The sequence below is a fragment of the Narcine bancroftii genome, chromosome 4, assembly GCF_036971445.1.
Source record: "Narcine bancroftii isolate sNarBan1 chromosome 4, sNarBan1.hap1, whole genome shotgun sequence".
NCBI classification, from domain to species: Eukaryota; Metazoa; Chordata; class Chondrichthyes; order Torpediniformes; family Narcinidae; genus Narcine; species Narcine bancroftii.
Genome location: NC_091472.1, coordinates 3,562,115 through 3,634,203, shown reverse-complemented (window position 1 = coordinate 3,634,203; position 72,089 = coordinate 3,562,115). Strand labels below are relative to the sequence as shown.

At 44.8% G+C, this 72,089-nt stretch overlaps 1 protein-coding gene across 1 annotated transcript; it reads left to right on the top strand.

Annotated features, from left to right (window-relative positions):
• The first annotated feature begins 40,939 nt into the window (after nt 1–40,939).
• LOC138759766 (myosin heavy chain, non-muscle-like) lies at nt 40,940–57,841 on the top strand. The gene is made up of 2 exons (XM_069930359.1): nt 40,940–41,029; nt 53,809–57,841. The coding sequence occupies exon 2, from the start codon at nt 53,838–53,840 to the stop codon at nt 55,866–55,868; it is 2,031 nt and encodes a 676-aa protein (XP_069786460.1). The 5' UTR covers nt 40,940–41,029; nt 53,809–53,837; the 3' UTR covers nt 55,869–57,841.
• Nucleotides 57,842–72,089: the final 14,248 nt, after the last annotated feature.

Genomic DNA, 72,089 nt, shown 5'->3' with positions numbered 1-72,089 from the left:
AGAAAACGAGCCATTTATCCCAACTCTCTGTCTTCTACCTGCCAGTCAGTTCTCAATCCACATCAATACTTTGCCACCAATCCCATGAGCCTTGATTTTGCAAGCCTGTCATTTATGCGGGACCTTATCGAAGGACTTTTGGAAGTCCAGGTACACCACATCCACTGGCTCTCCCCCATCTCTTTTACCTGTCACCATCTCAAAGAATTCCAATCGATTTGTCAAGCACGATTTACCTTTTGTAAATCCATGTTGACTCTATCCGATCCCTTCTCTGCTAGTCATATGCTCCGCTATTACATCCTTAATAATGGATTCCATAATTTAGCCCACTACTGATGTAAGGCTCACCGGCCTATAATTCCCCGCTTTTTCTCTACCCCCCTTTTTAAATAGTGGGGTAACATTAGCTACCCTCCAATTCATGGGTAATGATCCTGCGTCTATCGAGTTCTGGAAAATAATTCTTAAAGCATCTGCTATCTGAATGGCCACTTCCTTAAGTACCCTAGGATGTAGATTATCAGGCCCTTGGGATTTATCTGCCTTCAATCCCATCAATTTCCCCAAGACCATGTCCTTAGAGATACTGGTTTCTTTCAGTTCCTCCCTTGCATTAGTCTCTATGTTTCCCAACATCCTTGGGAGGTTATTTGTATCCTCTCTTGTAAAACAGAACTAAAGTAAGAATTTAATTGGTCTGCCATTTCCTTATTCCCCATTATATATTCCCCTGATTCCGACTGCAAAGGACCTCCTCTGATTTCACCAATCTTTTCCTCTTGACATATTTATAAAAGCTTTTGCAGTCGGTTTTTATATTTGCCACAAGCTTACTTTCGTCATTTATTTTTGCCCTCTTGATTAATCCCTTTGTCCTCCTTTGGTGCATCTTGAACTGTTCCCAGTCTTCGGTTGTGGTACTTTTTTTGGCCAATTGATATGCTCTCTCTTTGGACCTAATGCTGTCTCTAATTTCCCTTGTTATCCACGGTTGAGTCACCTTTTTTGGTTTATTTTTATGCCAAACCGGTATAAACGATTTTTGCAATTTCTCCATTAGATCTGTGAATGCTTTCCATTGTCTGTCCACAGTCAACGCCCCCATAAACACCACCCAATCAATCTTACTCAACTCCCGTCTCATACCATCATAATTCCCTTTATTTAAATTCAGGACCTTAGTCTCGGTTTTAATTTCTTCACTCTCCATGTCGAGTGAGAATTCGATCATATTGTGATCGCTCCTACCCAAAGGGCCTCGCACAACAAGATTGTTGATTAGTCCCTTATCATTGCATAATACCCAGTCTAAAATGGCCTGCTCCCGAGTTGGTTCCTCGACATATTGGTCTAGATAACCGTCCCGTAAACATTCAAGGAATTCCTCCTCCTCTGTATTTTTACCAATTTGACTAGTCCAATCTATATGCAAATTAAAGTCTCCCATGATGTCAGCTGTTCCCTTATTGCATGCTTTTCTAATTTCTATTTTAATGCCTTCCCTCACCTCTACACTACTATTTGGAGGTCTATATACCACCCCCACTAACGTTTTCCGCCCCTTGCTATTCCTCAGTTCTACCCATATAGATTCCGCATCTTCCGAGTTGATATCCTTTCTGTCAATCGTGTCGGTCCCTTCTCTCACCATCAAGACTACCCCACCCCCTTTTCTTTCTTGCCGATCCCTCCTAAATATCATATACCCCGGGATGTTAAGTTCCCAGTCTTGCCCACCCTGCAGCCATGTTTCTGTAATCCCAATCAAATCGTATTTGTTTGTCTCAATTTCCACAGCCAATTCATCTACCTTGTTCCGAATGCTTCTTGCATTAAGATATAAAGCCTTCAGATTTGCTTTTTTCACCCTCCTTGCTCTTTCTAATTTTTTACTTTCGCTGCCTAACCTAACTTTTCCTGTTTTATCTTTTCTGTCCTTGGCCTATCATACAGGTTCCCACCCCCCTGCCAAATTAGTTTAAACCGCACCCGACGGCTGTACCAAACCTAGCTGCCAATATATTGACCCCTTTTGGGTTTAGGTGTAACCCATCCTTCTTGTAGAGGTCATGCCTTCCCCAAAAGAGATCCCAATGGTCCAAGAAGCTAAAACCCTGTCCTTTACACCAGCCCCTCAGCCACACATTCATTTTCCTTAACCTTCCATTTTTGTCCTCAGTTGCACTTGGCACAGGTAGCAAACCAGAGATCACCACCCTGGCTGTCCTATTTCTTAGTTTCTGTCCTAGCTCTCTGTAATCCTTTTTCAGTACTTCCTCCTTCTTTTTATCTATGTCATTGGTACCCACATGTACCAAGACGTCAGGCTGTTCGCCTTCCCCTTTTAGAATACCCTGGACCTGATTTGAGATATCCCGCACCCTTGCACCAGGGAGGCAGCACACCATGCGGGCATACCTATCTGGCTCACAGAATCTCCTGTCTGTATTTCTGACAATGGAGTCCCCAATGACCACTGCATTCCTCTTTACCTTTTGGTCCACCACGCCAGGCTCAGTGCCAGCGACCTGGTCACTGCTGCCAGCTTTTGTCAGGTCATCTCCCTCAACAGCATCCAACAAAATATACCTATTACTGAGAGGGATATTCACAGGTGTGCTCTCCATTTTCCTGGTATTTTTCTTCCCTCCCCTGACAGTTACCCACCTACCTGACACATCTGGTCTTGGGGTAAACATGTCCCTGAAAGTTGAATCTATCAACTCCTCACTCTCCCTTACCAGCCGTAGGTCCTCAGGTTGCAGCTCCAATTCCCCAACTCGGTCCTTCAGGAACTGCATCTCGGTGCACCTGACGCAGATGTGGCTATTTGGGAGGGTGGGACTCACCCACGGTTCCCACATCTGACATCCAGTACAAAGCACTAACCCCATAGGCATGACTGAGCTAAAATAATGCCGCTTACCTTTCTCCTCGCCTGCTTTTGCCTAAGCCTGTTGAGCCAAAGGCTGGAAGCCCCACTCCTTCAGTGCCCCACTCACTCAGTGCGCCGCTCCTCGCTGGCCGCCCCCTCCCCTTTTACTCCTTTTACTGGCCGCTTGACCAATTAACCCAGTCACTCTCTCCAAGCTCCTGCTCCTCTGACTCACCGCTCAAACTCCAGCTGTTGTCTCCTCAGACTCCCAGCCTGATTTGAGTAGGCCCAAGCCCCAATAAGCCCTTGTATTTAACTGCTTACCTCCACGTCACTCTCTCCGAGCTTCTCCTCCGTCGACTCCCAGCTCGAATTTACATATAGATTGGACCAGCCAAATTAGTAAGTCCAGCTATTTATTCTACTCACCCTCTGATGCTGTCTCTTGGCTCCTCGTCCTCTCACCCGACACCAGGCGCTGACTCACTGTCTCCTCTGACCCTGAGTCTGACTTTTCTGAGCCCAAGCCCTGGTTGTACTTTATCACAGGATCGATCAGGGATTGTCCCAGCCAGTCCTCCAGCCGTCCCCTGGAGGTCTGAAGACACAGTGGGAAGAACGCACTTCTTCAACTGTGCTTATGTACAAAGCCAGTTATCTTCTGCTCATTTCAAGATTCAATTTATCTTCATGTAATTAAAAAGAGTACAATATCACACGGAATCTGTTTTGGCCTTTCATAAGGCAGACACATTCACCATCGGCAGAAACCGTCTGAAGCGGCTCTTGCAGTCAGACAAATAGAAGCTGAGTCATTCTCCTGCGCTTCCGCAGCCTCTGCATCCACACAAACTATTGGCAACCCAAGCTCCAGATCCAAACCTCCGACATGACCAGGAAGCCTTCAGCACACTTGGTACCCTCTCGCATCTCAGTCCCGATACCTGGTAGCACTTCAGCCAGTCTCCAGCCAGCCTCCAGCAGCCCATACCTTGTGCGAGTCCCTGGACTGCAGTCTCAAGCAGCCCTGCTGCCTGTTTGTTCTTCAGCTGAAGAGCTGTTCAATAGTCCACTGCCGAGGTCACCATTCTGTGGGTCAAATCCTTTGCTTCTCCTTCTCAAATGGGGGAGGATGGACTCCCCAGTTTCTTGTGCCCTGCACCAGGCCTCCACTTCCCTGGAGTCTTCAACACTACATGGCCGCTGCTGGTCAAAGGAGCCACCATATTGGATACAGACCCCCGCGATGGTAGGGTGTTAAATACAACCACCGGTGTCCCCTTTAATGGGCCCCCCTCACTTTTCCCCTCTCCCTCACTCAATGAGGATTTGTGACGTAGATTAGATCTTGCCAGGAGCTAGATGATGCTGGACTTCTCCGAGATAACTTCTGAAAACCATAGAACCACAGAACAATTCAACACATGAACAGGCCCCTTCGGCCTTTCTAGTCTGTGCCGAACCATTTTTTTAATCCAGTCCATAGCCCTCCATACCTCACCTATCCGTGAATCTGTCCGAACCTGTTTCACCTTTCCCTGTAACTCAGTTCTTGAAATTGGCGCAACATCCTAGTAAATCTTTTCTGCACTCTTTCTATATTGTTCATACCTTTCCTGTAGTTCGGTGACCAAAACTGCACACAATACCCCAAATTTGGCCTCACCAGTGTCTTATACAACTTTACCATAACATCCCAACTCCTGTTCTTCTGAGTTTTGGATGGAAACAATTTTTTTGTAAGTTCGGTAAATTTGATATTCTACAATTGCTTTAAACACTGATACCACCTGCATAATTCCCCACGTGACCTTGTACTATCTAAAGACTCACACCATTCCGGTTTAGCCAGAGATTGCTGTGACTTCCCCATTTCTGGCACCACGTCCTTGCATCTCCATCCTTCTTCTCGAGAACTTAGGATATCTTTTGCCTTCGCTAGATCCTTTACTCTGTCCCCGATGCTCTGGACATTTCATTTCTCGGCGACCAGAACCAAGCAGGGGGAGTATCTTTCTCAGGGGGTCATTCACCAGCGAGACAGTGTCCTGGTGAGGTCTTCATGGCTACAGGGACTCTTATAGTCAGGGGTTGCAGAGACAGGAGGGTGGAGATGCCAGGATCTCAGGCATTGAGGAAACAAGTGAAACACGAAAGTCTGCAGATACCGTGGTTGAAGTTAAAACGATGCACAATGCTGGAGAAACCCAGCAGGCCACGCAGTGAACTTTTGCAGTCATGCACTTACCTGTGTTGGAGCAGCGCCAGTCGCCACTAGTGACGTATCCGGGAGTGGCAGTGCCAGGTGGGGGCTGTGTACGCTGCAATGGATCGCAGACATAGGGGGAGGAGATGGAGAGCCCTGTGGCAGAGAGCCAATGAGAAGATCAGAAGGGGTTGGCTGGGTGGTCTTTGGGGAAATGAAGAATGCTTTGTTGTGGCTGAGAAAATAAAGAGGGCCTTATTCCTTTTTGTACTGAAGAACGAGTGAGTGTGTTCATTTGAGTGTGTGTACACTAGGGACACAGAACTTCATATATACAGGAAAGATAAAGATGCATAAACAACGTTTCAGGCTTGAGCCCTTCATCAAGTTATGAAAAAATGTGGGCAGGTGCCCAAACAAAATGGTGGGGTCGAGGGGCAGGGAGAGCAGGACTGCCCTCCAGGCGGGAGGTTATAAGAGGATAAGGGAGGGAGGGCACAGCAGCAAACAGGGGGAGGGGGGACAGCTCTGCGAATGAAGAGCGAAGGGGGTGGAGAGCTGAGGGAAAGAAGACAGAGGGAAAGGGAAGGGAGGGAGAACAGAGAGTGTGCTCTCAGAGACTGGAGAAATCGACGTTAATGCCGTCCGGTTGGAGAGATCCCAGACAGAAAATCAAGTGCGGATCCTCCAATTTATGGGTGGTTTCGCTGGGATAGACGACGCGGAATTGAAGTGGTGCACCACTGGGTGATCTCTACCTGATGTGAACTTGGTGAAGGTGCTCAGAGAAGCGATCTCCCTGTCTGCACCCAGTCTCTCCGATGTAGAGAAGGCCACAAAGGGAGTACCGGATGAAGTCGATCACTCTCATGGATGCACACAAGTGGTGGTGAAGGAGGAGGGGTGGGTGCAAGTGTGGCACTTCCTGGGTGAGTGCCAAGGGGGGAAGGGGGAGTGATTGGTGGGAAGGGATGAGTGGATGAGGGAGTTACGGAGGGAGTGGTCCCGACAGAAGGGAAGAGTGGGGAAGATGCATCTAGTAGTGACATCATGTTGTGGATGGCAGAAATTACAGAGGATGGAGTGTTGGATGTAGGGTGGTAGGTGAGGACAAGAGGAATCCTGTGTTTGTTATGTCTTGTGGGCAGAGGGGCCAGGCCAGATGAGGCAGATGCTGGAGGAGGTCAGTGGGTTGAGCAGGATCAGTGGAGGAGGAGGGGGCTTTGTTTTTAAAAAAAAATATTTAAATGATTTTTAATCATTAATACAATCAAACTTAACAAAATGAAATCAATTTTATATAAAAAAGAAACCCTCCCCACTCTCCCACCCCCCCGAGCCACCCCCTTTAAGGGGAGCCAAAGACAAAAACAAAACAGAATATATAGAATGTTTCAAAGTATTTTCAAATTCATATAGTCCAGGTAAGGAGGCCACATATTAACAAAATAAGAATAATTATCATGCAAATTACATGTATTTTTTTCCCTACAAATACAAGCCCTTAATTCATTGCCAACATACTATGTTAATCTCCACCTTATCTTTCCAAGTACTAGCTACACATTTTCATGCTACAGATAACACTAAACGTACAAATGAAATTTGAAATTTATCCAACCCCAATCCCTTCAAATAAATCATATAGTCCAACAAAAAAAAATCGATGGGTCTAATGGTAATTTAATTTTAAATAATTTCTCCAAAACCAATCTAAACCCTTCCCAAAATGGTTAACATAGAAACATAGAAGATAGGAGCAGGAGTAGGTCATTCGGCCCTTCGAGCCTGCTCTGCCATTCAACGAGATCATGGCTGATCTTAAAGTTCAGTACCCCGTCCCCGCCTTCTCTCCGTAACCTTTAATACCTTTATACTGAAGAAATAGATCCAATTCCATCTTCAATAGATTTAATGAACCTGCCTCCACTGCCCTCTGTGGCAATGAATTCCACAGATTCACCACCCTCTGGGTCAAGAAATTCTTCCTCATCTCGGTCCTAAAAGGTTTGCCTATTATCCTCAAACCATGGACCCGGGTTCTGGATTTTCCCATCCTTGGAAACATCCCATCTGCATCCATCTGTCCAGTCCTGCCAGAATTTTATATGTCTCTATGAGATCCCCTCTCAATCTTCTAAACTCCAGCGAGTACAATCCCAATTTGCGCAAGCTTTCCTCATAAGTCATTCCTGCCATTCCAGGTATCAGCCTGGTGAATCGCCTCTGCACTCCCTCCATTGCAAGAACATCCTTCCTTAGATAAGGTGACCAAAACTGCACACAATACTCCAGGTGGGGTCTCACCAAGGCCCTCTACAGCTGTAGTAAGGTATCCTTGTTCCTAGACTCAAACCCTCTTGATATGAAGGCCAACATCCCATTTGCCTTTTTAACCGCCTGCTGTATCTGCATGCTCGCCTTCAGAGACTGGTGTACAAGTATCCCTAGGTCTCTCTACACTTCCCCATCTCCTAATGTATTGCCATTCAAATAGTAATCTGCCCTCCGGTTTGTATTACCAAAGTGGATAACCTCACATTTATCCACATTGTAGTGCATTTGCCATGAATCTGCCCAGTCCCTCAATTTATCCAAATCACACTGGAGCTTCCTGACCCCCTCTTCCTTTCACACAACCCCTCCAAGCTTAGTGTCATCTGCAAATTTGGAGATATTCCATCCAATCCCCTCATCCAGATCATTAATGTAAATTGTGAACAGCTGGGGTCCCAGTACAGATCCCTGTGGTACCCCACTGGTCACCGCCTGCCACTCAGAAAACGAGCCATTTATCCCAACTCTCTGTCTTCTACCTGCCAGCCAGTTCTCAATCCACATCAATACTTTACCCCCAATCCCATGAGCCTTGATTTTGTAAGCGTCGTTTATGCGGGACATTATTGAAGGCCTTTTGGAAGTCCAGGTACACCACATCCACTGGCTCTCCCCCATCTATTTTACCTGTCACCATCTCAAAGAATTCCAATAGATTTGTCAAGCTCGATTTACCTTTTGTAAATCCATGTTAACTCTGTCCGATCCCTTCTCTGCTAGTCATATGCTCCGCTATTACATCCTTAATAATGGATTCCATCATTTTGCCCACTACTGATGTAAGGCTCATCGGCCTATAATTCCCCGCTTTTTCTCTACCCCCCTTTTTAAATAGTGGGGTAACATTAGCTATCCTCCAGGATCAACTCAGAAGATGCGGAATCTATATGGGTAGAACTGAGGAATAGCAAGGGGCGGAAAACGTTAGTGGGTGTGGTACATAGGCCTCCAAATAGTAGTGTAGAGGTGAGGGAAGGCATTAAAAGAGAAATTAGAGAAGCGTGCAATAAGGGAACAGCCGTCATCATGGGAGACTTTAATTTGCATATAGATTGGACTAGTCAAATTGGTAAAAATACTGATTCTGATCCTGATTCTATCGAGTTCTGGAAAATAATTCTTAAAGCATCTGCTATCTGAATGGCCACTTCCTTGAGTACCCTAGGATGTAGATTATCAGGCCCTTGGGATTTATCTGCCTTCAATCCTATCAATTTCCCCAAGACCATGTCCTTAGAGATACTGATTTCTTTCAGTTCCTCCCTTGCATTAGTCTCTATGTTTCCCAACATCCTTGGGAGGTTATTTGTATCCTCTCTTGTAAAACAGAACTAAAGTAAGAATTTAATTGCTCTGCCATTTCCTTATTCCCCATTATATATTCCCCTGATTCCGACTGCAAGGGACCTACTCTGGATTTCACCAATCTTTTCCTCTTGACATATTTATAAAAGCTTTTGCAGTCGGTTTTTATATTTGCCGCAAGCTTACTTTCGTAATTTATTTTTGCTCTCTTGATGAATCCCTTTGTCCTCCTTTGATGCATCTTGAACTGCTCCCAGTCTTCGGTTGTGGTACTTTTTTTGGCCAGTTGATATGCTCTCTCTTTGGACCCAATACTGTCTCTAATTTCCCTTGTTATCCACGGTTGAGTCACCTTTTTTGGTTTATTTTTATGCCAAACCGGTATAAATGATTTTTGCAATTTCTCCATTAGATCTGTGAATGCTTTCCATTGTCTATCCACAGTCAACTCCCCCATAAACACCACCCAATCAATCTTACTCAACTCCCGTCTCATACCATCATAATTCCCTTTATTTAAATTCAGGACCTTAGTCTCGGTTTTAATTTCTTCACTCTCCTCTCTTCCTTCTATGCTCCAAAGACAAAATTCCCAGCTCTGCTCACCTTGCATCATAAAACTTATTTTCCAATCTAGGCAACATCCTGGTGAATCGCCTTGACCCCCCTCTCCACAGCTTCCACATCCTTCCTGTAATGAGATGACCTGCAGCCTGAGGCGGGAACACCTCGCCGTGATTATAAGCAACATTCTTCTCCGCTTCCCTGAAGATCAGCGGCTCGTCCATCTCCAGCTCCAATTCTCTGTCTCTGTGGCTGCGTCAAGGGGTGTAAAGTGGTGGCGGGAACACAGGGGTCACGGAGGTATGGAGACCACGTGTGAGGAGGTGCTGGTGGGAGTATGGAGGTGGGGGAATGTGGTGGTGGGGGAGAGTGGAGGTGGACAGAATGGAAGTGGGGAAGGCAGCAGGTAGGAGAATGTAGGGAAGAGGAACAGGGAGAGGGTGAGAGGGAATAGGGAGATGGGAAAGGGGCAGGAAGGAGATTGAATGATTGAGGAGAGGAGGGGTGGGTGCGAAGGGTGAAGAGAGCAGGCGGGGAAAGGAGTGGGGGAGGAGAAGGGGAAGAGGAGGGTCGGAGATGTTGGGGGTCAGACTGTGGTCGAGGAGGTGGTTGGGCATGAGGTGTAGTGGGTTTGGAGGGGATTGGGTTGTTGGAGCTTGCTGGTGATTGGAGGGATTTGGATGAAAGTGTGAAAGATGGGGCTCATGGAGGGGATTGGTGTGTTGGAGGAGTGGACTGCAGAGGGTGGGAGAGATGGTGAGGGGTCCATCTCTCTTCTCTGTCTCATTGCTCTTCAACAGCTCAGCGTGAAGCACCCAGTGTGTTCAGCTGGGGGATGTAGCTGAGCGTGGCTGCCACAAAGGTGCTGCGGTGTTGCCTCATTCATTCTCGCTGCCCGTGGGAAGAAGCTGTTCCCCAGCCTGGTGGTGTTGGCTCTGATCCTCCCGTATCTCTTCCCCGACAGGAACAGCGGAAAGATTCAGTGGGCGGGGATGAAGGGGTCCTTGATGATTTAGGAAACACCCCTGGCAAATGGTAGAGGCCCAAATTGTTGGTCATCTGTGTTACAAGCCCAGAGGACCCCAAAACCCAGCAGCAATAGATATTCACCAGGACAAATGGTTACTTAAACAAAGGTTGCTTTTAATTAAGTTTAAACATTAGAAACAGTATCATACTTTAGCTTATCACTATTGACTTAAATAACATAACTTAACCCCTTTCTAATTCTAAGCGCACGTGTATATAATGTGTGTGGAAGTTCAGAAAAGTTCTTTGGTTCACAGTCCAATCTCACTTCTCATTCCTCCAAGTTCACTGGTTGCAGGCAATTCTTATACTGTGTACAGAATTTAACATTTATACTGTTCACCAGGCTTTGGTGCTTGAAAGGTAAAAAGTTACTGCTCAGGAAGGTTCTTGTCCATTTTCAGAGAGAGATTTGTTGTTTGTTGGACATTCACAACTGATGTACTTCCATCAGTCATTTCAGTGTCTTGCTGACGAGACTTGCCCCTTTGGGTTCTCCAGATGATAACCTCTTTCTTTCAGATCACCACAGAGTTCCTTTTTGTTTCCCTTATTTCAAATGAAACATTAGACAGCCAGTCCTCTCCTCTTGCATGAACCACAAGGGCATTGACCAGGCTGAACTAAGCACTCAAAATGCATCTTCCAAATTGGGGTTTCCACAAGCTTGCCAGCGTGACCTGTTCCAGTCCCAGCTGCTGCGGTTGACCGTAGCACTGCAGCACTGATCTCTCTCTCTCTCTCTCTCTCACTCATAGAGAAAGCCTGTTTGACTCCCTCTCTGCTTGAAAAACCACATGACCCTCCTAGAACAGCAAGTGCCACATCAGATAGTCTGTGGATCCGACAAATTATTTCATCAGTTACTGAGGAGGTGGATTCCTAGAGCTCCCAGGATTTTTTTTATTTTTTTTTTTTATTTTTTATTTTTTTAAATATTTTATTTTTCACACCATAAATCACAATAGCCATGATATACACTTTTTCTTTTCCACACATTTACAGTGACTTTTTCTCCCTCCCCCCTCCCTCCTCCCAAGCCACCCCCCCATCCCCCCCCCCTCTCATCCATTTTAGTTATACAATCTAGGTTGCATGAATTCAGTTAGACAATGTTGTCATTCAACAAAAATACACCAGAAATTCTACTGAGTCCATTCTTTTCTTTTCTTCTCCTTCCATCAACTTAGGTAATGTTTGTTCCCGGTAGGTTTTCGCTATTGTATTTAATGTAAGGCTCCCATACTTGTTCGAATATTTCAATGTTATTCTCCCAGGATTTTTGATTACAAACAAGATCAAAACCTCAAATGACCCATCCAAAACACCAAAAAAGGATATGAGAAGAATTTTTCAATGCAACATGACCAAAAAAAGCAAGTCTGCAAGCAAGAGTGCGAAAGAATCACCACTGAGGTGAGAGGGCAAGCCTGGAATGCCTTGTGGAGAGGAAAATGGTAGGACCACGCAAGGGCACGAAATGGGAACTATAGCTCCAAAGGAGGAACTCACCAGATGGGGAGAACAAGTCCTGGACGAATCCAGTGTCAATACCCGGCAGGTACGCAGGGAAACCCCTCTGGAAGCCTCTGGAGAGAAGGAAAGGGCTGCATCCCCCCTCCCACAGCAGGATCGCAAAGACGGATGCACTCACGGCAGATGTGAGGTCCGAGGTGAAGTCGGCATCAGCGTTGGGTGCGGGACAGCACCGCAACCCCGTGGGTAACGGACCTTCCCGACAAAAGGGGAAACTGCAAGAAACCGGTGTTGCTGCCATCACTAAGGGAGAAAGTGAAACTTAATTCAGATAGCAGATGCTTTAAGAATTATTTTCCAGAACTCGATAGACTCAGGATCAGTACCCATGGATTGGAGGGTAGCTAATGTTACCCCACTATTTAAAAAGGGGGGTAGAGAAAAAGCGGGGAATTATCGGCCGGTGAGCCTTACATCAGTAGTGGGCAAAATGATGGAATCCATTATTAAGGATGTAATAGCGGAGCATATGACTAGCAGAGAAGGGATCGGATGGAGTCAACATGGATTTACAAAAGGTAAATCGTGCTTGACAAATCTATTGGAATTCTTTGAGATGGTGACAGGTAAAATAGATGGGGGAGAGCCAGTGGATGTGGTGTACCTGGACTTCCAAAAGGCCTTCGATAAGGTCCCGCATAAACGATTGGCTTCCAAAATCAAGGCTCCTGGGATTGGGGACAAAGTATTGATGTGGTTTGAGAACTGGCTGGCAGGTAGAAGACAGAGAGTTGGGATAAACGGCTCGTTTTCTGAGTGGCAGGCGGTGACCAGTGGGGTGCCACAGGGATCTGTACTGGGACCCCAGCTGTTCACAATTTACATTAATGATCTGGATGAGGGGATTGGATGGAATATCTCCAAATTTGCAGATGACACTAAGCTAGGAGGGGTTGTGTGCACGGAAGAGGGGGTCAGGAAGCTCCAGTGTGATTTGGATAAATTGAGGGACTGGGCAGATCCATGGCAAATGCACTACAATGTGGATCAATGTGAGGTTATCCACTTTGGTAATACAAACCGGAGGGCAGATTACTATTTGAATGGCAATAGATTGGGAGATGGGGAAGTGCAGAGAGACCTAGGGGTACTTGTACACCAGTCTCTGAAGGCGAGCATGCAGGTCCAGCAGGCGGTTAAAAAGGCAAATGGTATGTTGGCCTTCATATCAAGAGGGTTTGAGTCTAGGAACAAGGATACCTTACTGCAGCTGTACAGGGCCTTGGTGAGACCCCACCTGGAGTATTGTGTGCAGTTTTGGTCACCTTATCGAAGGAAGGATGTTCTTGCAATGGAGGGAGTGCAGAGGCGATTCACCAGGCTGATACCTGGAATGGCAGGAATGACTTAGGAGGAAAGATTGTGCAAATTGGGATTGTACTCGCTGGAGTTTAGAAGATTGAGAGGGGATCTCATAGAGACCTATAAAATTCTGGCAGGACTGGACAGAATGGATGCAGGTGGGATGTTTCCAAGGATGGGAAAATCCAGCACCCGGGGCCATGGTTTGAGGATAATAGGCAAACCATTTAGGACCGAGATGAGGAGGAATTTTTTGACCCAGAGGGTGGTGAATCTGTGGAATTCATTGCCACAGAGGGCAGTAGAGGCAGGTTCATTAAATATATTTAAGAGGGAATTAGATCTATTTCTTCAGTATAAGGGTATTAAAGGTTACGGAGAGAAGGCGGGGACGGGGTACTGAACTTTAAGATCAGCCATGATCTTGTTGAATGGCGGAGCAGGCTCGAAGGGCCGAATGACCTACTCCTGCTCCTATCTTCTATCTTTCTATGAAACTTCAAGTCTCAGCGGGAGTCCCAACAGCAGGCGACTTCAGAGGGGGCAGTCCAGCACTGGCTCAGAGGAGGCAGGGAGCACCAGCAGCAGAGAAGTGTGGTCCAGCAGTCCAGAGGAGGAAGAGTCCATCGGCAAGGGTAGACCCTGTGAAGCTAGGAGACCAAGGGGAAAAGGACTGTTAAGGAAAAGTATGCAGGGAGGCCCAGAGCCCTCCCTGCAGGATGTAATTAACAAGCTAGGGCAGATGGAGGGCAGGCTCTTCCTAGCTGTGGACAAAAGTGCCCAGGATATGGGGAAAAAATCTGGACAGGGCACCCTATCTGGGCTAATGGACAGGGTGACCGAAGCAGAAGAAAGAATAAATAAAAATGAAGATGATATCCATATTATGTTCAATAAAATGGAAAAGTTAATAAATGAAAGGGAGAGCATCTGGAAGAAGCTGGATGCCCACGAGAATTATAGCAGGAGGAACAATATTAAAATAGTGGGGCTAAGGGAGGGGGTGGAAGGTCAGAATCCAGTTCGCTTCTTTCAAACCTGGATCACTGAGGTGTTGGGTAAGGGGATACTGGGTGAAAGAATAGAGGTAGAGAGAGCACACAGGTCCCTCTTCCCCAAACCCGGTCCCAGGCAAAGGCTGTTCTGGTGAGGCTGTTGCCGGGACAGGGAGAAAATATTAGGAGCGGCAGCGATCGGGGAAAGAGAAGGGGATCCCCTCTAGAGTTAGAGGGGAACAAGATCTTTTTCTCCAGATATTTGCTCGGCACTCCTGAAGGCCTGGAAGGCGTTTGAACCGGCTAAGAGAATGCTCAAGCAGAAGAAATATGAATGAGTGTGGAGGTACCCAGGCACCCTGAAGATATAATTGCCAGAAGGACCAAAGAAATTTTTAATAGATCCGGGAAAAGCCCAGGAATATGTCACAGGCTTATCAACGTTGGGGAGTACGATGGGAATGTAAAGTCTAGTCAGGGGACCGCCTGGGATAGTTTTAATAAGTAACAAATTTGACCCATAGTGGGATATAAACATCCCTTGGACTATAATAACATGGGTTTTGTTTTTAATGTTATCTAAATTGTATAAATACAGAAGTTGAGAAAGAGGTTAGACCAAACAAATGAAAAGTTGTAATATTAGTTTTTCCTGGTCAGCTCATGAGTTGGGGAAAGGAGTTGATGGGGGCCAATGGGACAGCATGTTGTACAAGGGCTTTGTTGGTAATCAGTGAAAGTTATCAACAAAATAGAGGGGGGAGGGAGGTAGTGTGGGATGAAAGGGAAGTCTGACTGTGAACGTCTTTTCCATTTGGTTTCAAGTTGTTTTGCTCAGTTATTTGAATTATTGTCTTTGTCTCCCCCCCCCTTGTTTTTTATTTCCTGACTCTCAAGGGTCAGGTGGAACGGACCAAAGGTCGGACGGTAAGAGATTGGGGGTGCGTGGGGGGGGGGGGGGGGTCATAGTGATGGAGGGAGTACCTTGGGAAGAACTTGGAGATAATGACTAAGAGCATAAAGGTAGTCTCTTTTAACGTTAACAGCTTAAACCAGGGGTGTCAAATTCAAATTCACGGAGGGCCAAAATTTAAAACTTGGACTAAGTTGAGGGCTTAACTAAATATTTATTGAAAATTTTCAACATCATCTGCATGTTTTCTCTTCTTTCAACATATGTAATGTTAAACTTTAGGATATAACTTTAGGAGGATAATGTTACAGGTCAGGAGTAGGTACCTCAAGTTCATCCTTTGCTTGACCTGAGGGAAACATATTTGGTCCCTGCGGAGATGTAGCCAGCATTCACAGGCTGTGTCCATTTTGGCCTGCATCAGGACTCAGCATTTCCTGCTCACTCCTCAGGCTCTAGGCCTCTATTCACCCTCGACCCACCATCCCTCTACCTGACCAGTCCTTTACAAAACCTCTACTCACCCCTCACTCCACTCGCTCTGCCTCTACCCACCCCATCCTATACACGCCCCTCTACTGCCTCTCCCCTCAACCTGTTCCTCCCTCTACCCGTCTCTCATCCTCTAATCACCCCTCCCCTACTCGCCCTGCCCCTCCCATTTTACCTCTTCCCTATCCACCCCTCCTTCTACTCATCCATCCCTCTAACTGCCCCTCGCACCACCATAACTTCCCCTGCCCATTACTCCTCACCTAAACCCTCTGCCCACCCCTGCTTACCCACCCACTCAGGCCCAGCGCACTGCCGATCAGCCTTTGCAGACAGCCACCATCTCTCTCTTCACGTGCAGGGCCGAACCAGCCGTCCCTGGGGTCCATGTGGGTGCCAGCGCTGAAGCCGTGGCAACCGGGAGAAGTGCGCTCGCGCTGTGGAAGGGCCGTCCGGTGCCAGTCGCGCGGGGCTCGCGCTGCCCGGGGCCGTGCGCAGCCTGCCATGCCCGTCGCGCCGACAGGAAATCACAGGCGCTCTCCAATCCGCCGCACCGCTCGACAGGTGGGAGAAGTGACTGGTTGTGCGGGGAGCCTTCCAACTGGCTTGCCGGCTGATGACATCGACAGACTTCTCATGTTACAATTTCTCGTGTTACAATGGGGAAGGATGTGCAATGAAGGGGAGGATGGTGGGGGTGACATTACCAAAAAACAGCATGGCTCTCGCTGCAGGGCGGGCCACCTCTAATACATTTTTGAAATGATCTTGCGGGCCAAATATAATTATATCGCGGGCCAAATTTGGCCCGTGGGCCAGAGTTTGACATGTGTGGCTTAAACAGTCTTGGCACACATTAAAAAAATAGGGGTGGATTTGGCCTTTCTTCAAGAGACACACTTTACTGAGCGGGAACATCAAAAGTTAAAAAGAGAGTGGGTGGGCCAGGTAATATCCTCCTCATTTGGCTCAAAAGCAAGGGGAGTGGCCCTTTTAGAAAGGAAAAGTGTTCCAGTGTAGGTGCAGAGGGTGACTGCAGACAAAATGGGTAGATTCGTAATGGTGGACTGTCAAATATACTCAGAGTCCTGGACCCTAGTCAATGTGTTTACTTAGAGTCCTGGGCCCTAGTCAATTTTGATGATGAAATATGTATACAGGACATTTCCCTACATTTGGTGGAGGGAAGTGAAAATATTTTGATAGGGAGCGACTCTAATTTATGCCTGGATCCTCTATTGGACAAGTCCACAAACCGTACAACAAGGACTAGAGTGGTGAAAGCCACCATTGACTGTATGAGAGAGTTGAATTTAATAGATGTGTGGTGTAGAATGCATCCAAGAGAGAGAGACTACTCATTCTACTCGAAACAACATGACTCCCACTCCAGAATAGATTTATTTTTGGCTTCAGCCCATTTAGAGGGTAGGATCATGGAAGTCAAGTACAGAGCGAGACTTCTCTCAGACCACTCCCCCTGATCTTGACTATAGACATGCCAGATAAGCAGGACATGGCATATAGGTGGCATCTTAACACTTTGCTATTGAAAAAGCCCAAGTTTTGTAGCTTTATAAGATCTCAAATAACTCAGTTTTGTGAGGACAACTGCCCCTCTATTCCAGATAAATTTCTTCTATGGGACACCCTCAAGGCATACTTGAGGGGTCAGATAATTGGGTATATGAAAATGGTCAAGAAAAATTATATGAGTGAAGTGGAGGAATTGGAAAAGGACATTACCCAATGAGAGAAGGATTTTCAGGAATCTGGCCTAGAGGACCATTACAGAGCTCTCATAAACAGGAAATTGGAATATAATATGCTTCAGATGTATAGTATGGAAAAGACTATTATGAGGTCAAGACAAAAATATTATGAGTTGGGGAGAGAGCACATAAGGTACTCACTTGTTGGTTGAGGGCACAACAAGCCTCTAGAACAATTAATGCAATACAAATGGGGAATGGCCAGGTCTCATACAAACCAAAGGAAATTAATGAGACTTTCAGGGAATTTTATGAAGGATTATATAAATCTGAATTGTCTCGGGACCTCAATCAAGAATACGAGTTTGTGGCCAGATTAGACCTCCCCTCCCGGAACCCAGAGGATCAGATCTTCCTTTTACTGAGGAAGAACTGGGTAAAGCATTGAATGCGCTGCAAGCAGGCAATTCTCCAGGGGAGGATGGGTTCCCGCGTGAGTTCTATCGAGAATTTAAGGATTTATTAATGCCTCTGTAAATGGAGGTAGTGGACCAGGCTAGGGAAACGCGGACCCTGCCAGAATCTTATACAGTGGCGATTGTTATGACGATGTTGAAGAAGGGTAAGGATCCACTTATGCCCTCTTCCTATAGGCCAATTTATCTGCTGAATACCGATTGCAAGATCCTTGCCAAAGCCCTGGTGAGACTGGCATTGCATTTGCCGAAATTGATAAACAAGGATCGGACAGGCTTTGAGCAGGGAAGGCAGGCAGCAGGTAATATTGGCAGATTGCTGAGTGTTATGCATCTGGCGCAATCTAGAAATGAGAAGGGTCTGGCCATCTCCTTGGATGCAGAAAAGAACTTTGATAGACTGGAAAGGGAATTTTTATTCAAGGTGCTGGAGAACGCAGGGTTGGGACCAATTTTTCTAAATTGGATTAGGGCGCTATACCACACATCCAAGGCGAAAATTGGAACCAATGGGCAGGTCTCAACAGCCTTTCCACTTATCAGATCTTGTTGGCAAGGGTGCGCACTCTCACCATCTCTCTTTGTGCTGGCTATGGAACCTTTGGCAGAAGTCATTCGGCAGGATCCAGCCATCAAAGGTTATAGAGTGGGCCAGGAGGAACACAAAATTAATTTGTTTGCTGTCAATGTACTGGATATATTTGACGGACCCTGCAACTTCCCTGCCTAGGCTGCAGGAGGTACTGGAGAACTATAGGGAGCTGTCTGGGTATAAGATCAATTGGAATAAGAGCGAGGTGATGCCGCTCACTGAGGGGAATTATAATCAATTTAAAGGAATTAGTAGTTTAAGGTGGCCACAGAAGGGGATCAAATACATAGGTGTTAATATTGATAGTGACTTGAATAATTTATACAAGTTAAATTATGCTCCCTTGCTGGGAAGAGTCAAGGAGGACTTAAAGAGGTGGATGCCCCTACCTATCACACTGGTAGGCAGGGTCAACTGCACCAAAATGAATGTGTTGCCAATATTCCAGTATCTTTTCCAAACATTGCCTGTGCTGCTGCCTCAGGGTTTCTTCAAACAGTTTTCACATATGGTTAGGAGGCTTCTTTGGAATGGTTAGGTACCAAGGGTCTCTATGGAAAAATTAACATGGGACTATAGTCTGGGTGGACTGAGATTGTAACATGGGACTATAGTCTAGGAGGATTGAGATTGTAACATGGGACTATAGTCTAGGAGGATTGAGATTGTAATATGGGACTATAGTCTAGGAGGATTGAGATTGTAACATGGGACTATAATCTGGGTGGATTGAGGTTGTAACATGGGAATATAGTCTGGGTGGATTGAGATTGAAACATGGGACTATAGTCTGGGTGGACTGAGATTGTAACATGGGACTATAGTCTAGGAGGATTGAGAATGTAATATGGGACTATAGTCTGGGTGGATTGAGATTGTAACGTGGGACTATATTCTAGGTGGACTGAGATTGTAACATGGGACTATAATCTGGGTGGATAGAGATTGTAAAATGGGACTATAGTTTGGGCGGATTGAGATTGTAACATGGGACTATAGTCCAGGTGGACTGAGATTGTAACATGGGAATATAGTATAGGTTGACTTAGATTGTAACATGGGACTATAGTCTAGTTGGACTGAGAGTGTAAAATGGGACTCTAGTCTAGGTGGATTGAGATTGTAACATGGGACTATAGTCTAGTTGGACTGAGATTGTAAAATGGGACAATAGTCAAAGTGGATTGAGATTGTAATATGGGACTATAATCTGGGTGGATAGAGATTGTCAGATGGGACTATAGTTTGGGTGGATTGAGATTGTAACATTGGTCTATAGTCTAGGTGGATTGAGATCTATAGTCTGGGTGGATTGATAGTCCCTGTTTCTTTTCTCATTTCTTTTTACAATTTGTACTCTAATTCATCTCCTTAATGTTGGTGTTTGTTATTGACATTGTAGTATGAACTAATTGTTTAGTTTTATTGGTGGGGGGAGGGGGTGAGCAATGACACGGGCTTGTCGATATAGTCATGGAGAAAAGAAATACATGTACATGTATTAGCGATTGTGAACTGCTATCGTTATCAGGTCACAGTATTTGTTTGCAAGCCTATGTGAAAAATTATAAATAAAATATTTTTTAAAAATCCATTAGTGAAGTTTCTTGGGCACTCTCCAAAGCTTTTGCAAAAGCTCTGGTGCTGACATGTCTTGCTTGAGCAGAGTTCCAGTGTTTTAAATAAGATCTGTTTTAAAGTGTTCGTATGTGACCTTCCCCAATTTATCTCCCAAAAACCTAGCTACATACTCTGTCACACTTTCCCCCTACAAAGGAATTTTAATTCTTGAGTTAAAATTCAGTTATAACTAAACTGACTTTAAAATTACTAAAGTAATAACAAGACACAATATATAACACGTTATAACATGTAACCCAGCGTGGAGAATTTATATTTCTAAACATGATCAATTTTAATATCTTGACAAACAATCTGCTATCACATTATTTAAACCTCTGATGTGATTAATTAGCACACTACACAAAAGAGTCTGGAAAAACAACCAACTGAAAAACCTCACAAAGATAAGCGTATACAGAGCCGTTGTCATACCCACACTCCTGTTCGGCTCCGAATCATGGGTCCTCTACCGGCATCACCTACGGCTCCTAGAACGCTTCCACCAGCGTTGTCTCCGCTCCATCCTCAACATCCATTGGAGTGCTTTCATCCCTAACGTCGAAGTACTCGAGATGGCAGAGGTCGACAGCCTCGAGTCCACGCTGCTGAAGATCCAGCTGCGCTGGGTGGGTCACGTCTCCAGAATGGAGGACCATCGCCTTCCCAAGATCGTGTTATATGGCGAGCTCTCCACTGGCCGCCGTGACAGAGGTGCACCAAAGAAAAGGTACAAGGACTGCCTAAAGAAATCTCTTGGTGCCTGCCACATTGACCACCGCCAGTGGGCTGATATCGCCTCAAACCGTGCATCTTGGCGCCTCACAGTTTGGCGGGCAGCAACCTCCTTTGAAGAAGACCGCAGAGCCCACCTCACTGACAAAAGGCAAAGGAGGAAAAACCCAACACCCAACCCCAACCAACCAATTTTCCCCTGCAGCCGCTGCAACCGTGTCTGCCTGTCCCGCATCGGACTTGTCAGCCACAAACGAGCCTGCAGCTGACGTGGACTTTTACCCCCTCCATAAATCTTCGTCCGCGAAGCCAAGCCAAAGAGAAGAGATATTCTTGTAATATTAAACTCCATTTTAACAATCTTCTTTATTTATTCTTCATTTTATTCAAAATTACCAGAGGATTTTGGTCAGTAAATATCACAATTGATTCCTGAGAGGTACTGAGATATACATCAAATTTCTGCAGAGCAAATATGATAGTCAACAGTTCTTTTTCAATAGTGGAACAGTCCCTTTAATGAACATTGAATTGTTTTTGAAAAGTCGGCAACTGGATGGTCAATTTCATTATGTTTTCGTAATAAAACTGCACCTACTGCCCCCTCACTGGCATCCACTGCCTCAGAAAATGGTCTGTCAAGATCAGGAGATTTTAACACAGGGCAATGACATATCATCTCCTTTAAATTTTCTAACGCTGCCTAACAATCTTTAGTCCACACAAATTTCTCCTCTTTCTTCAAAAGATTGGTTAAAGGAAGAGCAGCCTCAGCAAAATTTCTGCAAAATTTCCTATAATATCCTGCCATTCCGAAAAACCTTCTCACTGATTTCTTGCGATTGGGAATAGGAAACTCAGAATTTGCATTCACCTTAGCTTAAATAGGTGCAACTTTGCCCTGACCAACTACATGACCCAAGTGTGTCCCAGTGGCATTTGCAAATTGACTTTTTGCTAAATTAATAGTTAAATTCACTTTGGATAATCTTGCAAACAATTTGTCCAATTCCCTCAGGTTCTTCCCTTGTGTCACCTTTTGTGACCAAGTCATCAGTATAACCATCTGTATGTGTTAACCCTTGGATTACCAAATTAATCATCCTTTGGAATGTTGCAGGGGCATTTTTCATGCCAAAAGGTAACACGTTGTACTCACATAAACTGGATAGCGTTACAAAAGCTGAAATATTATTTCCTCTCTCAGTTACAGGCACACACCAGTAACCTTTCAACAAATCCAACTTAGTAAGAAATTTAGCTTTCCCAGATTGACCCCAACATGATTCCAATTGTAGCGGCTACTAAGGTAGAGCTACTGAAGTAATACAAAAACACACGCCAGACTAGTCAACTCAAAACTGATTTATTCAGAGTTTACAGGCTTCTTTTATATACTGTGTAACCCGGGCTCCACGGGACAAGGTGGGACGTCACAGTGACATTGTTGCTGATCCACAGGACCGGCAGGTTTAAATTTAGCCTTGTAAGTGTCCCGCGCCTTCTGGCAGGAGACTCACGTGTTATTCCTCCACGCTCAGTATCTCTCACGTGCGGACCATTAGTTGAGTATGCAGATGTACATATTATTTTTTCTGCACAACCGCAGAACCACGCAGACGACAGTTCGCGATAATGCGCTGTGTGCCCGCTCGGCCCACTGCACAGATGCTACAACCTTAGAAATAACCATCAGCTCCTCTTTTCTCTTCTCTGCAGGTGATGTGGCGACAAAAATGTATCAACATCCATTCTGCTGTTTTTCCACACACAAGCTTTAAATTAGCTTGAAAATATACAACTAATATGTCACAAAAACTCCAATTTTCAATCTGAATGGACGAGCGAGAGGTTACGGGTTCAAATCCCAGATGAGTCCCCATAAAATGTTATGAGCTGAGACAACCCATAAACCCAGCAGCAATAGATATTCACCAAGACAAATGGTTACTTAAACAAAAATTGCTTTTAATTATCTTTCAACATGAAAACAGAGTCAAACATTAACTTAAGTTAACAAACCTAACTTAATCCCATTCTAATTCTAAGCGCACGTGTGTGTAAGTTCAGAAAGTTTCTTTGGTTCACAGTCCAATCTCACTTCTCATTCCTTTAAGTTCACTGGTTGCAGGAAATTCTTATACTGTGCATAGAATTTAACATGTATAAAGTTCACCAGGCTTTGGTGCTTGAAAGGTAAGGAAGGTTCTTGTCCATTTTCAGAGAGAGATTTGTTGTTTGTTGGACATCCACAACTGATGTACTTCCATCAGTCACTTCAGTGTCTTACTGAAGAAACTTGCCCCTTCAGGGTTCTCCATAACATATAACATAACATAACATAACAATTACAGCACGGAAACAAGCCATTAGGCCCTTCTAGTCCGCACCGAACCAAACACCCCTTTCTAATCCCACCTCCCTGCACAATGCCCATAACCCTCCATCTTCTTCTCATCCATAGACCTGTCCAACCTTTTCTTAAATAATACAATTGACTCCGCCGCCACTATTTCTCCCGGAAGATGATTCCACACAGCTACCACTCTCTGAGTAAAGAAGTTCCCCCTCATGTTACCTCTAAACCTCTGCCCCTTAATTCTTAACTCATGTCCTCTTGTTTTAAACTTTCCTCCTCTTAACGGAAATAGTCTATCCACATCCATTCTGTCTATCCCTTTCATAATCTTAAATACTTCTATCAAATCCCCTCTCAACCTTCTACGCTCCAAAGAATAAAGACCCAATCTGTCCAATCTCTCCCCATACTCCAGATGCTTAAACCCAGGCAACATTCTGGTCAACCTTCTCTGCACTCTCTCCACTCTGTTTATATCCTTCCTATAATTAGGCGACCAGAACTGCACACAGAACTTCAAATGAGGCCGCACCAACGTCTTATACAATCTCAACATCACCTCCCAACTCCTATATTCCATGCAATGATTGATAAAGGCCAGCATACTAAAAGCCTTCTTCACCACCCTATTCACGTGAGTTTCTACCTTCAGGGAACGATGTACCGTTACTCCTAAATCTTTCTGCTCTTCTGTATTCCTCAATGCTCTCCCATTTACCACGTATGTCCTGTTCTGATTCTTCTTACCAAAATGAAGCACCTCACACTTATCAGCATTAAATTCCATCTGCCATTTTTCAGCCCACTTTTCTAAGCAGCCCAAATCCCTCTGCAATCCTTGAAAACCTTCTTCATTATCCACTATTCCACCTATCTTAGTATCGTCTGCATATTTACTAATCCAATTCACCACCCCATCATCTAGATCATTAATGTATATAACGAACAACAATGGGCCCAATACAGATCCTTGAGCCACACCACTGGTCACCGGCCTCCAACCTGACAGACAATTATCCACTACCACTCTCTGGCCTCTCCCTTTCAGCCAATGTTCAATCCATTTGACTATCTCAAAATTTATAACCTTTTTCTTTCAGGTCACCACAGAGCTCCTTTTAGTTTCCCTTATTTCAAGTGAAACATTAGGCAGCCAGTCCTCTCCTCTTGCATGAACCACAAGGGCTTTGACCAGGCCATCTCCAAAAGGGCTTTCCACAAGCTTGCCAGTTTGTCCTATTCCAGTCCCAGCCACTTCTGCTGGCTGTAACACTGCAGAAGTGATCTGTGTGTGTGTGTCTATCTCTCTTTCTGAGAGAAAGTCTGTTTGACTTCTCTGTTTACAAAACCGCATGACCCTCTTCAAACAACAAGTTCTCTTCCAGACAATATGTGGCTTCAACAAGATCTTTCATCTGTTGCCTTTTGTAAGCAAGAATCCATTAGTGAAGTCTCTTGAGCATTCTTCAAAGCTCTTGCAAAAGCTGTGGGGCCGATATGTTTAGCATAGGGCAGACCTCCAATATTTCAAATAAGATCTGTTTTAAAGTGTTTGTATGTAACTTACTCTAACAAACCTTTCCAGATTTAACTCCAAAAAACAAATCTATATGCTCTGTCACAGCTGGGTTAAATTTGTTTCTTCTTTTAACAATTTAATTACTTCAGTCTGCATAGAAGAATACTTGTGCTTCATATTGTCCATAAAAAAAACTTTTAAGAACTGCTGGATATCGAAAAGCAAATCTATATCATTTCTTCCACAAAATCTGACTTGGCTGGGTTAAATTCTTTTCTTTTGACAATTTCATGACTCAAATCCACACAGAAGAAGATGCTGTTATACTGGATCATTAAAGGGGCTTTGTGGCCCCCAGGCTTTTTGTACAGGATTTAGTGCCCTCAAAGTCCTCAGGCAAATGAACAACTTCCACGTTATTTCTTCGACTCTGATTTTCCAACTTTCTGCTATAAATCCTTTTCCTGAATTTCCCACGCCATAAAAGAATCTTCTATCTTATTAACTGTACCTTTACGATCTTCTACCTCCATGTGACAGTCCTGAAAGTCTTCTTCAAAGTTTTGAACTTTGATTTTAATTTTATCAATAGTTTTATTACGTTTTGCCAGATCTGTCTTCATTACAGCCATTTCTTCCCTAATAGCTCCCAGTTGAGTGGTAAAATCTGTTTTCACTTCTGCTAAATTTGCATCCATTTTTTCACTAATTCAATCAATTTTTTCAAAACTTTATAAAAAATCTGTGGATCTAGAGGTTTTTTTTTTGGGTAACATAATCTGCACCCACTTTACCTTGAATATATTGGTCTCTTCCTCCTTCTGATCCCTCTCCCTGGGATTCCCCTCCTACCTACTTCTTCTGTACAAGTTGCCAGTGGTTGAAATTGTATGTGGGCTCTCTCTGCTTGGCCCTCATTTGACTTGCTACCGTGGTCGAAGTCAGGCCGCAGGCTCCGAATCAATCACTTCCGTAGCGCATGCGCGATATTCTGCGCAGGCGCGTTGGCTCAACGGTCATTTCCGTACTCTTTTTCCGTGCTCCAGCGCCATCTTCTCCGGCTCCCCGAGAAGGTGGCGCTGGAGTTGGGATCCTTACCCGAGGGATTGGAGGCTGAGTCTCCAAGGTCGGCCCAATTTCTTCCATCATGGAACTTCAGTCAGTTGTAGCCGGGGTCTTTTTGGAGTCTGTGATTTAGATATTTTGCAGTCAACTTTTCAGACCTTTAGAAAAGTTTAAAAAATATTCACTAATTTAAAAAGTCATGTTTTAATTAATTTTGCCAAGAGAGGCTTTTTCCACGTCTTCTCCCTACACCATCACGCCACGTTCCCCGCTGTTGCTGACAAGTGGGGAGATGTCGTTTGTCCACGATAGGTCACTCTCCTCTGAAGGGGCACAAACTCTATCAGCCAGAGAGCTTGTCCTTTTTCATGTGGGCAGGAAGATCCTTGACTCTATCAGCTCTATCAGCTAATGTCGTTACGGAACCCGAGTGCATGGCCTGGGTCATAAACCTCCCTTTGTGTGAGTGGGAGACAGAAGTGGGTCTCATGCCGCACCCTCTGATTTCTGGACCAGCTCACCTTTCTCTGATTCCACCACACTTAATTACATTTTTATTTAAAATCCTGTAACAACCCAAGATGGCAGTGCCTGTGCTGGGCAGTGGCCACATGAGGGGTTATGAATTCTGGGGGAGCAGTGGACTGGCACAGGGCACCAGAAATGGGAAGACCATCACCCGTTGAGAAGAAGAAGCAGAGTAGATGATTCTACATGGCGGTGACCATGACAGTGAGGGGCTCAGTGGCTGAGGGACCCACACAGGCTGCATTCAGGGAGGTTGCACAGGCCACTGGAGACTGGCTCATGGGAACCAGGTATCAGAGTCGAGATTCAAGAGGGTGCTGAGGGCAAGAAGGGCCCTGAAGGGCCTGAGGCCCTGAAGGCTACCTGATCATGTTGGAAGGTCTGGATCTGGAGCCCTGGTGGCCGATGGATCGGACAGGAGTCTGTGCGGCTGCAGAAGCTGCGGGAACGTTAGAGGCAAATTCACGGACATTGGTGATTCTGAAGGGATTACATAGAATGAGGGAAGATGTTGAACAGCAGGACCTCAAGGGTGGCAATCTCGATATTGCTGCTTGTGCCATGCGCTAGAGAGGGTAGGAATAGGAAGTTGTGGAAGATGAAGGTGGAGCTCAGGAGCTGGTGCAAGGGGCAGGGGTTTAGATTTCTGGATCATTGGGATCTCTTCTGGGGCAAGTCTGACCTGTACAAAAAGGACGAGCTGCACTTGAACTGGAGGGGAACCAATATCCTAATGGGCAGGTTTGCTAGAGCTGTTGGGAATAGTTTAAACTAGTTTGGGAGGGTACGGGGGTAGGAATCTGAATGAGAGTTCAGAGATTAGGGAGGAAGAACATCTGGGCTGGAAGGAAGGGAGGGAACAGAACAAAAATATAAATGAAGGAGGGAGGAAGGTGAAAGTAGTTGGTAACAAAAGGAGTTTATGTGGAGGAGAGTCTCTTAAGTGCATATATTTTAATGCAAGGAGCATTGTAAATAAGGAGGATGAGCTTAAGGCACGGACGGCCATGTGGAAATAAGATATTGTGGCCATTAGTGAAACTTGGTTGCAGGAAGGGCATGTTTGGCAGTTAAATATTCCAGGATTCTGTGTTGTTTAAACCATAATAGAACAGGGGGGTAAAAGGTGGAGGAGGTGCATTGCTTATTAGAGAGAACTTTGCAGCAGTGCTGTGGCAGGAGGGTTTGGTGGGATCATTTGGGCAGAATTGAGGAATGGCAGGGGCATGAAAACATTAATGGGAGCGTATTATTGACCGCCAAATGGGCAAAGGGAATTAGAGGAGCAAATTTGTAAGGAGATTGCATATATGTGTAATAAACATAACGTGGTAGTTGTGGGAGATTTCAACTTTCTGAACATTAACTTACCCATAGAGTAAGGGGGCTGGATGGGGTAGAGTTTGTTAAATGTGTCCAGGAAAATTTCCTTAATCGATACGTAGAAGAGCCAACTTGAGAGGGGATAGTATTGGATCTCCCTTTAGGGAACAAGGTTGGTCAGGTGACAGAGGTTTGTGTTGGGGACTTTGGGTCCAGTGATCACAACACTATTAGTCTTAGACTAGTAATGGAAAAGAATAGAGGTGGGCCAAAGGTTGAGATCCTTGATTGGAAGAAAGCAAATTTGGAGGGGATGAGAAAAGATTTGGAGGATGTGGATTGGGATAAGGTATCTTCAGGGAAGAATGTAGCAGATAAATGGAGGATATTCAAAGGCGAAGTTCTGAGAGGGCAGTGTCGGTCAGTCCCTGTGAGGATTAAAGGAAAGGTTAGAAACTGTAGGGAGTCTTGGTTTTCAAAATATATTGGGAACTTGGTTTGGAGGAAGAGGGATGTGTACGACAGGTATAAACAGCAAGGAATGGATGAACTGCTTGAGGAATAGAAGGAGTGTAAAATAAATCTTAAGAAGGAAATTAGAAAGTCTAAAAGGAGAAATGAAACTGCTTTGGCAGGAAAAGTAAAAATAAATCCAAAGGATTTCTACAGGTACATTTAAAGTTAAAAAAAAAGAATGGACCCCTTGAATATGAGTGGGTTTGGCTCCGTGAGAAGCCAGAAGAGATGGGTGAAATTTTAAATGATTTTTTTTCTTCAGTATTCACTAAGGAATAGAATATTTAGCCAGATGAAGTGAAGAAATATGGTCAGGAGCTCATGGATAATATAAGAATTAATGAGGAGGTACTGCTTGCTTAATTAAAAAAGACCAGGGTGGATAAATCTCCAGGTCCTGACAGAATATTCCCTAGGACCCTGAGGGAGGTTAGTGAACAAATAGTGAGGGTGTTGTATTGATAGAAATATTTAAAATGTCACTGGCCACGGGGTAAGTGCCAAGGACTGGAGGGTGGCTCATGTTGTTCTGCTGTTCCAAAAAATATCCAAAAGTAAACCTGGTAATTATAGGTCTGTAAGTCTGATGTTGGTGGTGAGTAAATTAATGGAAAATGTTCTTAGAGATGGTATATTCAACTATTTGGAAGGACAGGGATTGATTCGGAGTAGTCAGCATGGTTTTGTACATGGTAGATCATGTCTAACAAATCTTGTAGAGTTTTTCAAGGAGGTTATTAAAAAGGTTGATGAGGGAAAGGTGTTGGATGTTGTCTATTTGGACGAGTAAGGCTTTAGACAAGGTTCCCCATAAGAGGTTAGTAAAGAAGGTGGAAGCATTAGGTATTAATGATGAAGTAGTGAAATGGATTCAACAATGGTTAGATGGGAGATGCCAGAGAGTAATGGTGGAAAATTGTTTGTCGAATTGGAGGCCGGTGTCGAGTGGAGGGCCTCAGGGATCGGTACTGAGTCCACTGCTGTTTGTTATATATAGTAACGATCTAGATGATAGGGTGACAAATTGGATTAGTAAATTTGCAGATGATACAAAGGTTGGCAGTGTTATGAACAGTAACGAAGATTATCAAAGCTTACAGGGTAATATAGGACAGTTAGAAGAGTGGGCTGAAAGATGGCAAATGGAGTTTAATACTGTTAAATATGAGGTGCTACATGTGGGTAGGACTAATCAAAATAGGACATGTATGTTAAATGGTAGAGATTTGAGGAGTGCAGTGGAACAAAGGGATTTAGGAGTCCTGGTACATAATTCCCTGAAAGTTGAATCACATGTGGACAGGGTGGTGAAGAAGGCATTTAGTATGTTGGCTTTCATAAACCAGAGTATAGAACACAGGAGTTGGGATGTTATGATGAAGTTGTATAAGGCATTGGCATTAGTGAGGCCAAGTTTGGAATACTGTGTGCAGTTTTGGTCACTGAATTACAGGAAGGATATAAACAGAATAGAGAGAGTGCAGAGGAGGTTTATGAGAATGTTACCGGTGTTTCAGGGTTTGAGTTACAGGGAACAGTTGAGCAGGCTGGGACTTTATTCCCTGGAGCGTAGAAGGTTGAGGGGTGATTTGATAGAGGTATTCAAAATTATAAGGGGGAAAGATAGAGTCAATTGTGGATGGATGGGCTTTTCCCACTGAAAGTGGGGGAGATTCAAACAAGAGGGCATGGATAGAGAGTGAAAGGGGAGAAGTTTAGGGGAAACATAAGGGGGAGTTTCTTTTTTTAAATTTTTTAATATTTCACACTATGAACCATATTAACCAAAATACACACAAACATTTCCCTCTTGAATATTCACAGTGTCATTTTCTCCCCTTTTTCCCCTCTCCCTTCCCTCCCTCCTTCCCACCCCCCCCCTTACCCACTAAACATTCAACATATACAATACATTAAACCCATGAAATAATGTCTTCACACAATTAAAATAAACAAGAAAATTGTGTCATCTACTTTTACACACTGGGTCAGTTCATTTCGTCTTCTCATTCTGTCATTTTAGGGGGGTGGAGGTCCGAGGCAAGCCCTCTCTGTTGTGTTCCAGGTACGGTCCGCATCTGCTCAACATTTGGAAGAAGATTCATGTAGAAAGGAAAAAAACAAATTACCAATTACCAAAATTATTATTCATGCAAAATCCACTAATCTCTTTCACAATAGATAACCTTTCCTTTAGAGAATGGGAGAGAAAAGGGATCAAAAGAATAGAAAATTGTTTTTTGGGAAATAAATTATTATCTTTTGAACAAATGAAGGACAAATATGGTATAACTCACGGTACAATGTTTGCATACCACCAACTGAAAACCTACTTGAAGGACAAATTGGGAAGTTGGCTGAGGTTACCAGAAAGAAGCAGCTTTGAATATGTGATTACAGACACGATGATAATTAAAAGATTTATAACAAACATGTACATCAAACTGCAAGAGAAAGAGAATGAGGAAACAAACGGTAAACCCAATCAAAAATGGGAACAAGATCTAAACATAAAGATAAAAAATGAAACATGGGAAAAGCTATGCTCCAGAACTATGAGAAATACAATAAACACGAGGTTACTCATGATACAATATAACTGGATACACAGGCTATACATCACACCCCAAAAGTTAAATAAATGGGACCCAACAGTATCAGATAGATGTTTTCGCTGTAAGAAGGAAACGGGAACAACAGGACATGCAATTTGGGCATGTGAGAAAGTGGAAAAGTTTTGGGAAGATCTAAATCAGGTATTAAATAAAATCACAAAAAACAACATCCCAAAAAATTCAGAGATCTTTCTTCTAAGTAATATAAGAAGTAAAGAACTTGGCCTCGATTTGGATGAAGCACAAAAAAGATTTATTATATATCCTTAGCTGTAGCCAAAAAATGTATAATGTCAACCTGGAAATCAGAAGAGAGCCTGAGAATACAGCAATGGAACATGGAAATATTCCATTGGGAAAAATAACATATAATTTAAAAAATAATGTCACAGTATTCGAACAAATAAGGGGGAGTTTCTTCATGCAGAGGGTGGTAGGGGTATGGAATGAACTTCCGGCAGTGGTGGTAGAAGTGAGATCGATGTTAATATTCAAGGAAAGGTTGGATTGGAATATGGATGGGAGAGGGTTACGGGCCAAATGTGGGTCAGTGGGACTAGATGGGTGTAGATGTTTGTCACGGACTAGTAGGGCCAAACTTGTCTGTTTCTGTGCTGTAAATGGTTATGGTTAAGAGGAATCTTGAAGTATCCAGGCACTGACAAATATCTCCCATTTCCATCTCTGATTCCTCATTGCTCAAATTCCCAACATAGCAAAAGTCCTTTGTAATTTCAAAATAAACCTTGTGATCTGCGAGATCTCTCTTCTGTCCTCTTTTTGTCCTCCTGATTTCCCTTTTCAGCTTGTTCCTCAGGTTTGTATGTGATAGAAATGTTCTCAGGTGTACTTATTTTAATGAAAGGAGCATTGTTAGAAAGGCTGACGATCTTAGGGCATGGATTGGCATGTGGGATTATGATATTATTGCTATTAGTGAGACTTGGTTGCAGGAGGGGCAGGACTGGCAGCTCCATGTTCCGGAGTTCCGCTGTTTCAGACGTGATAGAGGGGGAGGGATGAAAGGGGGAGGAGTGGGATTGCTGGTCAGGGAAAATATCTCAGCTGCGCAAAGTCAGGACAGCCAGGAAGGTTTGTCTACAGAGGCCCTTGGGTGGTGTTGAGGAACGGAAAAGTTGTGACCACACTGATGGGGTTGTATTATAGTCCGCACAGTATCAGAGAGAATTGGAGCAAATCTGTAGGGAGATAGCAGACCAATGTAAGAAACTGAAGGCTATGATAGGAGGAGATTTGAACTTTCCACATATTGACTGGGACTCCCATTCTATGAAATGGTTGGACGGGTTGGAGTTTGTCAAATGTGTTCAAGGACATTTTCTAACTCAATATATCGATGTACCAATGAGAGAGGATGCAGCACTTGATCTCCTATTAAGGAACAAGACAGGTCAGTTGACAAATCTACATGTAGGTGAACATTTTAGGTCAAGTGACCATAATGTCATTAGCTTCAAGCTAATTATGGAAAAGGTTAAATCTGGTCCTTGTGTTGGGATTCTAAATTGGAGGAAGGCCAATTTTGTGGAAATGAGAAAGGATCTAGGAAGAGTGGAATGGGATGTTGTTTTCTGGCAGGCGTGTGTTCAGTAAGTGGAAGGCCTTCAAAGTCAAAATCTTGAGAGTGCAGATTTTGGATGTTCTTGTTAGGGTTAAAGGCAAAGTTACCAGGCAGAAGGAACCCTGGTTTTTAAGGGATATTGGCGGTCTGGTTAAGAAGAAGAAGGAGGTGTGTAGTGGGTATAGGCAACAAGGAGCTAATGAAGTCTAGAAATGCAAGAAATTACTCAAAGAGGAAATCAGGAAGGCAAAGGGAAGCCATGAGGTTCCTCTGGCAGATCATGTGAAGGAAAACCTGCAGGGTTTCTATAAGTATATTAAGATTAAAAGGACAGTAAGGGACAAAATTGGTCCCCTAGAGGATCAGAGTGGTCAGGTATGTGTGGAGCCTCACAAAATGGGGGAGAATTTAAACAGTTTTTCTACATCAGTATTTACTCAGGAAACTGGTATTTTGAAGGAAGGAAGGATAACAAACAGAAGGGTCATGAAACAGATGGAGATTAAGGAGGAGGAGGGAATTGCAGCCTTTCAGCAAATAAAGGTAGAAAAATATCCTAGGCCGGTTATGATATTCTCACAGGCCATGAGGGAGACAAGTGTAGAAATTTCATGGACCCTGGATGATGTATTCAAAATGTTCTTAGCCACAGGTGAGGTGCCAGAGGATTGGAGGGTAACTCATGTTGCCCCGTTGGTTTAAAAAGGGGTCCAAAAATAAACCAGGTAATTATAGACCGGTAAGCCTGATGTTGATGGTGGGTAAATTGTTGGAAGGAGTTCTGAGAGACAGGATATCTAGGCATTTGGACAGTCATGGGCTGATTTAGGACAGTCAGCGTGGCTTTGTGCATGGTACGTTGTGTTTAAGTGACCAAAATGGTAGATGAGGGAAAGGCTGTGGATGTTGTCTACATGGACTTCATTGAGGCCTTTGACAAGGTCCCACATGGGAGGTTAGTTCAGAAGGTTAAGACACTAGGAATCCACGGAGAGGTTGTAAACTGGATTCATAATTGGGCTGTGTTGGAGAAGACAGAGAGTGGTGGTGGATGGTTGTTTCTCAGACTGGAGGCCTGTGTCGAGTGATGTGTCTCAGGGATCGGTGTTGGGACCATTGTTGTTTGTTGTCTATATCAATGATCTGGATGATAAGGTGGGAAATTGGATCAGCAAGTTTGCAGATTACACTAAGATTGGTGGCGAAGTGGACAGTGAGGAAGATTTTCAAAGCTTGAAGGGGGATCTGGAGCAACAGAGAGACTGGGCCAAACAAATGGTAGATGGAATTTAATGCAGACACGTGGGAGGTGTTGCATTTTGGAAGGACAAACCAAGGTGCGATGTTCACTGTAAATGTTAGGGCACTGAGAAGCACAGAGGACCAGAGAGATCTGGGATACAGTTACATTGTTCCCTGAAGGTGGAGTTGCATGTAGACAGGGTTGTATAGAAAGCTTTTGGCATTTTAGCCTTTGTTAATCAAAGTATTGAGAATAGGAGTTTGGATGTTATGTTGAAGAAGGCATTGGTGAGGCCAAATTTGGAGTATTGTGTGCAGTTCTGGTTGCCTAAGTACAAGAAGGATATGAATAAGATTGAAAGAGCAGAGAAGATTGACTAGGATGTTGCCAGGTCTTCAGGAGTTGAGTTACAGAGAAAGATTAAACAGGTTAGGATTTTATTCTTTGGAGCGAAGAAGAATGAGGGGAGATTTGATAGAGGTTTACAAGATTATGAGAGGTAGAGACAGACTGGATGCGAATAGGCTTTTCCCACTTAGATTGGGGGAGATAAATACCAGAGGTCATGGTTTTAAGATGAAGGGGGGGGAGGTTTAGGGGAACATTGGAGGGGGGGGTGTTCTTCCCTCAGAGAGTGGTGGGAGTGTGGAATGAGCTGCCATCTGATGTGGTGAATGTGGGCTTGATGATGTGTGTGTTAAGAATAAATTGGATAGATACATGGATGGGAGGGGCCCGGAGGGTTATGGAATGGGAGCAGGTCAAAGGGACTAGACAATTAGTGGGCAGCACAGACTAGAGGGGCTGAATAGGCTGTTTTCTGTGCTGTAGTGTTCTATGGTTCAGTGGTCATATGATTCTTGAAACTCCTCCTGGTCGACGCTTGATCCCAGCTGCTTGCCCCTGCCCCCTGCCTCCTCCTTGCTCTTGATTTGGGCCCGAATTGTCCTCGTCTTTCCCACCTCCCTGTCACTCCATTCTAACAGGTATATGCGTGTCCTGATGCTTGTTAACATACTTTTAAAATCATCCCATTTTCCCAACGTTCCTCCCCTTCAAACAACCTGTTACAATTAACTGTATTTTATTCTAGTCTTTTGCCCAATTCTGAATTTTAACTTACTGTCCCACCCTGTCTCTCTTCAGAACTATCTTAAACCTAATAGAACAATTGTCGCCAGTTCCCCAATGTTCATCCACAAACACTGCCCAATTTGCAAAGACGAGAGGAAGTATTGCTCTCTCCTGTTGGCCTCTCCTGGAGAAACTTTCCTGCACACATTTGACAAATTCCATTGTCTAGAGCAGGAGTAGTAGGGTAAATTTTACCCTACTACCCCTGGGCCGGATAATGCGTCAGTGGTTGAATGGTAGGCCGCACTGATTTTTCGGAGGCGCCAGACAGGGGTTGGGAGGCGGGTGGGTGGTGCTGGACAGATAAATTTAGATCGTAGGCAGGATAAATTTGGGTTTGTCCACCCTTGCTCTAAACTCAAAACCTTTCACACAATGACTTTCCCCACCAATATTTGGAAAGTAGAAATCCCCAACCATGACAACCTTGTTTGATCTACACCTGGCAGCAATCTCCTTGCCCCTCCAATTCTCATTGACTATGTGGGGACCTATAAGACACGGCCTTGAAATCTTGTGAAATCTCATGAAATGGTGCGGGAATAACCAAGACAAAGGAGATGTAGACTTCAGGAGGACCAGGAATGACCACCATCTATAGTGGAGAGAACTGAGTTTCTTGGAGTCCACTTTGGGGCGACACGGTTGGCATAGCTGCTACAGCACTAGCGATTGAGACCGGGATTCGAATCCCCTGCTGTCTGTAAGGAGTTTGTATGTTCTCCGCGTTCCCGTGTGGGTTTTTCCCAGGGGCTCTGGTTTCCTCCCCTGTTCTAAACATACCGGGGGTTGTTGGTCATTTGGACATAATTGGACAGCACGGGCTCATGGGCCAAAGGGCCTGTTACCATTCTATATATCTGAATTTAAATTTAAAATTTTTAAAAATTCAGAGACCTTTTCTGGACACACATCTCCTCATTCTTCAGGAAGGCACACCAATGCCTGCACTTCCTGAGAAGACTGGGAAGACCACCATGATCCCCTTAATGCTGGTGAACAAGCTCCAAACTTTGGGCCTCTGCACCCCTCCCGACAACTGGATCCTTGACTTCCTCATCAGAAAACCACAGTCAGTATGAATCAGAATCAACGTCTCCTCCTCACTGACACTCAACACAGGACCACCCCAAGCTTAGCCCACTGCTCTATTCACTCTACACCCATGACTGTGTGGCCAGGCACAATTCCAGTGCCATCTAGAAACTTGCTGATGAGACCACGGTCGTCGGCAGAATCACAGACGGCAACGAGGAAGCAGAAAGGAGGGAGGTAGATCAGCTCGTTGAGTGGTGTCACAATAACAACCTTGCACTCAACATTGGCAAAACCAAGGAGGTGATGGTGGACTTCACGAGGGAGAAATCATGAGAACATCATCAAGGGGTCAGCAGTGGAAAGGGGTAAGAACTTCAAATTCTTGGGTGTCAGCAGTAATACTATGTTTGAGGAGATTTGGTTCATCAACAAAGACTCTTGCAATTTTCTGCAGGTGTAATGGGGAGACCATTCTGACTGGTGGCATTGCTCTCTGGTACAGAAGAGCCAATGAGCAGGGAGAACAAAAGGGTTGTGAACTCTGCCAGCGCCATCACGGACATCTTAAGAAAGCAGCCACTATCCTCAAAGACACCCAGCACCCAGGCCCTGCCCTCTTCACTCTGCTACCATCAAGAAGGAGGCACAGGAGCCTGAAGACGAACACCTAGTGGCACAAGGACAGCTTCTTCCCCTCTGCCATCAGATTCCTGAATGGAGAATAAACCACAGATTCCCCCTCACTTTCTCTTCTTATTTTGCTCATTTATTAATCTTTAAATGACAATAAATCTGATTCTGAAGTGGGCAAGGCTACCGACCACCATCACATCAACTTTCTACGGGAATTCTATCGAGAGCATCCTGGCCGGCTGCTTCAGTGCCTTACAGTTGCTGCAGAGAAATGGATCGGAGGTCAACCCTCAGGACTGTAGGAGTGGCAGAGGAGATCACTGAGACTCCCCCCCTCCAGTGATGTGATCTATCGGGATCATTGTCTGAAGAAGGCACGCAAAACCCTTCCACACCGCACATTTCCCTCTGAATTGATGAGGGATTAGAATGTGTTGACTTTCAGAGGGTCTCCTCGACATTGGAGAGACTGGGCGCAGGCTGGGAGATCGCTTTGTTGAGCACTGCAGCTCTGTCCGCCGCAATAGCGTGGCCAGCCATTTTAATTCCCTGTCCCATTCCCTTCCTGATACGTTTGTCTATGGTCTCGTGCCCTGCTAGACTGAGAGCACCCGCAAATTGGAGGAAATGACCTTCAATTCCTATTGGTGCCTAAATGGAATATGACCATCTCATATTCCATCTGGATTCCCTCAAACCAGATGGCATTAACATTGACTTTTCAAGTTTCTATTAATGCTTCTCTGCCTCTCACAAGCAGGAGATGTCACCTGATCAACAAGTCTGGCCAAGTTACCCCCCATTCAAACCCTCCTTCATTCAAATCCCAGTTCAGCCTGTTAAATCATTTATCTTTCTCTGTCTTCCTGGTGGAGCAGACCATGACTTCTGTACCGCCCCTCCCCTCCTGCAGTGTAGATCTCCCTCCACACTGCCCCTCCCCTGCCGTGTGGAGCTCCCTCCCCACCGCCCCTCCCCCTGGCGTGTGGAGCTCCCTCCTCACCACCCCTCCCCTGCCATGTGGAGCTCCCTCCCCACCACGCCCGCCCCTGCCGTGTGGAGCTCCCTCCTGTGGGGAATGTCTGCCAAGCTGCCTATCTCCCCTCTGGCAAGCCTTGCTGTACTAACATTGGCTGTGCATTATCTCTACTGTTAAGGACACTCCCCTTGGATGTAACTGTAGATGCATCTATTGTCTTTCATTATTGTACCATGAGTTTCTGGTAATAAAAGCCATGATTATTATTTGACCACATCGTCTTTGTCGACTTCATCAACTGGCACTTCAAATTTATTAGTAGAAATGGATGTAGCCCTCAGGCCAGAGCAGCTGATAATCAACCAGTCTGCCCCGAGGGCCAGAGAAATTTTCAACCACTGGATTGCTTGTTTCAATTACTACATGGCTTGAAACAACGTGGTCGATGAGGCGATACAGTGGGGCCACCGAACTCTCTGTTGGGTGAGGTCCCTTTCACCGTAATGCAAGGAGCTACCCCTCTGGCCATAGCCCGGGAACGTCTGACTGCTTGCTATGAGGCACCAGGGAACGTGGTGCTTCCTCGTCACCAGTTACTGACTAGACGCCAGAAACCCGGGGAAAGTCATGCTGCCTATGCACTGGTCCTCGACTGGCAAACGAATGTGATGTCAGGGCAGTCAATGTGCAACAACACCGCAATGCCTTGAAGCTGGATGCTTTTGTCAATGGGATTGACTCCAGTTACATCCGACAGAGGCTGCTGGAGACGGAGCCCTTAACCTACGACCGGGCAGTCACTCTCGCCCAAACACTGAGAAGTGCCATGTGGTCCAGTGAAATGCTAGAAACCGAAGGGGAAACATCCAGGAGTGCTGGAACCCCAAAGGAAAGAAAAAGGCGAACACCTGAAAAATGCTACTCCTGTGATAAGAGCTGGCACCCCAGACAGAAGTGCCCGGCTCGATTTGCTACGTGCAGCTATTGTGGGAAACTCGGCCACTTCGCTAAAGCGTGTAAGGCGAAAAGTACTCCCACTGATAAGAAGAAGAAGCACCTCCTGCCACCTCCTGGCACTTCACCTCTCCATTGCCCCTTCCCCCGCCATGTGGAGCTCCCTCCTCAGTGCCCCTCCCACAGTGAGAAGCTCCCTCCTCACCGCCACTTCCACAGTGTGGAACTCCCTCCTCACTGACCCTTCCCCCCACAATGTGGAGATCTCTCCTCACCGCCCCTCACACAGTATGGAGCTCCCTCCTCACCACCCCTCTCCCCCCCACAGTGTGGAACTCCCTCCTCACCACCCGTCCCACAGTGTGGATCTCCCTCCTCACCGCCCCTCCCACACTGGAGATCCCTCCTCACCACCCCTCCCACAGTGTGGAGATCCCTCCTCACTGCCCCTCCCACAGTGTGGAGATCCCTCCTCACCACCCCTTCCACAGTGTGGAGATCCCTCCTCACTGCCCCTCCCACAGTGTGGAGATCCCTCCTCACCACCCCTCCCACAGTGTGGAGCTCCCTCCTCACTATCCCTCATCCACACAGTGTGGAGCTCCCTCCTCACCACCCCTCCCCACACAGTGTGGAGCTCCCTCCTCACCACCCCTCTCACAGTGTGGAGATCCCTCCTCACCCCACTTTCTTTCAAAAATATACTTTATTTCACATGTACATCATTGCACAAATACACCGAGGTCCTGAAACGATTATGAGACACAGGGATTCTTCTTCCTGACAGGAAGGAGGTGGCTGGGGTGGGAGGGATCTTATAATGTGACGTCATTTTCTGAGGCCAGGGAATTGTAGAAAGAAACAATGGAGAGGGTGAGTTAATGGAAGGGAGGGGTTGTGTGAGGGATTTGATGGAGGGGTGGGTAGTGCGTGATGGAGTCGATGGAGGGATGAGGGGGATGTGTGGTGGAGGGGAATGGGAGTGTAACAGAGTTGATGGAGGGGAGACGATTGAGAGAGTCAATGGAGGGGAAGGGGTGTGTGATGGAGTCGACGGAAAGGTGGGTGTAATGGAGTCGATGGAGCGGAGTGCAGTGTGTGGTGAAGGGGTGGGGGGATATGATGGTCGATGGAGCAAAGGGTGGTGTGCAATGGAGGGGTGGGGGGTATGATGGTCGATGGAGCGGAGGATGGTGCGCGATGGAGAGGAGGGATGTGCAATGGTTAATGAAGTGAAGGGCGGTATTCAGGGAGGAGGGGTATGGGAAGGTCAATGGAGGGGAGGTGGATTTGATGGTCGATGGAGTGGAGGGCAGTGTGGAGAGAGGAAGGGTGTGTGATGGTCATTGGAGGGGAGGTGGGTTTGATGGTCGATGGAGCAGAGGGCGGTGTGCGATAGAGGGGTGAGGGGTGTGTGAGGGTTTGACCCACGTTCACAAACCTCTGCAGTTTCTTGTAGTCTTGGGCAGAGCAGTTAGACCTGTACTGACAATAACCACACCAGCGGTGCGAGTATAAGACGGCTTTAATAAACTAATATGGACACGAAGAGGTCTTGTCTCTGCAAGATGAACCTGGAAGGCTGGACTGTAGCTCTGGACGGCTTTATAGACAAGGTCATTGGGATGATCCCTGGTGACTTAGTGGTGGAATTACAGATCACCACAGAAGCTAAAAGTTCAGATTTATTTGAGTGCATGGATAAAATCACATTCAGCCCTGAGACTTGTTCTCCTTGTAAATGTAAACTGCACTCTAGAAAAAGATTTGTACACAAAAGAGAGAAACGTGAACAACTGTCTGCGCAAAAACAGGAAAAAAAATGGAGTAAAAATAATGTGCAAAGCAAGGGTCCTTAAATTGGTCTGTTGGTTTGGAGTCTGATGGTGGAGGGGTGGCAGCTGTTCCTGAACTTGGTGGGTGCGAGCCTTGTGGCCCTGATACCTCTTTCCTGATGGCAGCAACAAGAACAGAGCATGTGCTGGGGGGGTGTGGATCCTTGATGATTGCTGCTGCTCTCCGACGGCAGAACTCACTCTCCATGGTGGGGAGGGTTTTGCCTGCAATGTCCTGGGCTGTGTCCACTACCTTTTGCAGGGCTTTACACCCAGGAGTATTGGTGTCCCCATCCCAGACCGTGATGCAGCTGGTCAGCACACTTTCACCCACACCTCTGTCGAAATTTGCCAGGGTTTCCGGTGTCGTACCGAACCTCTGCAAACTCCTGAGGAAGTAGAGGTTCTGACGAGCTTTCTTCACGATGCCGTTGGTGTGTTGGGTCCAGGAAAGATCATCTGAGGAATTTAAATTTGCTCAGCCTCAACAAGTTGCATTGAACCATTGCTTTCAGAATTTGGCACAGGGGCTATCAGTGCAGCGTAGGGCAATGTGAGGAGACAGGAGTGGGTTGTGGAGGTGGTGGGGGGGGGAATCTGATTGTTTGGGCTGAGGAAGGCGTGTGAGGAATGAGGGGTAGAGAGAGCAGCTGGGGAATTCCAAGAGAGCTGAAAGCCACTGGCAGTGACAAAGGAGACCCCTTTTATTTTTGACCCATGTGGGCCTTTGAGGTTGTTCTCTTGAGCAGACCCTGTCCTTCAACACCCAGCCCTGCACCTCACCCCAGGAGTGTGTGGAGAGAGGCTCTGCCCACTCCCAGAATTTGCCTAACTCCGCCCAGGACGGGGGTTGTTTCACTGGAAGGCTGCTCTCCACCTAGCTGGATATAAACCAGCTGTCTGTGAAGTCCCAGCACAGGGTGTGAGCTGCAGAGGCCCCATCTCGACTCTTCCAGTGAAAAGAGGACAGTGGCAACACTTCTCCCACCAGCACACAGTGAGCACTTCTTGCAGGTGAACTGGGAGCAGGCAGAGACGGGCAATGAGGTGTGGGTTGGAGAATTGATCGCTTTACATGCAACTTGGGCACAGGACAAGTGTGTGAATGCACGGGTATCCACGCGCAAATGCATGCACAAAGTGTGGACATATTATGTGTGCGTGTGGGCATATTCTGTCAAAGCGTGTGTGTGTGTTTGTGTGTGTGTGTGTGTGTGTGTGTGTGTGTGTGTGTGTGTGTGAGTGTGTGAAAGAGAGTGTCCATCAGTGAGAGTGTGTATGTACCTGTGTGTGTGAGAGTGTCTCAGTGTTTTGGTTTGTGTATGTGAGAGAGAGCATATGTGTAACTGTGTGCATGTGACTGTGTGCTTGTGTGTGTGTGTGTGGGAGGTTGCGTGTGGGTCAATGTGCGAGTGTGTCCACGCATTGTGTGTATGTGAATGTATGTACAGTATGTGGATACATGCTTGTGTGTTTGTTTATATGCTCTTGTGGGCATTAGTTTGTTTTGCCATTAAAATGTCACAGTGACTCATTGATCTAAAGTTGATCCGTACATAATCAATTGGGAGTTTTAATTAGAATTCCATCTGAGGCAGTCAGTGCAACATTTCCTGGATTGAAGCCTGTGAGTGGTTGCTCTGGGGTGGAAGATGAGGGACAGGCTTGATGGTTATCATCTGAAAAGAGAGAAAAAGGAAGTGAGAGAGAGAGAGAGAGATAGAGGGAAGGAGAGAGAGGGAGGAGAGAGAGAGAGATGATCGAGAGTGAAAAACAGATAAAGGGACAGAAAGAGGGGAAGAGATGGATGGAGAGATGGGAGATGGATGGAGAGTGAAGGAGAGAGAGGAGATAGAGAGATACACAGTGATGTGATGGAGAGAGAGATGGAGAAGGAATGGTAGGGAAAGCAGAGTAGTGCAAAAAAAGTATTCTCACTGCTGCTATCAGGAAAGAGGTGTCGGTGCCAGAAGACTCGCCCCGAACAGGTGTAGGAACAGTTGCTCCCCCTCCACCATCGGACGCCTCAACCACAAACTCAATCAGGGGCTCATTTAAAGACTCTGACCATTGCATTTTATAGATTTTTTACAGTCTCTCTGTATTGCACAGTTTGTTTACATTTCTTTCTTTGTTTACATGTGTATATTGTGCACAGTTTTTAATTGCATGGCCAATAAGTGGTAATTCTGCCTGGCCCGCAGGAAAAAGGAATCTCTAGGTTGAATGTGACTCCATATGTGCTCTGGCAATCAATCTGAGATGTCTTTCCACAGGTCAGACCCGCTCCTTCTGTAGTGACGTGTTCGCGTTGAATTGGGGGGGGGGGTGGTGGCGAGAACAGGCAAATAGATATGATGTCACAGCTGGATACAGATCGGAGAATGGACGAGATAAGAGCTGGGAATTGATCGGGCGGAGGTAGTTCTCTGATAGGAGGGGGAGGGGGTGGGGAGTCAGAGGAAAGGAGAGGGAGGGATAGGGAAAGAGAAAGACAGACTCTGGGGAGGGGTTCAAGGGAACCTGGAACTCTCCGGTTGGAGAGTGACCAGACAGAATATTAGATGTTGTTCCTCCAATTTGCGGCTAGCTTCATGTGGGAATGGTGTGTGGAATTAAAATGGTTGGCCACTGGGGGGGGGGGGGGGATGAAGTGGGGAGGTCTTGCAGTGGACTCCCTCGGCCACTCATCCCTCCCCATAAAACACCCCTTGGTACCTAAGCACGTGACCACCAGAAATGCATCACGTGCACCCACACCTCCTCCCTCACCACCTTCCACATGAAGCAGAATTTCACCTTGGAACCTACGGGGGTCATCTGGTGGTCTTCTCCACATCGGAGAGACTGGATGCAGACTGGGAGATAACTTTGGTGAAGATCTTCACTCTGTCCACTCAGGACTTCCCAGCGACGTTCCCTCTCATTTATAGTTATCAGTCAGGGCAAATATCTTATGTGGTGCAAATTTTTCTCCCTGTGACAAAACTGCGGGTGCACTGAATGCTTGTGCAAGTCTAACGTTGAAATAGTTTCAATTCCATTTTGGCACAGCCGATCCCTCATGGTCCATAAAACTGTTCTGGCATGTGTTAATGTAATACAAGGTGTGATTAACTACTTGCTTAACTGACTAATGAGCTAACAGCTGAGAGGTTATTTTCAACAAGTATAATTATTAAAGACTGCGTTAATCGAGCTCACTGACCTTTTGTGAGCATGTTCATTTCCTTCGGGCACTGGTTGCAAAATGCACACGTGCACGGTGTGGGGGTGGGAGGGGAACAGGGCCTCCCAGTGGCCAACCATTTCAATTCCGCGCCACACGCCTGCACCGACATGTCTGTCCATGTCTCCGTCCAATGTCAAACTGAGGCCACCTGCCAATTGGAGCATCAGCAGGCCTCGTATTCCATCAGGGCACTGCAGGTCTCCCCTGGGCCTTATCAAGCCTCGACATCACATCCCTGCTCTTAGATTCTATTCCTCTCGAAACAAACGGCAACATTGTCTTTGCCTGCTTCACCCCCGACTCAACCTGCAAGTTTGTCTTCAGGCTCCTGCACGAGGATCCCAGGTCCCTTCGCATCTGGGGATTTTTAATTTTCTCCCCATTTAGAAAACACTCTGCCCGTTAATTTTTTCTACCAAACTGCGTGACCATCCACTATCCCACATTATATTTCATTTTCCACTTCACTGCCCGTTCTCCTCATCAGTCTAGGACCTTCTGCAGCCTCCCTGTTCCCCCTACACGACCTGCTCCTCCACCTCCCTTTGTATCATCTGCAAACTTGGTCATAAACCCATTCATTCCACAATTCAAATAATTAATATACAACATAAAAAGAGGTGGTCCCAACCACGACCCTTGTGGAATCCAGCAACAACTGGCAGGTGACCAGAATATGGGCCCTGTATTCCGACTCTCTGCTTCCTGCCAATTGGCTAATGCTCTCCCCACACTCGTCTTGTTTCCTGTGACACCGTGGGCTCTGATCTTGTCAAATAACATCATGTGCGGAACCTTGTCAAAGGCTGTCTGGAAATCCCAACACATTTAGCGCATGCCCGTTTTCAGTCCGAATTCCAGTCGTTTTTTCTGATCCTGTGCTTGCTTGTTCTCTGTTCTGAGGGAAGTTTGTTAGAAACCCTGGATTTGCCCATGATATGACTCCAGAGACAGCAGAGCCCAACCTGTTGGGCTGCAACAGGACAGGTCAGGCCATCGGTCCCTGAGGTCAGGAAGGAGGAACGGCTGATTGAAGCCCATCTCAGCAGCAGAGACATTCCTGAGAAAAGGTGGAGATGGTCAGGTACTCGCCAGGTAGGGCTGGGATTGCAGGCCATTGCACCCTATAAAGTGAGGCCCAGCACCATAAATGGCTGTGGTCCTTCACTACTCAATGAGCTGAACATGTTTGTAAAGGAGGACTCAACGGCACCAATGGGAGTCCCTGCAGAGGCTGACAACCCTGCGATATCTGTCTCTGAGGCCAGCGTCAGAACATCCTTCAAGAGGGTGAACCCTTGCAAGGTGACAGGCCTCGACAGCATGCCTGCCAGGGTACAGAAAATCTGTGCCAACCAACTAGCCAGAGTGTTCACGGACATTTTCAACCTCTCATTGCTGCAGTCGAAGGTTCCCACCTGCTTCAAAAGGGCATCGAGCATCCCCGGTGTCCAGGAAGAGCGGAGGGAGCAGCCTCAATGACTATCAGATTCAGATTTATTGTCCGAGTACATATGTGACATCACATACAAACCTGAGATTCCTTTTCTTACGGGCGCGGAAAAATTACCATTTACTGGCAATGCAAAATTAAACTGTGCACAACGTAAACATGTAGACAATCAAAAGATCTGTAAAAAGATAACAAATGCAAACAACCTGACTGTGCAATACAGAGAGAATTTTTTAAATCAATAAATTGCTCAAGTAAGAGTCCCAGTTTGAGTTTATCGTTAAGGAGTCTGATGGTGGAGGAACAGCAGCTGTTCCTGAACCTGGTGGTGTGAGTCTTGTTGCAACTGGACCTCTTTCCAGATGGCAGCAGCGGGATCAGAGCGTGTGCTGGGTGGTGTGGGTCTTTGATGATCGCTGCTGCTCTCTGACGGCAGCGTTCCCTGTCGATGTACTCAATAGAGGGGAGTGTTTTACCTGTAATGTCTTGGGCCATGTCCACTATCTTTTGGAAGGCTTTTCGCTCAGGAGTATTGTAGTCCCCCATCCCAGACTGTGATGCAGCCGGTCACCACACTTTTCACCACACCTCTGTAGAAATTTGCTAGAATTTCTGGTGTCGTACCAAACTTCCGCAAACTCCTGAGGAAGTAGAGGTGGTGAAGATGCCAGTGGTGTGTTGGGTCCAGGAAAGATCCTTTGAGAGGGTGACTCCTAAAAACCTAAATTTGTTCACCCTCTCCATCTCTGATCCCCCAGTGATCACTGGATTGTATCCCTCTGGCTTTCCCTTCTTGAAGTCAACAATCAGCTGCTTAATTTTGATGGCATTTTGTGCGAGGTTGTGGTTGGTGCACCATTCAGCCAAGTTTTCAATCTCACCCTGTACGCTGACTCATCCCCATCCTTTATACAACCCACTACGTGGTATCGTCAGCGAATTTGTCGATGGAGTTATTGTCTTATCAAGCCACACAGTCGTAGGTGTAAAGTGAGTAGAGCAGGAGGCTAAGAACCCAGCCCTGTGGTGCTCCGGTACTGATGGAGATTGTGGAGGAGAAGTTCTTACCAATCCTCACTGATTGTGGTCTGGAGGTGAGGAAATCTACGATCTAATTACACAGTGAGGTGATAACTCCCAGATCTTGGAGTTTGCTGATCAGTTTTGCGGGGATGAAGATGTTAAATGCCAAACTGTAGTCGATGAAGAGCATCCTGATGTAGGCAACTTTGCTGTCCAGGTGTTCCAGGGCTTTGTGTAGGGCCAATGAGATGGCATCCGCCATAGACCTGCTGCTGCGTTAGGCAAATTGGAACATATCCATGTCACCGGTCAGACAGGAGTGCTAATGGATGACATGTCACCCAGTCACACTCACATCTCCTGTAATGAAATGCTTTCAGAGATTGATAATGGCTGGAATTAACACGTAACTAAGCAAAGGTCTGGACCCACTGCAATTTTCCAATCATCAAAATCGGTCAAAAGCAGACGCTCTCCACTCAGCTCAGGATTAGCTACATAACAACAATTCAAAGATACGGCTGGTCTTCATCAACTACAGCTCAGCCTTCAACAGTATCATCCCCTTAGTGCTGGTCTACAAACACCAAACTCCAGGCCTCTGTACCCCCCTCTGCAACTGGATCCTTGACTTCCTCATCGGAAGACCGCAGTTAGTACGAATTGGAAACAGCGTCTCCTCCTCACTGATCATGGACACAGGCCCACCCCAAGGATGCGTTCTTAGCCCACTGCTCTACTCATTACACTCCCATGACTGTGTGGCCAGGCACAATTCCAGTGCTGTCTAAAAATCTGCCGATGACACCACAGTCAAGAGGGAGGCAGATCAGCTCGTTGAGTGACCTCACAACAACAACCTTGTACTCAACGTTAGCAAAATCAAGGAGCTCTTTGTCGACTAAAGTAAGGGGAAATCAGGAGAACACGAACCAGTCCTCATTGAGGGGTCAGCAGTGGAAAGAATTTCAAATTTCTGGTGTTATGAGTCCAGCAGCAATATATATATTCACCAGGACAAATAGTCACTTCAACAAAAGTTGCTTTCAATTATCTTTAAACATGAAAATGGAATCAAACTTTAATTTATCAGTATTACCTTAACTTAACCCCCTTCTCATTCTAAGCGCACGTGTGTTTAAGGGTTCAGAAAAGTTCTTTGGTTCACAGTCCAATCTCACTTCTCTTTCCTCCAAGTTCACTGGTTGCAGGCAATTCTTAGACTGTGCACAGAATTTAACATTTATGAATCTTAACCAGGCTTTGGTGCTTGAAAGGTAAATGGTTGCCACTCAGGAAGGTTCTTGTCGGTTTACAGAGAGAGATTTGTTGCTCTTTGGACACTCACAACTGATTTACTTCCATCACCCACTTCAGTGTCTTGCTGACAAAACTTGCCCCTTTAGAGGGTTCTCCCGATGATAACCTCTTTCTTTTAGGTCACCACAGAGTTCCTTTTTGTTTCCCTTATTCCAAGTGAAACATTAGACAGCCAGTCCTCTCCTCTTGCATGAACCACAAGGGCTTTGACCAGGCCATCTTGTAAAATGGGGCTTTTCACAAGCTTGCCAGCTTGTCCTGTTCCAGTCCCAGCTGCTTCTGCTAGTTGTACCAATGTAGAAGTGATCTCTGTGTGTGTCTCTCACTGTCTCAGAGAGAAAGACTGTTTGACTCTCTCTGCTTGAAAAACCACATGACCCTCATAGAACAACAAATGTGGTATGGGGGTGCCAAAGAACAGGACAGGGAAAGACTACAGAGAGTTGTGAGCATGGCCTGCAACATCACAGCTATCACTCTCCACCAGACGAGGACATCTACAAGAGGCGATGTGTTAAGAAAGCAGCCCAAGGGCCCCCACCACCTAAGCCGTGCCCTCTTTACACTGATACCATCAGGAAGGAGGTACAGGAGTTGAAGATGAGCACTCAGTGACACAGGACAGCTTCTTCCCGTTTCTGAACGGACAAAGAACATCAGACATGACCTCACTTTCTCTTTTTCTTGCACTAATTTATTTCTATTGAAATGTAATTTTGTAACAATATGTGGCTGGAAAACAATTAATTTCATGCAACATTAATAGCAATGTTTGAATTCTTGTTGTCTGACAAAGGATTGGACCAGTCGGAGATTGAGAAGAGTTGATCTGGGATGGTGTATAATGCTGAGAGGTGTGACCAAGGCAGGTGTGGAGAGGATGTTTCATCTTGTGGGAGAAGCTGGCCCTAAAGACCCCACATGTCAGGTGGGGCTTCTTGGATTGACGACCCCTCCACATGGGGTCCTGAGCTCCAGCTTAAGTGAGGATTGCGAACCCATTGCCTGCTGGTGAAGTCAGGGGGGGCATGATCCAGTCCTTGTCACGGGCTCAACAGTGGAGAGGGTCAATGATTTGAAATTCCTGGGTGTCAACATCACCGAGGACCTGTCAAGGAGCCTCCATGTTGATGCGATCACGAAGAAGGCTCGCCAGCGACTAGAATTCATGAGGTGTTTGAAGAGATTCGGTATGTCACCGAGGAACAATAGAACCATAGAATGTTACAGCACAGAAAACAGGCCATACGGCCCTTCTAGTCTGTGCCGACCATTCTTCAGCTAGTCCCAATAACCTGCTCCTATTCCATAACCCTCCAGACCTTTCCCATCCATGTCGCTATCCAATTTTTTCTTAAAAGTCAGATTGAGTCCGGACCCATCACATCAGATGGCAGCTTGTTTCACACTCCCACCACTCTCTGAGTGAAGAACTTCCCCCTAATGTTCCCCCTAAACCTTTCCCTGTGAAATATAAAGTGTTCACCATCACTACTCTGGAGACAAAGTCTTGGAGAACACGTTCAGCTTTATTTTGAGTCAATAGACAATAGACAATAGACAATAGGAGCTGGAGTAGGCCCTTCGGCCCGTCGGGCCAGCACCGCCATTTTACAGATCATGGCTGATCACTACTATCAGTACCCCTTTCCAGCCTTATCCCCATAACCCCGAACTCCTTTGCCCACTAAAGTCTTATCTAACTCTCTTTTGAACATCATCAGCGAATCTGCCTCTACCACCCTCTGTGGCAGGGCATTCCACAGATTCACACCTCTCTGGGTAAAAAAATGTTTTCTCATCTCCGTCCTAAAGGGCCTACCCTGTATTCTTAAACTATGCCCTCTAGTCCTCGTCTCCCCCATCACTGGGAACAAGTAATCCGACTTCACCCTGTCTATCCCCTTGATAATTTTGTATACCTCAATCATGTCCCCCCTCATCCTTCTAAACTCCATTGGATACAAGTCCAGTTTTTCTAGTCTTTCAGCATATGTCAACCCCGCCATCCCTGGAACTAACCTTGTAAATCTGCGCTGCACACCCTCTATAGCTAGTATGTCCTTCCTCAAAATTGGAGACCAGAACTGGACGCAATACTCCAGGTGGGGTCTCACCAGGGCCCTGTACAACTGCAGAAAGGCGTCTCCGTTCCTATACTCCAATCCCCTCTTTATGAAAGCCAACATGCCATTTGCCTTCTTCACAGCTTTCTGAACCTGCATGTTAGCCTTCAGTGACCGGTGAACAAGTACTCCCAGATCCATTTGCTCCTCCCCACTCCCTAGCTTGTCTCCATTTCAATAATATTCAGCTTTCCTATTATTGCCCCCAAAATGGATAGTCTGCAGTGTCGGGTGTCTCTGGTCTGGAGACACATCGGAGGTTCAGAATCATCTCTCCTTTGTACAGTCCCGGGCTCAACATCACCCCACCTTCATTTACCTTCTTCCAATCAGAATCCCAATACATTACAATATTCTCCTTCTCCCTTCCATCAATCACTTAGTTCCTCCCTATTCATACATCGCATGTTATGTTAATTAGTTCATTCCCTTCTTCGGGGCGTCTAAGTTAATATTCATGTCTCTATTAAGCAAGCGCAGTACTAGCTATAGACTACCTTAGGTCACTGTACCAGCCTGAACCAGATCCTTGCATCCTTGGTTCTCCTGATAAGAAGGAACCCACTAGCCGGTGCTGTCTACTCTCAAGCTTTTATCTACATACTTTGCATTCCATTTCACAGAATGGTGCGAGTTTAATCCTTTTCATCCATATTTCACACCCCTTTCAGCCTAAAGACATCTCCTCTTGTATTTACCTCTCCCAATCTAATTAGAAAGGGCCAATTGACATTTACTCTGACAATACCGCCATCATTTTGTAAACCTCCATCAAATCTCCCCTCATTCTTCTTCGTTCCAAGGAATAAAATCCAAACCTATTTAATTTTTCCCTGTAACTCAACTCCTGAAGATCCGGCAACATCCGAATAAATCTTCTCTGCACTCTGTCAATCTTATTGATATCCTTCCACATTTTGTTTGAAAATTTTATTTAGAAATTTTGCAAGATACATACATACATACAAAACAATCTAACAAAAAAATCTAAATCCCTATAACCCTCTCCTCCCCCCACCCCCCACCTACTCCATCCCCTACAACCCTCCCCCATTGGACCGGAAAACAATTATATCGGGTATTTAATAGATGCTGCTTTACATCACAAAAAAAAATTAATTTATACATTTCATATATAAAGTCCACATTTCATATATAAAGTCCACATTTTAACAAAAAAAGGGTAATTATTTTGCAAATTGTAAGTTATCATTCTTCCAAGTAACTGCTATACGTTTTCTAGTTACTACCAACCTTAATCGTATAAATGTTATTTGAGATTTGTCCAATCGCAAACCCGTCGTTAATGTATTAGTATAACCCATTAAACACACCAATGGATCGTTGCAAATCCATCTAAAATAAATCTTCCAAACCTTTCCCAAAAAGGTTTAACTTTTATACATGCCCGTACTGAATGTAAGAAAACACAAATCCGAAGAAATAAAACTATATTTTTTCAACTTTTCAGGAATTAAATACAAATGATGCAAGAAATTATAATTAACCAAACTATATCTTACATTAATTAATCTCATAACACTACACACATATTCAACCATTCCTCCTGAGATAATGCAATGGATAAATCCTTCTCCCATTTGTCCTTCATTTTATATACATCAACCTTAGTCATCTTTTCCTGTAATGACACATACATTTCGGAAATAATAATCCTTTCTTTCCCTTATCAGCATTTAATATCTCAAATTTAGTTTGACCAGGTAACACCAATTCTTGTCCAAAATTTTCCAACAGTAAATCCCAAACCTGATAATAGCAAATAAAGAGTTCAATGATATCCCAAATTTCTCTCTAAGTCTAATAAAAGAAAGAAACATACCAGCTTCAACACAATCCTCCACCAACTTCACACCCTTCATTTCTCAATCTTTCAAATAGGGGCTATTAAGAGAAAAAGGAATTATTTTATTCTGATATGATGACGTCTTAGCTAAAATTTTAACCTTTAGTTAATTTGGTTCCATTTATACCAAATATCCATTAATTGTTTCAGTACTGGCCAATTTACTTGCAAAAGAGCAGAATTTCATTTATATATAAATTGATGTATTTTATTCTCAGAAATCTGAACCAACTCCACCTTTGCCCATAATGGATGTTGATCAATGTCAAACAACCTATTAATAAATTTTAATTGTGCCACCTCATAATAATTCTGAAAATGTGGTAATTGAAGTCCACCTAAATCATACCTCCATGTCAACTTCTGCAGGGAAACTCTCAACCACTTACCTTTCCATAAAAGCAAATGAATTACTTTGTATAATTCCTTTAAAAATTTCCTCAGAATAGCACACAGAATAGACTGAAAAAGATATTAAACATGCGGATATATATTCATTTTAATACAATTTACTCATCCAATCGAAGTTACAGGCAAATCTTCCATCTATTTAAGTCAAATTTAATCTTATTTAATAATGGTACATAGTTTAAACTCTACAAAGTTTGATATTCTCTATCCACCATTACTCCTAAATAATTTTATTCGACCATCTAAACTTCGTAAGATGTTTACAATCTGAATAATCTTCATCCAATATCGATAATATATCACTTTTATCCCAATTAACTTAATAATCCAAAATCACTCCATATCAATTCAACAAATTTTGTAATGGTTCGAATGAATTTCTAGGATAAGATAAATATATCAATATATTGTCTGTGAACAAATTAATTTTATACCCTTGTTCATTCGACACCACCCAGGGAGAAGGTTTGGTATATAATGCCTTTACCCAACCAATAAAGAGTAGTTCAAATTCTTAATTCCAAGGAATATTATCCTAACCTGTTTAATGTTGCCCTGCAACTCAACTTCTGTAGATCTGGCAACATCTTAGTAAATCTTCTCTGCCCTCCCTCAATCTTATTCATATCATTCCTGTAGTTAGATGACCTGAACTGCACATAATATTCCAAATTTGGACTCACCAAAGTCTTATACAACTATAACATAAACATCCCAACTCCTATACAAAATATTTTGATTTATAAAGGCCAAGATGCCAAAAGCTTTCTATACATCCCTGTCCACCTGTGATGCCACCTTCAGGGAACAATGTAGCTGTATCCCCACATCTCTCTGCTCCTCCACGTTCCTCAGTGCCTGACCATTTACTGTGTGCGTCTTTCCTTGCTTTACCCTTCTAAAATACTTCAACTCACACCTGTCTGCATTAAACTCCATCTGCCATGTTTTGGCCCAGTCTCCCAGTTGGTCCAGATCCCTCTGCAAGTCCTCCCTGTCCACTACTCCTATCTTTGTGTCATCACCAAACCTGCTGATCCATTTTACCACATTATCATCCAGCTCATTGATATAGACAACAAAGAACAATAGTCCCAGTCCAGATCCCTGAGACACACCACTCGACACAGGCCTCCAATATGTGAAGCCACCATCCACCACCACTCTGTTTACTCCCACATGGCCAATTTCTAATCCAGTTTACAACCTCTGCATGGACAGCTCGTGGCATAACTTTCTGAACTAACCTCCCATGTGGGACCTTGGCGAAGACTTTACTAAATACCATGTAGACAACATCCACAGCCTTTCCTTCATCTACGGTATCTTGGTAACTTTGAAAATCTCTACAAGATTTGTTAAACATGACCTACCCCGCACAAAGCCATGCTGACTGTACTTAAACAGCCCAAGCCTGTCCAAATACCTTGACATCCCGTCTCTCCGAACTCCTTCTAATAATTTACCTACGACTGACGCCAGGCTCACTGGCCTATAGTTACCTGGTTTAATTTTGAAGACTCTCGAAAAACTTCCACAGATGTATCGTGGACAGCATTCTGGCTGGTTGCATCACTGCCTGGTATGGAGATGCCCACATTCATGACAAGAATAAACTCCAGAGGGTTGTTAACTCGGTCAGTGACATATGGGCACCAGACTTCACTCCATTGAGGGCATCTATATGAGATGGGGTCTTAAAAAAGCAACCTCTACACTCGAAGACCCCACTACCCAGGCCATGTCCTCTTCACTCTGCTACCATCGGGTAAAAGGTACAGGAGCATGAAGACGAGCATGTAGCCAACCACTATGAAGAAACACACACTCACAGTGTGGCAGGTTAAGCTCACTCCTTTATTAGGGCTGGAAAGGCTGCTTTAATACTGTTCAAGTTGAATGCCCTTCTTCCCCAACCTGTTTCTGCTGAGTTAGCTGGGCAGCTTGACTAAAGCCATTTTAGGGCTGTTGGTCTGATGCACCCCAGCTTCTACCCCCGGCCTGTTCGTTATCCTGGGAGTCGCTTCAGCGATCTCTGTCCGCGTCTGTTGCCACGTGATGTGCCGGCCCAATCTCCGCAATTGCAGGCTGCTGCAAGCATTCAGTGGCACAAGGATAGCTTGTTCCCCGCTGCCATCAGATTCTTGAATGATCATTGAATCCATAAGACACTGCCCGACCTTTCATGCACTATTTTTATTTATTATTGTAAGGTAGTTTATGTGAATGTTTACTCTGTGAAGCTGCCACAAAACAACAAATTTAATGACTTGTTCATAACAATAAATTCTGGTTTTGATTCTGAATATGATTCTGACTGAACCGAAGCTCATACCTCCCCTCTTCTATCTCTCACTAAAGCCCATCTGTAGGAGAATACATTGGTCGCCATGGCTGCCGATGAGGTTCAGGCCTTGGGAAAGGTCGACAGCGTGATGCTGCTGGGTGCGGCGGAGGAAGCCAAGAGCAACCTGGAGCTGATCATGAAGCCCTACGCCAACTGGGAGGACTTCCTGACACCTGGACTGACCTCCATCACCATCCTGGGGGAGCTGATCTTCATCGCGGCGGCCGAGGCCTTCCAGGTGAAACTCATCGCAGCCGGCAGCCCGCCAAGATTCCTGCGGAAGCCGGGATCCTTCCGTGCCTGCCTGATGCAGCTTTGCGACCAGGGATGGAAGGCCTTCAACAAGGCCCACAATAATATGGACCAGATCCGCCTCCAGACTCTGACAGTCCCCAAGCACCTGGCCAACGCTGTGCAGGTACTGAGCCGTGAACCCCAGGTGGTCAAGGCCATGCTGCCCAACCGATTGAGAAGCCTGAGGACGGTTGTGGAGAAGTGCCAGGAACTGGCCTCTTCCGTCGAGGAGGAGTTTGCCTCGCTCATCGACCTTGTGCAAGAGTTGCTGGAGATCTGTGGTGGCTCCCAGACTGAGTACCACAGCAGGATGGAAGAAGTCAAACAAGTGCTGAAGGAATCTGAGCTGCGGAAGGTGGCAGTGAAGAACCAGAAGAAGAGACTGGAGGCTGAGTTGTCTGAAACCCAGCTCAGGATGGAGGAAGCCCACACCTTGTACAAAAGGGCAGTGAAAATGATCCCCAGTGGCAAGACCCTAGTGGCAATTCATGTCACCCAATCATTGCTGGAGCTGGTCAACAGCCTGGCTGTGGAGCTGGTCTCAATGAGCATGATCAAACCTCTCAGCCTGGCCCTCGAGGTCACCGATGTAGCTGTACAACACTTCAAGAAGAAGATCCAGAGCAAGAAGGTGGACGGACAGGCCCAGGGGGACAAGAGTCTCGTGAGCTGGGCCGGCGTCTGCCTGAGGGCCATGGAGATGTTGGTAGGCACTGCCCTGCTCCGAGACCTGGTGGAGGAGAGTGGGACCATTGACCCCAGCCGGCTGGCCATTAGCCCCTTGGATTACAAGTCCATGTTCCTGAGCAGCCTGAAGAAGGTTGAGCTGGAGAAGGAGAGTGATGCCAAGGCCACCACCTTGGGCCTGTGCCAGGATGGCCTTACCGTGTGTGAGCAGTTGGAGGAGGTCCGGACATCCAAGAACCCCAACGAGGCCCAACTGCAAAGCCTTGCTGCTGCCATCGAGCAGCACCACGCCAAAGTGCAGAGGCACATGGCGGATACGGTGAAGTCCAGCGGCGTCCTGACCATATCCCCACACCCACCAAACCTGACCAGTGCCACCACAGTGGAGGTGCAGGAAGGGTTGGCCAAAAAGGTCCTGGATCAAGCCTGCTTCAGGGTGGAGCAAGCCAAGAGCCAGCTGGACACCAGTAGAGAGGATTACCAAAAAATATCTGCCAGCAAGGACAAGGTGGACAAAGACCTGGATGAGGTCTTGTTGACCATGTCGAGGTGTCAGGTGAAGAATATAGACTACGCCACGACCCTCAAACTGCTGCAGGAGGGTCTGAGAGCTCTGAGCCAGGTCAAGGAGCAGTGGGCCAAGATGAGCAACCTCTTCCAGATGACGTCCAACCTGATTAAAATCTCCCTCAATGACTCCATCAACCAGTTTACCAGCGATAGCGAGGCCTGCGAGCCCATCCCCGGCTACTCCCAGGATTCCTTCGTCAAGGACACAATCTACTCCCAGGCAGTCCAGGCCTCCAATATTGCAAACCTCTGCCACATGATCGCCGATACCTACGTGGAGGTCTCCCAGAAGCACCTGAGGGACCAAATCACCAGTCTGGAGATCAACCTTGCCCTGAAACCCTCAGATCCTCTGTTTAACGTGAAACGTACCAAACTCCAGCAAGATCATACTGATGCCATGAAGGCCATCAGGGAGCTGGTCCTAAAGAACAAGGATGCATTTGAGGCACAAATTCAACAGAAGATTGATCACATCACCTCAACTCTTCAGGACATCAAGCCTCTGGCCATACATCAATAGAACACAATCGTCCCAGCCAGTCCTCCAGCCGTCCCCTGGAGGTCTGAAGACACAGTGGGAAGAACGCACTTCTTCAACTGTGCTTATGTACAAAGCCAGTTATCTTCTGCTCATTTCAAGATTCAATTTATCTTCAGGTAATTAAAAAGAGTACAATATCACACGGAATCTGTTTTGGCCTTTCATAAGGCAGACACATTCACCATCGGCAGAAACTGCCTGAAGCGGCTCTTGCAGTCAGACAAATAGAAGCTGAGTCATTCTCCTGCGCTTCCGCAGCCTCTGTATCCACACAAACTATTGGCAACCCAAGCTCCAGATCCAAACCTCCGACATGACCAGGAAGCCTTCAGCACCCTTGGTACCCTCTCGCATCTCAGTCCCGATACCTGGTAGCACTTCAGCTAGTCTCCAGCCAGCCTCCAGCAGCCCATACCTTGTGCGAGTCCCTGGACTGCAGTCTCAAGCACCCCACAGCCCGGTGCGCGCGTCCCTCGACCGCAGTCTCCAGCAGCCCTGCTGCCTGTTTGTTCTTCAGCTGAAGAGCTGTTCAATAGTCCACTGCCGAGGTCACCGTTCTGTGGGTCAAATCCTTTGCTTCTCCTTCTCAAATGGGGGAGGATGGACTCCCCAGTTTCTTGTGCCCTGCACCAGGCCTCCACTTCCCTGGAGTCTTCAACACCACATGGCCGTTGCTGGTCAAAGGAGCCACCATATTGGATACAGACCCCCGCGATGGTAGGGTGTTAAATACAACCACCGGTGTCCCCTTTAATGGGCCCCCCTCACTTTTCCCCTCTCCCTCACTCAATGAGGATTTGTGACGAAGATTAGATCTTGCCAGGAGCTAGATGATGCTGGACTTCTCCGAGATAACTTCTGAAAACCATAGAACCACAGAACAATTCAACTCATGAACAGGCCCCTTCGGCCTTTCTAGTCTGTGCCGAACCATTTTTTTAATCCAGTCCATAGCCCTCCATACCTCACCTATCCATGAATCTGTCCGAACCTGTTTCACCTTTCCCTGTAACTCAGTTCCTGAAATTGGTGCAACATCCAAGTAAATCTTTTCTGCACTCTTTTTATATTGTTCATACCTTTCCTGTAGTTCGGTGACCAAAACTGCACACAATACCCCAAATTTGGCCTCACCAGTGTCTTATACAACTTTACCATAACATCCCAACTCCTGTTCTTCTGAGTTTTGGATGGAAACAATTTTTTTGTAAGTTCGGTAAATTTGATATTCTACAATTGCTTTAAACACTGATACCACCTGCATAATTCCCCACGTGACCTTGTACTATCTAAAGACTCACACCATTCCGGTTTAGCCAGAGATTGCTGTGACTTCCCCATTACTGGCACCACGTCCTTGCATCTCCATCCTTCTTCTCGAGAACTTAGGATATCTTTTGCCTTCGCTAGGTCCTCTACTCTGTCCTCGATGCCCTGGACATTTCATTTCTCGGCGACCAAAACCAAGCAGGGGGAGTATCTTTCTCAGGGGGTCATTCACCAGCGAGACAGTGCCCTGGTGAGGTCTTCATGGCTACAGGGACTCTTATAGTCAGGGGTTGCAGAGACAGGAGGGTGGAGATGCCAGGATCTCAGGCATTGAAGAAACAAGTGAAACACGAAAGTCTGCAGATACTGTGGTTGAAGTTAAAACGATGCACAATGCTGGAGAAACCCAGCAGGCCACGCAGTGAACTTTTGCAGTCAAGCACTTACCTGTGTTGGAGCAGCGCCAGTCGCCACTAGTGACGTATCCGGGAGTGGCAGTGCCAGGTGGGGGCTGTGTACGCTGCAATGGATCGCAGACACAGTGGGAGGAGATGGAGAGCCCTGTGGCAGAGAGCCAATGAGAAGATCAGAAGGGGTTGGCTGGGTGGTCTTTGGGGAAATGAAGAATGCTTTGTTGTGGCTGAGAAAATAAAGAGGGCCTTATTCCTTTTTGTACTGAAGAACGAGTGAGTGTGTTCATTTGAGTGTGTGTACACTAGGGACACAGAACTTCATATATACAGGAAAGATAAAGATGCATAAACAACGTTTCAGGCTTGAGCCCTTCATCAAGTTATGAAAAAATTGGGCAGGTGCCCAAACAAAATGGTGGGGTCGAGGGGCAGGGAGAGCAGGACTGCCCTCCAGGCGGGAGGTTATAAGAGGATATGGAGGGAGGGCACAGCAGCAAACAGGGGGAGGGGGGACAGCTCTGCGAATGAAGAGCGAAGGGGGTGGAGAGCTGAGGGAAAGAAGACAGAGGGAAAGGGAAGGGAGGGAGAACAGAGAGTGGGCTCTCAGAGACTGGAGAAGTCGACGTTAATGCCGTCCGGTTGGAGAGATCCCAGACAGAAAATCAAGTGCGGATCCTCCAATTTATGGGTGGTTTCGCTGGGATAAACGACGCGGAATTGAAGTGGTGCACCACTGGGTGATCTCTACCTGATGTGAACTTGGTGAACGTGCTCAGAGAAGCGATCTCCCTGTCTGCACCCAGTCTCTCCGATGTAGAGAAGGCCACAAAGGGAGCACCGGATGAAGTCGATCACTCTCATGGATGCACACAAGTGGTGGTGAAGGAGGAGGGGTGGGTGCAAGTGTGGCACTTCCTGGGTGAGTGCCAAGGGGCGAAGGGGGAGTGATTGGTGGGAAGGGATGAGTGGATGAGGGAGTTACGGAGGGATTGGTCCCGACAGAAGGGAAGAGTGGGGAAGATGCATCTAGTAGTGACATCATGTTGTGGATGGCAGAAATTACAGAGGATGGAGTGTTGGATGTAGGGTGGTAGGTGAGGACAAGAGGAATCCTGTGTTTGTTATGTCTTGTGGGCAGAGGGGCCAGGCCAGATGAGGCAGATGCTGGAGGAGGTCAGTGGGTTGAGCAGGATCAGTGGAGGAGGAGGGGGCTTTGTTTTTAAAAAAAAATATTTAAATGATTTTTAATCATTAATACAATCAAACTTAAAATGAAATCAATTTTATATAAAAAAGAAACCCTCCCCACTCTCCCACCCCCCGAGCCACCCCCTTTAAGGGGAGCCAAAGACAAAAACAAAACAGAATATATAGAATGTTTCAAAGTATTTTCAAATTCATATAGTCCAGGTAAGGAGGCCACATATTAACAAAATAAGAATAATTATCATGCAAATTACATGTATTTTTTTCCCTACAAATACAAGCCCTTAATTCATTGCCAACATACTATGTTAATATCCACCTTATCTTTCCAAGTACTAGCTACACATTTTCATGCTACAGATAACACTAAACGTACAAATGAAATTTGAAATTTATCCAACCCCAATCCCTTCAAATAAATCATATAGTCCAACAAAAAAAAATCGATGGGTCTAATGGCAATTTAATTTTAAATAATTTCTCCAAAACCAATCTAAACCCTTCCCAAAATGGTTAACATAGAAACATAGAAGATAGGAGCAGGAGTAGGTCATTCGACCCTTCGAGCCTGCTCCGCCATTCAACGAGATCATGGCTGATCTTGAAGTTCAGTACCCCGTCCCCGCCTTCTCTCCGTAACCTTTAATACCTTTATACTGAAGAAATAGATCTAATTCCCTCTTCAATAGATTTAATGAACCTGCCTCCACTGCCCTCTGTGGCAATGAATTCCACAGATTCACCACCCTCTGGGTCAAGAAATTCTTCCTCATCTCGGTCCTAGATGGTTTGCCTATTATCCTCAAACCATGGACCCGGGTTCTGGATTTTCCAATCCTTGGAAACATCCCATCTGCATCCATTCTGTCCAGTCCTGCCAGAATTTTATATGTCTCTATGAGATCCCCTCTCAATCTTCTAAACTCCAGCGAGTACAATCCCAATTTGCGCAAGCTTTCCTCATAAGTCATTCCTGCCATTCCAGGAATCAGCCTGGTGAATCGCCTCTGCACTCCCTCCATTGCAAGAACATCCTTCCTTAGATAAGGTGACCAAAACTGCACACAATACTCCAGGTGGGGTCTCACCAAGGCCCTGTACAGCTGTAGTAAGGTATCCTTGTTCCTAGACTCAAACCCTCTTGATATGAAGGCCAACATCCCATTTGCCTTTTTAACCGCCTGCTGTACCTACATGCTCGCCTTCAGAGACTGGTGTACAAGTACCCCTAGGTCTCTCTACACTTCCCCATCTCCCAATGTATTGCCATTCAAATAGTAATCTGCCCTCCGGTTTGTATTACCAAAGTGGATAACCTCACATTTATCCACATTGTAGTGCATTTGCCATGTATCTGCCCAGTCCCTCAATTTATCCAAATCCCACTGGAGCTTCCTGACCCCCTCTTCCATGCACACAACCCCTCCTTGCTTAGTGTCATCTGCAAATTTGGAGATATTCCATCCAATCCCCTCATCCAGATCATTAATGTAAATTGTGAACAGCTGGGGTCCCAGTACAGATCCCTGTGGCACCCCCTGGTCACCGCCTGCCACTCAGAAAACGAGCCATTTATCCCAACTCTCTGTCTTCTACCTGCCAGCCAGTTCTCAATCCACATCAATACTTTACCCCCAATCCCATGAGCCTTGATTTTGGAAGCCAGTCGTTTATGCGGGACCTTATCGAAGGCCTTTTGGAAGTCCAGGTACACCACATCCACTGGCTCTCCCCCATCTATTTTACCTGTCACCATCTCAAAGAATTCCAATAGATTTGACAAGCACGATTTACCTTTTGTAAATCCATGTTGACTCTTTCCGATCCCTTCTCTGCTAGTCATATGCTCCGCTATTACATCCTTAATAATGGATTCCATCATTTTGCCCACTACTGATGTAAGGCTCACCGGCCTATAATTCCCCGCTTTTTCTCTACCCGCCTTTTTAAATAGTGGGATAACATTAGCTACCCTCCAGGATCAACTCAGAAGATGCGGAATCTATATGGGTAGAACTGAGGAATAGCAAGGGGCGGAAAACGTTTGTGGGGGTGGTACATAGGCCTCCAAATAGTAGTGTAGAGGTGAGGGAAGGCATTAAAAGAGAAATTAGAGAAGTGTGCAATAAGGGAACAGCCGTCATCATGGGAGACTTTAATTTGCATATAGATTGGACTAGTCAAATTGGTAAAAATACTGATTCTGATCCTGATTCTATCGAGTTCTGGAAAATAATTCCTAAAGCATCTGCTATCTGAATGGCCACTTCCTTGAGTACCCTAGGATGTAGATTATCAGGCCCTTGGGATTTATCTGCCTTCAATCCCATCAATTTCCCCAAGACCATGTCCTTAGAGATACTGGTTTCTTTCAGTTCCTCCCTTGCATTAGTCTCTATGTTTACCAACATCCTTGGGAGGTTATTTGTATCCTCTCTTGTAAAAACAGAACTAAAGTAAGAATTTAATTGGTCTGCCATTTCCTTATTCCCCATTATATATTCCCCTGATTCCGACTGCAAGGGACCTACTCTGGATTTCACCAATCTTTTCCTCTTGACATATTTATAAAAGCTTTTGCAGTCAGTTTTTATATTTGCCGCAAGCTTACTTTCGTCATTTATTTTTGCTCTCTTGATTAATCCCTTTGTCCTCCTTTACTGCATCTTGAACTGCTCCCAGTCTTCGGTTGTGGTACTTTTTTTGGCCAATTGATGTTCTCTCTCTTTGGACCTAATGCTGTCTCTAATTTCCCTTGTTATCCACGGTGGAGTCACCTTTTTTGGTTTATTTTTATGCCAAACCGGTATAAACGATTTTTGCAATTTCTCCATTAGATCTGTGAATGCTTTCCATTGTCTATCCACAGTCAACTCCCCCATAAACACCACCCAATCAATCTTACTCAACTCCCGTCTCATACCATCATAATTCCCTTTATTTAAATTCAGGACCTTAGTCTCGGTTTTAATTTCTTCACTCTCCATGTCTAGTAAGAATTCGATCATATTGTGATCGCTTCTACCCAAAGGGCCTCGCACAACAAGATTGTTGATTAGTCCCTTATCATTGCATAATACCCAGTCTAAAATGGCCTGCTCCCGAGTTGGTTCCTCGACATATTGGTCTAGATAACCGTCCCGTAAGCATTCAAGGAATTCCTCCTCCTCTGTATTTTTACCAATTTGACTAGTCCAATCTGTATGCAAATTAAAGTCTCCCATGATGTCAGCTGTTCCCTTATTGCATGCTTTTCTAATTTCTCTTTTAATGCCTTCCCTCACCTCTACACTACTATTTGGAGGCCTATATACCACCCCCACTAACGTTTTCCGCCCCTTGCTATTCCTCAGTTCTACCCATATAGATTCCGCATCTTCCGAGTTGATATCCTTTCTGTCAATCGTGTCGGTTCCTTCTCTCACCATCAATGCCACCCCACCCCCTTTTCTTTCTTGCCGATCCCTCCTAAATATCATATACCCCGGGATGTTAAGTTCCCAGTCTTGCCCACCCTGCAGCCATGTTTCTGTAATCCCAATCAAATCGTATTTGATTATGGCTCATATTTCCACAGCCAATTCATCTACCTTGTTCCGAATGCTTCTTGCATTAAGATATAAAGCCTTCAGATTTGCTTTTTTCACCCTCCTTGCTCTTTCTGATTTTTTACTTTCGCTGCCTAACCTAACTTTTCCTGTTTTATCTTTTCTGTCCTTGGCCTATCATACAGGTTCCCACCCCCCTGCCAAATTAGTTTAAACCGCACCCGACGGCTGTACCAAACCTAGCTGCCAATATATTGACCCCTTTTGGGTTTAGGTGTAACCCATCCTTCTTGTAGAGGTCATGCCTTCCCCCAAAGAGATCCCAATGGTCCAAGAAGCTAAAACCCTGTCCTTTACACCAGCCCCTCAGCCACACATTCATTTTCCTTAACCTTCCATTTTTGTCCTCAGTTGCACTTGGCACAGGTAGCAAACCAGAGATCACCACCCTGGCTGTCCTATTTCTTAGTTTCTGTCCTAGCTCTCTGTAATCCTTTTTCAGTACTTCCTCCTTCTTTTTATCTATGTCATTGGTACCCACATGTACCAAGACGTCAGGCTGTTCGCCTTCCCCTTTTAGAATACCCTGGACCTGATTTGAGATATCCCGCACCCTTGCACCAGGGAGGCAGCACACCATGCGGGCATACCTATCTGGCTCACAGAATCTCCTGTCTGTATTTCTGACAATGGAGTCCCCAATGACCACTGCATTCCTCTTTATCTTTTGGTCCACCACGCCAGGCTCAGTGCCAGCGACCTGGTCACTGCTGCCAGCTTCTGTCAGGTCATCTCCCTCAACAGCATCCAACAAAATATACCTGTTACTGAGAGGGATATTCACAGGTGTGCTCTCCATTTTCCTGGTATTTTTCTTCCCTCCCCTGACAGTTACCCACTTACCTGACACACCTGGTCTTGGGGTAAACATGTCCCTGAAAGTTGAATGTATCAACTCCTCACTCTCCCTTACCAGCAGTAGGTCCTCAAGTTGCAGCTCCATTTCCCCAACTCGGTCCTTAAGGAACTGCATCTCGGTGCACCTTACGCAGATGTGGCTATTTGGGAGGTTGGACTCACCCATGGTTCCCATATCTGGCATCCAGTACAAAGCACTAACCCCATAGGCATGACTGAGCTAAAATAATGCCACTTACCCTTCTCCTCGCCTGCTTTTGCCTAAGCCTGTTGAGCCAAAGGCTGGAAGTCCCACTCCTTCAGTGCCCCACTCACTCAGTGCGCCGCTCCTCGCTGGCCGCCCCCTCCCCTTTTACTCCTTTTACTGGCCGCTTGACCAATTAACCCAGTCACTCTCTCCAAGCTCCTGCTCCTCTGACTCACCGCTCAAACTCCAGCTGTTGTCTCCTCAGACTCCCAGCCTGATTTGAGTAGGCCCAAGCCCCAATAAGCCCTTGTATTTAACTGCTTACCTCCACGTCACTCTCTCCGAGCTTCTCCTCCGTCGACTCCCAGCTCGAATTTACATATAGATTGGACCAGCCAAATTAGTAAGTCCAGCTATTTATTCTACTCACCCTCTGATGCTGTCTCTTGGCTCCTCGTCCTCTCACCCGACACCAGGCGCTGACTCACTGTCTCCTCTGACCCTGAGTCTGACTTTTCTGAGCCCAAGCCCTGGTTGTACTTTATCACAGGATCGATCTGCATGTAAAAAAGTTCCAGTACTTAATCCACATCTAAAACAGGAATCCGAGTTACTAAATCCATATTTTTTCAATTTCTCTGGAGTCAAATATAACTGATGTTAAATATTATAAATTAACCAATCCATATCTTACATTTGTCAATTTAGTTACACCTTCATGACACATACCTGCCCAATTCTCTTGAGGGATAATATAAATTAAATCACTTTCCCATTTATTTCTAGATTTCTCCCAGTCCGGTTTATCCATACTTTCTTGTAACAATTGATATACCTCTGAAATATAACCTCAGAATCAAAGATTCCAATTTTGTTAACTTAGACAAATTCATCTCTTTACCATAATTATCTTTTATCAAAGCTCTGAGTTGATAATACACAAATAAAGAGTTTACCGATATATCAAATTTCTCCTTCAATTGATTAAAAGAAAGAAACGGACTTTCTTTATAACAATCTTGAACCACCTTTATACCCTGAGAATTCCATCTCTTCAAATGGTTATTGAACATTGAGAAAGGAATAAGCTGGTTTTGATATAACGGAGTTTGAATTGATAATTTACCCTTTGTTCCTAGAGCCATATTTCTTTTAACCCATATCTTTAAAAAATGTTTTAATACTGGCATATTACATTCCTGCAATAAATTCATATTCCAATTATATATAAACTGATGTACATCAACTTCAGAAATACAGGGAAATTCCACCTTCGCCCAACTCGGGGGATGATCAATATCCATCATTCTACTAATAAATTTCAATTGTGCAGCTTCATAGTGATTTTGAAAATGAGGTAATTGAAGTCCACCTAGTGCATATTTCCATGTCAATTTCTGTCAGGCTACTTGAGCTAACTTTCCCTTCCATAAAGATTCCCTCACTGCCTTATTCAAGTCCTGAAAAAAGCCCTTTGAAAGTAAGCTCTGTATTGTTCATTTCTCTTGTGAGTTCAGAAGTGTTACAATCAACTTACAGATGAAAGTTTAATACAATCTTATTGAGGAAACCAGAGTTTACTGTATTGACTGAAATAATTATTGGACACGGGGGAAAATATTCATTTTAATGCAATTTACTCGAACAATAAATGTTAACGGAAGATCTTTCCATTTAATCAAATCCATTTTAATCTTTTTTAATAGAGGAACATAATTTAATTTATATAAAAATTGATAATCTTTATTTACAATTATTCCTAAATATTTAATTCTATCAACCCATTTTGATTTTATAATATTTTTATATTATGAATAATCTCTTTCCCCAACTTGTAGATATTTCAAAGATTGTTCCAGGTCTGTCAAATACACCAATACATCATCCGCAAATAAATTAATCTTATATTCAACATACGCAATTCTCATCCCTTTAATCTTATCATTCTGCCATATTGTCTGAGCTAATGGTTCAAAAACTAATGCAAACAAGGGTGGTGATAATGGACAAACTGGCTGAGTCGATCACATTAATTTAAATGGTAAAGATGTTTGACCATTTGTCACCACCATGGCAATCAGATTTTTATATTAAAGCCTTAACCCAACCAATAAAAAAAGGGCTGAAATTAAACTTCTCTAACACCTTAAATAAAAAAAACCAATTCAACCCTATCAAAAGCTTTTTCCGCATGCAGTGCAACCACCATTGGGTGGTTAGGTTGCTGTCTTGATGCATTAACCAATGTTATCAATCTAAGGATATTGTCAGATGCATTTCTATTCTTAATAAAACCTGTTTGATCTATATGTATCAACTGAGGTAAATATTTAGCAAGTCTTTTCACTAATACTTTAGCTATAATTTTATAATCCACATTTAATAAAGAAATAGGTTGATACGAAGATACTTTTAATGGATCTCTATCTTTCTTTGGAGTCACAGTAATTATAGCACTCAAACAAGATTCTGGTAATGACTGATCCTCAGTTATTTGTTGCAATACATCTCTAAATACTGAGGATAAATCTTCATAAAATACTTTATAAAATTCCACTGAAAATCCGTCATCACCTGGCAACTTTCTATTCGGCACCTCTTGTATAACTTCTTTAATCTCAAAATCTGTAAACAGACCTTCTAATTCCTTAACCTCCTCCTCCTCTAAAATGGGTAACTTTAACTTGGATAAGTAAGATTCAATAAAACCAGGGCCCTGCTTTCCCTCATAAGTATACAATTTCTGATAAAATGAATAAAACTGATCATTAATTTCCTGAGGTTTATAAGTAACTATTGAATTCTTTTTAACAGCATGAATAGTTTGTGATAACTGTTCCATTTTTAATTGCCTTGCTAATACCTTATGAACGCTCTCGCCAAGTTCATAGTAACATTGCTTTGATCATTGAATTAATCGCTCATACTTTCTTTCTTTGGCTTGGCTTTGCGGACGAAGATTTATGGAGGGGGTAAATGTCCATGTCGCTCATACTGATATGTTTGTAAAGTACCATAATGTAATTTCAACTTAGTTAATGATGCTTTCACATCTTTTTGAAATTCCTTTTCCATCTCAGTAATTTGTTTCTCCAATGTTGAACTTTCCGCCAAATATTGTTTTTTTAACTTTTGTAGAGTAACTGATCATTTGTCCACGCAAATATGCTTTCAAAGCATCCCACAATACAAAATTACTACTTACTGAATTAACATTCTCAGCCAAAAATAAAGTAATCTGTTCCTTAACAAATATTATAAACTCTGGTTTCCTCAATAACATTGTATTAAACCTTTATCTATAAGTCGATTGCAACACTTCTGAACTCACAAGAGAAATAAACAACATTGAATGATCAGATATAACCCTACTCTTATATTCAGCCTGCACTACTCTACCTTGCAAATGTGCCGATATCAAAAAGAAATCTATTCTGGAAAATGAATAAAAAGAAAATTCCTTTTCTGTTGGATTTATTCTCCTCCAAATTTCAATTAAATTCAGATCTTTCATTAAAGGTCCCATTTGTATTGCCATCTTTGATTTCCTTATTCTTTTCGGAGATCTGTCCAATAAAGAATCTAAAACACATTTAAAGACTCCCCCAATCAGAATATTTTCATTGGCCTGATTTAATGTTAAAAAAGCCTCTGATATGAATTGATCATCATCTACATTAGGTGAATAAATATTCAACAAAGTCCAAGATTCAGCAAAAATTTTACAACTCACCATCAAAACCCTCCCAGAATTTCCTTCAAATAATTCCAATTCAAATGGTAATTTCTTATTAATCAAAATCGCTACACCCCTTGTCTTAGAATTAAAAGAAGAAGCAAGCACATGTCCAACACACTCCCTCTTCAGTTTCAAATGTTCTTTTTCAGTCAAATGTGTTTCTTGCAAAAAAGCAATATCAACTTTCATTTTTTTTATATAGGACAACACATGTTTACGCTTAATTGGATCATTCAATCCTTGAACATTAAAAGTTGCGAAATTCAAATTAGACATTTCTTTAGCTTAACAATATTATCCCTAAGAATTCCTTCCATTATTTTCCCTACCACCGATGTCAAATTTACTGGCCTATAGTTGCTTGGCCCACACCTTGCACAATTTTTAAACAGTGGAACCACGTTTGCAACCCACCAATCCCTCGGCACCACACCTTCCTCCAGTGACCGTTTAAAAATCACTGTCAGCGCCTCCACTAATTTCATCCCTGACCTCCCTTAAAGTCCTGTTGAATATCTCATCAGGACCAGGAGTCTTATCTACATTTATATACCCCAGAAGTTTTAAAATCCCCTCTTTACTAATCCCTACCTTTTCCATAACTAACCCTTTTTCCTCACTTATCCTGCACGATTCAATATCGTGACCAATGATGAAAAGAATTCATTCAATATCTCCCCCATCTCATAGGGTTCATCACACATTCCTCTGCTCTGATTTTCCAGTGGATCCTATTCTATCCTTAACTTTCCTTTTACCATTCACATATTTGTAAAAACCCTTCGGATTTGCATTCACCCTATTTGCTGTTGCCCCCTCGTACCTGTTTTTTGCCTTTCTAATTTCTCTCTTAAGGTTCTTTCTACAATCTATGTATCGTCCATACATCTCATCAAACCTTTGCTTCTTGTATTTAACATAGGCCTCCCTTTTATCCTGAACCAACTTCCTAATCTCTCTAGAAAACCAAGGCTCCCTTGAACATTTAGCCTTGCCTTTTGTCATGACAGGAATATAAAGATCCTGCACCTTCAAAATCTCACCTTAAAATGTTCCCCAATTCTCCTTTACATCCTTCCCAGCAAAAAAGATCATCCCAAACTACTCTCTGCAAATCCCTTCTCATCTCCTCTAACCTGGCTGTCCCCCACTCAAAGACCTTCATCTTCGGACCAGACCCATCCCTTTCCATAATTAAGCTGAAACTAATGATACCATGATCACTGGATCCAAAGTGCTCCCCAACACACACCTTCATCACCTGCCCTATTCCATTCCCCAACAGTAGATCTAACACTGTCCCCTCTCTAGTGGGTCCCTCAACATATTGATGCAAAAAAACAATCCCGCACACATTTTGCAAACTCTAAGCCAATCAGTCCACTGACTGACTGCTTCTCCCAATCTATGTGAGGAAAATTGAAATCCACAACTAATATCACCCTGTGCTCACTGCACATCTCAGCTATTTCCCTAAACATTTGCTCTTCTAGTTCCCTCTCCCCATTTGGCGGTCTATAATACACGCCTATAAGCGTAACCTCACCTCTTTTCCACCCACATCGCCTCCCTTGACAATCCCTTCAATCTATCACGCCTCAGTACTGGTGTAATATCCTCCTTGTTAGGTAATGCCATACCCCCTAACCCCTTCAATTCGATCACACCTAAAGCAGCAAAATCCCGGAATATTTAACTGCCAGCTACAACCCTCCTTCAGCCACGTCTCACTAATTAGCACCACATCATTCTGCCAAGTGTCTATCCACACCATCAGCTCATCCCCCTTCCTTACAAAACTCCTTGCATTGAAGTCAATGCATCACAGAGACTTCCCGCATCTTCCCTTCTGACTGTCTCCCACACTGCCATCCACACTATTATTTGTCACTAACCTCCATTCCCCATTAAAGCATCTCGCTCTTTCCTCCTCAATCAACTGCTGTTCCACCCCAAATTTTGTCAATAAGCCTTTTCCCTTCGCCTACAATACCTCTCTCAGCCGTCCTGCCTTACATGGCCCCATTGCATGGCCCCATTCTCCCAAACGTAGTAGTTTAAAATATTTTTTTTTTCCTTTTACTGTTAATAATCAGTTTTTAAAGATATGGAATCAATTGGGGATTAAAAATGTTGAAGATTGTGTTGAAGTGGGGAAGTTTGTATCTTTTAATCAAGCAGATTTGCTAGAGCTGTGGGGGAAGGTTTAAACTAGTTTGGCACGGGGGTGGGGAACAGAGGGTTAGAGCAGTGTCCAGGGAGCATGGCCACCTAGATAGGAATAAAAAAGATAACAAAGGTAGGATGGAGATTAGGGTAGAAGGAAGATAAGAGAATATATGTGAGGGTCATTCTCTGAGATGCATATATTTTAATGCAAGAAGCATAGTGAACAAGGTAGATGAGCTTAGAGCATGGACAGATACTTGGGGTCATGATATTGTGGCAATTAGTGAGACCTGGCTACAGGAGGGGCAGGACTGGCAACTTAACATTCCAGGATACATTTGTTTTAGATGTGATAGATCAGGGGGTAAAAAAGGGGGAGGAGTTGCTCTGCTTGTTCAGGAGGACATTACTGCCGTGAGGTGGCAGGATGGTCTGGAGGGATCGTCCAGTGAGGCTGTTTGGGTGGAATTGAGGGGTGAAGAAGGCATGAGGGTGCTAATAGGGGTGTATTACAGACCACCAAATGGGTCAAGGGAATTAGAGGAACAAATGTGTAGAGAGATAACGTATATGTGTGAAAATCATAGGGTAGTGATCATGGGAGATTTTAACTTCCCTCACATTGATTGGGATACCCATACAGTTAGAGGGCTGGATGGGCTAGAGTTCGTTAAATGTGTTCAAGATTGTTTTCTAAATCAATTAGTAGAAGACTCGGGACGGTGTAATACTAGATCTCCTGTTAGGGAACGAGCTAGGTCAGGTAGCGGACATTAATGTTGGAGAACAAATTGGGTCTAGTGATCATAACTCTGTTAGTTTTCGGGTAGTTTTAGGGAAGAGCAAGGAGGGGCCTAAAGTTGAGGTTCTGGATTGGAGAAGAGCAAATTTTGAAGGAATAAGAAGGGATTTGGGGAGTATTGAGTGGGACAGGATATTTTCAGGTGAGGGTGTAAATGAGAAATGGAGGATATTCAAAAAAGAAATTTTGAGGGTACAGAGTAGTTATGTCCTAGTGAGGATCAAAGGAAAGACTGGAAGTCATAGGGAGGCTTGGTTTTTGAGGAATATTGGAAATCTGGTTAGGAGAAAAAGGGAGGTGTACAAGAGGTATAAAGAGCAGGGAGCTGAGAGTTTGAAGGAGGACTACAAGGAGTGTAGAAGGAATCTTAAGAAAGAAATTAGAAAGGCCAAAAAAAGGCACGAAGTGGCTTTGGCAGTCCGATAAAAATAAATCCAAAGGGTTTCTATAAGTACATTAAAAGTAAAAGATTAGTGAGAGATAAAATTGGACTCCTTGTAGACAGCGAGGGTCGGCTGAGTGAGAAGTCTGAGGAAATGGGGGAAATTTTGAATGATTTCTTTGCCTCAGTATTCACTAGGGAAAAAAATATTGAACCAGTTGAAGTAAAGAAAAATAGTTGGGAGGTCATGAAGCATATAAGGATAACCGAGGAGGTAGCGATGGCTGTGTTGAAAAAGATAAAGGTGGATAAATCTCCCGGACCGGACAAAATATTCCCTAGGACACTCAGGGAGGCTAGTGGACAGTTAGTGGGGCCATTAACAGAGATATTTAGGATGTCACTGGCCACGGGGGTAGTGCCAAAGGATTGGAGGGTGGCGCATGCGGTTCCGCTGTTTAATAAAGGGTCCAAATGTAAACCTGGGAACTATAGGCCCGTGAGTCTGATGTCTGTGGTGGGTAAGTTGATGGAAAGTGTTCTGAAGGATGGTATTTACAAATATTTGGAGGTACAGGGATTGATAGGGAGTAATCAGCATGGTTTTGTCAGGGGTAGATCATGCTTAACAAACTTTATAGAGTTTATCAAGGGGGTTACAAAAAAGGTTGATGAAGGGAAAGCTGTGGATGTTGTCTATTTAGACTTTAGTAAAGGTTTTGACAAAGTTCCCCACAGGAGGTTAGGAAAAAAGGTGGAGGCATTAGGTATAAATGAGGAGGTAGTGAAATGGATTCAGCAGTGGTTGGATGGGAGGTGTCAGAGAGTAGCGGTAGAAAATTGTTTGTCCAATTGGAGGCCGGTGACTAGTGGAGTTCCTCAGGGATCGGTCCTCGGTCCACTATTGTTTGTTATATATATTAACGATCTGGAAGTAGGGGTAGAGAATTGGATAAGCAAGTTTGCGGATGATGCAAAGATTGGTGGTGTTGTGGACAGTGAGGAAGATTACCGTAGATTAAAAGGTGATTTAGGAAGGCTGGAGGTGTGGGCTGAGAAATGGCTGATGGAATTTAATACAGATAAGTGTGAGGTGTTAAATTTTGGAAAGGCAAATCTAAATAGGTCATATGCATTAAATGGTAGGCTATTGAGATGTGCAGAGCAACAAAGGGATTGAGGAGTGATGGTAAATAGTACCCTCAAGGCTGATACTCAGGTAGATGGTGTGGTGAAGAAGGCATTTGGAATGTTGGCCTTCATCAATCGGAGTATTGAATTCAAGAGTAGGGAGGTTATGATGAAATTGTACAAGGCATTGGTGAGGCCAAATTTGGAGTACTGTGTACAGTTTTGGTCACCAAATTATAGGAAAGATATCAACAAAATAGAGAGAGTGCAGAGAAGGTTCACGAGAATGTTGACAGGATGTCAGGGTTTCAGTTACAGGGAAAGGTTGTGCAGACTGGGGCTTTTTTCTCTGGAGCGTAGAAGATTGAGGGGGGACTTGATAGAGGTGTTTAAGATTTTAAAAGGGACAGACAGAGTAAATGTGGATAGGCTTTTT

What these genes read in the sequence shown, in the direction of transcription:
- LOC138759766 (XM_069930359.1), top strand. Translation starts at nt 53,838, where the DNA reads ATGGCTGCCGATGAGGTTCAGGCCTTGGGAAAGGTCGACAGCGTGATG.